The sequence below is a fragment of the Hippocampus guttulatus genome, chromosome 23 (assembly GCF_054856545.1).
Source record: "Hippocampus guttulatus isolate MCC_2025c chromosome 23, RoL_Hgut_1.0, whole genome shotgun sequence".
In the NCBI taxonomy this organism is placed as follows: domain Eukaryota; kingdom Metazoa; phylum Chordata; class Actinopteri; order Syngnathiformes; family Syngnathidae; genus Hippocampus; species Hippocampus guttulatus.
In genome coordinates, this window is record NC_141283.1 from 5086295 (window position 1) to 5148049 (window position 61755).

Below are 61755 nucleotides of genomic sequence, written 5' to 3' on the forward strand. Positions count from 1 at the left end.
GGAGAGAGCTTGGGCGAGCGTGCGAGCGGCGGCTTTTAGCGCTCCGCATATAGCTGGATGTCACTTGTTTGCTTTAATGTGCTGCTTTTATCCACAACATCTTGAGTGCTTCCATTCAGCCGGGATGATGACGCCAGCAGGGATGCCCAACTTTGACCTCTATGGCGCTCGCTGGGAGCACTCTGTCCATTACCTTTCATGCAGCTCACTTTCTGTCCACCTTGCTGTCCGTCACATGCCTTTGTCGACCGGCGCAGCCGCATAAACTCACATTTGTTTATCAGTTGCGTAGCATCGCGTTTTTCTCTCGGCCTGTTGCGCCTTATGAACTCTGCCTAGTAACAGGCGGCCACACTAAACCATGTCACACGTGAGGAAAAAAATCAACTTGATTAAAAAATAAAAATAAATGATGAAAGGTGTGTCCGTGCGTGTCCTTTTATGACAACGCATTTTCCTAACTCACCTTTCATGCACCCTGTAACATGATAACATGATAAGATGTCCACTGTAGTAACCGCTTTACCTGAAACGGTTAAGTACCCTTTTGTTGTTGCGTTGTTTTTTTTCTTTTTGCAGCACGACAACAAAAATAAATGTAACACGAGAGCCAATCAAGAACAGTTGGGCTTAGTCTGATTAGTTGAATTAGGAGCATCTGATGGATGGAGTGATGGCGGTCAGCATCATCACCTTTTTTTCTCACGCTCTCGTCCTTCTGTCATCTCTCTTCATCATCCTCGTCCCCTCTGAAAGTTGCGCACAGCTTGTTGCTAGATAAACATAGACTTGGCACACACACACACACACACACACACACAGAGAGACAGATCTATAGATATAAAATTAAATGCCAGCTGCACTTTATTTCTCTCCTGACTCTACACTTCATTATATGAACTACAGTCGAGTCCCATAAATCTCTTCAAGTGTTGTCAGATCATATTTTATGTGTGCTTTAATGGAGATGTATCTGCACGGAGATGATTACTTATTATTCTTCTTATCAGATGACATCTCCATGCGTTCGTGACATGTTCTCACGTCTTCACTCGTAATTGGGGCTGCTAATTGAAGAAACAGATAGGAGGCTCACAACATCTCATAAAACACACAGAGTCAGACGCACACAAAGCGGACGTTGATTCCTAAAGTGCATGAGCACCACCTATAGGCATAACCACGTTTTTTAAAATCAGATTATTTTTCAAATTTTATACTCACCATAATATATGGTGGTTCGTAATATGAAACAAATACGATCTAAATATTAGATTATATTTTCTCTTTTTTCGGGGGAATTTATTTTGAAACGTGTACTGTATCTCTACTTTACCTTTTCACATACATATTGAGTTCTATATATTAATATATTAATATTAATTACATATTGAGCCAAAGTGCACATAACATGAAGAAAAAAAGCTGTACAAAAAAACCCGAATGTACCGTTTTTTTTCGGCCTAAAAACGCCTTACTATACTATGTCGTTTTTTTCGGCTCAAAAACGCCTTACTATACTATGTCGTTTTTTTCGGCTAAAAAACGCCTTACTATATATACTATGTCATTTTTTTCGGGCCAAAAACCCCTTACTATACTATGTCGTTTTTTTGGCTAAAAAACGCCTTACGATTCTATGTCGGGGGTTTTTTCTGCTCAAAAACGCCTTACTATACTATGTGTTTTTTTTCGGCTCAAAAACGCCTTACTATACTGTCTTTTTTTTCGGCAAAAAACGCCTTACTATACTATGTGGTTTTTTTCGGCTAAAAACGCCTTACTATACTATGTGGTTTTTTTCGGCTCAAAAACGCCTTACTATACTATGTCGTTTTTTTCGGTAAGAAAAGACCATACTATACTATGTCGTTTCTTTCCGCTAAAAACGCCTTACTATACTATGTCGTTTTTTTCGGCTAAAAAACGCCTTACTATACTATGTCATTTTTTCGGCCTAAAAACGCCTTACTATACTATGTTGTTTTTTTTCGGCTAAAAAAACGCCTTACTATACTGTCATTTTTTCGGCCTAAAAACGCCTTACTATACTATGTTGTTTTTTTCGGCTAAAAACGCCTTACTATACTATGTCGTTTTTTTCGGCTAAAAAACGCCTTACTATACTATGTCATTTTTTCGGCCTAAAAACGCCTTACTATACTATGTTGTTTTTTTCGGCTAAAAAACGCCTTACTATACTGTCGTTTTTTTCGGACCAAAAACGCCTTACTATACTATGTCGTTTTTTTCGGCTAAAAAACGCCTTACTATACTATGTCATTTTTTCGGCCTAAAAACGCCTTACTATACTATGTTGTTTTTTTCGGCCTAAAAACGCCTTACTATACTATGTCGTTTTTTTCGGCTAAAAACGCCTTATTATACTGTCGTTTTTTTCGGGCTAAAAACGTCTTACTATACTGTCGTTTTTTTCGGCTAAAAACGCCTTACTACATACACTGTCGTTTTTTTCGGGCTAAAAATGCCTTACTATACTATGTCGTTTTTTTCAGCTAAAAACGCCTTACTATACTATGTTGTTTTTTTCAGCTAAAAACGCCTTACTATACTATGTCGTTTTTTTCGGGCCAAAAACGCCTTACTATACAATGTCGTTTCTTTCCACTAAAAACGTCTTACTATACTATGTCGTCTTTTTCAGCTAAAAACGCCTTACTATACTATGTCGTTTTTTTCCGCCTAAAAACGCCTTACTATACTATGTCGTTTTTTTCGTGCTAAAAACGCCTTACTATACTATGTCGTTTTTTTCAGCTAAAAACGCCTTACTATACTATGTCATTTTTTTCGGGCTAAAAATGCCTTACTATACTATGTCGTTTTTTTCAGCTAAAAACGCCTTACTATACTGTCGTTTTTTTCGGACCAAAAACGCCTTACTATACTATGTCGTTTTTTTCGGCTCAAAAACGCCTTACTATACTATGTCGTTTTTTTCGGGCTAAAAACGGCTTACTATACTATGTCGTTTTTTTCAGCTAAAAACGCCTTACTATACTATGTCATTTTTTTCGGGCCAAAAACGCCTTACTATACTATGTCGTTTTTTTCCGCCTAAAAACGCCTTACTATACTATGTCGTTTTTTTCGGGCTAAAAACGCCTTACTATACTATGTCGTTTTTTTCGGCTAAAAAACGCCTTACTATACTATGTCATTTTTTCGGCCTAAAAACGCCTTACTATACTATGTTGTTTTTTTCGGCTAAAAAACGCCTTACTATACTATGTCATTTTTTCGGCCTAAAAACGCCTTACTATACTATGTTGTTTTTTTCGGCCTAAAAACGCCTTACTATACTATGTCGTTTTTTTCGGCTAAAAACGCCTTACTATAGTATGTGGTTTTTTTCGGCTAAAAACGCCTTACTATACTATGTGGTTTTTTTCGGCTAAAAACGCCTTACTATACTGTCGTTTTTTTCGGACCAAAAACGCCTTACTATACTATGTAGTTTTTTTCGGCTAAAAAACGCCTTACTATACTATGTCATTTTTTCGGCCTAAAAACGCCTTACTATACTATGTTGTTTTTTTCGGCCTAAAAACGCCTTACTATACTATGTCGTTTTTTTCGGCTAAAAACGCCTTATTATACTGTCGTTTTTTTCGGGCTAAAAACGTCTTACTATACTGTCGTTTTTTTCGGCTAAAAACGCCTTACTACATACACTGTCGTTTTTTTCGGGCTAAAAATGCCTTACTATACTATGTCGTTTTTTTCAGCTAAAAACGCCTTACTATACTATGTCGTTTTTTTCAGCTAAAAACGCCTTACTATACTATGTCGTTTTTTTCGGGCCAAAAACGCCTTACTATACAATGTCGTTTCTTTCCACTAAAAACGTCTTACTATACTATGTCGTTTTTTTCAGCTAAAAACGCCTTACTATACTATGTCGTTTTTTTCCGCCTAAAAACGCCTTACTATACTATGTCGTTTTTTTCGGGCTAAAAACGCCTTACTATACTATGTCGTTTTTTTCAGCTAAAAACGCCTTACTATACTATGTCATTTTTTTCGGGCTAAAAATGGCTTACTATACTATGTCGTTTTTTTCGGGCTAAAAATGCCTTACTATACTATGTCGTTTTTTTCAGCTAAAAACGCCTTACTATACTATGTCATTTTTTTCGGCTCAAAAACGCCTTACTATACAATGTCGTTTCTTTCCACTAAAAACGTCTTACTATACTATGTCGTTTTTTTCAGCTAAAAACGCCTTACTATACTATGTCGTTTTTTTCCGCCTAAAAACGCCTTATTATACTATGTCGTTTTTTTCGGGCTAAAAACGCCTTACTATACTATGTCGTTTTTTTCAGCTAAAAACGCCTTACTATACTATGTCATTTTTTTCGGGCTAAAAATGGCTTACTATACTATGTCGTTTTTTTCGGGCTAAAAACGGCTTACTATACTATGTCGTTTTTTTCAGCTAAAAACGCCTTACTATACTATGTCATTTTTTTTGGGCCAAAAACGCCTTACTATACTATGTCGTTTTTTTCAGCTAAAAACGCCTTACTATATTACTATGTCGTTTTTTTCGGGCTAAAAACGGCTTACTATACTATGTCGTTTTTTTCGGCTCAAAAACGACATACTATACTATGTCGTTTTTTTCGGCTCAAAAACGACATACTATACTATGTCGTTTTTTTCGGCTCAAAAACGCCTTACTATACTATGTCGTTTTTTTCGGCTCAAAAACGCCTTACTATACTATGTCGTTTTTTTCGGGCCAAAAACGCCTTACTATATTATGTCGTTTTTTTCGGGCTAAAAACGCCTTACTATACTATGTCGTTTTTTTCAGCTAAAAACGCCTTACTATATTATGTCATTTTTTTCGGGCCAAAAACGCCTTACTATACTATGTCGTTTTTTTCGGCTAAAAAACGACATACTATACTATGTCGTTATTTTCGGCTCAAAAACGACATACTATACTATGTCGTTTGTTTCGGCTCAAAAACGACATACTATACTATGTCATTTTTTTCGGCTCAAAAACGCCTTACTATACTATGTCGTTTTTTTCGGGCCAAAAACGCCTTACTATACTATGTCGTTTTTTTCCGCCTAAAAACGCCTTACTATACTATGTCGTTTTTTTCAGCTAAAAACGCCTTACTATACTATGTCGTTTTTTTCGGGCTAAAAACGGCTTACTATACTATGTCGTTTTTTTCAGCTCAAAAACGACATACTATACTATGTCGTTTTTTTCGGCTCAAAAACGACATACTATACTATGTCGTTTTTTTCGGCTCAAAAACGACATACTACACTATGTCGTTTTTTTCGGCTCAAAAACGACATACTATACTATGTCGTTTTTTTCGGCTCAAAAACGACATACTATACTATGTCGTTTTTTTCGGGCTAAAAACGGCTTACTATACTATGTCGTTTTTTTCAGCTCAAAAACGACATACTATACTATGTCGTTTTTTTCGGCTCAAAAACGACATACTATACTATGTCGTTTTTTTCGGCTCAAAAACGACATACTACACTATGTCGTTTTTTTCGGCTCAAAAACGACAGTATAGTATGTCGTTTTTTTCGGCTCAAAAACGACATACTATATACTATGTCGTTTTTTTCGGCTCAAAAACGCCTTACTATACTATGTCGTTTCTTTCCGCTAAAAACGCCTTACTATACATGGTTGTTTTCTTCGGGCTAAAAACGCCTTACTCCACATGGTCGTTTTTTTCGGCTAAAAGCTCTATACTATACTATGTCGTTTTTTTCGGCTCAAAAACGACATAGTATAGTATGTCGTTTTTTTCGGCTCAAAAACGACATACTACTATGTCGTTATATTCGGCTCAAAAACGACATACTATAGTATGTCGTTTTTTTCGGCTCAAAAACGACATACTATACTATGTCGTTTTTTTCGGCTCAAAAACGCCTTAAAAACGACATACTATACTATGTCGTTTTTTTCGGCTCAAAAACGACATACTATACTATGTCGTTTTTTTCGGCTCAAAAACGCCTTAAAAACGACATACTATACTATGTCGTTTTTTTCGGCTCAAAAACGACATACTATACTATGTCGTTTTTATCGGCTCAAAAACGCCTTACTATACTATGTCGTTTTTTTCGGGCTAAAAACGCCTTACTATACTATGTCATTTTTTCGGGCTAAAAACGCCTTACTATACTATGTCGTTTTTTTCAGCTAAAAACGCCTTACTATACTATGTCGTTTTTTTCGGCTCAAAAACGCCTTACTATACTATGTCGTTTTTTTCGGGCTAAAAACGCCTTACTATACTATGTTGTTTTTTTCAGCTAAAAACGCCTTACTATACTATGTCGTTTTTTTCGGGCCAAAAACGCCTTACTATACTATGTCGTTTTTTTCGGGCCAAAAACGCCTTACTATACTATGTCGTTTTTATCCGCTCAAAAACGCCTTACTATACTATGTCGTTTTTTTCCGCCTAAAAACGCCTTACTATACTATGTCGTTTTTTTCAGCTAAAAAACGCCTTACTATACTATGTCGTTTTTTTCGGGCTAAAAACGCCTTACTATACTATGTTGTTTTTTTCAGCTAAAAAACGCCTTACTATACTATGTCGTTTTTTTCGGGATAAAAATGCCTTACTATACTATGTCGTTTTTTTCGGGCTAAAAACGCCTTACTATACTATGTCGTTTTTTTCAGCTAAAAACGCCTTACTATACTATGTCGTTTTTTTCGGGCTAAAAATGGCTTACTATACTGTCGTTTTTTTCAGCTAAAAACGCCTTACTATACTATGTCGTTTTTTTCGGGCCAAAAACGCCTTACTATACTATGTCGTTATTTTCGGGCCAAAAACGCCTTACTATACTATGTCGTTTTTATCGGCTCAAAAACGCCTTACTATACTATGTCGTTTTTTTCAGCTAAAAACGGCTTACTATACTATGTCGTTTTTTTCGGCTCAAAAACGCCTTACTATACTATGTCGTTTTTTTCGGTAAGAAAAGACCATACTATACTATGTCGTTTCTTTCCGCTAAAAACGCCTTACTATACATGGTCGTTTTTTTCGGCTAAAAGCTCTATACTATACTATGTCGTTTTTTTCGGCCTAAAAACGCCTTACTATACTGTCGTTTTTTTCAGCTCAAAAACGCCTTACTATACTATACTAAAAAAACGATAGTATGGTAAGCCGTTTTTAGCCCGAAAAAAAATGACATAGTAAAGTAAGGCGTCTGGACGATCGGCATATTCGACATGCACTCCTGAAAGTTTACAGGAAAAAGTAACCTCGTGTTTAGTGTTGTATTTTCACACATCACTGAGCGGGGTTCGAACCGGGGTTGTCTGGACTAAACACCAGCATCTGTACCCCTACACCACCAGTGCCCGTGATTTCACGCGCACTAAAGGCGTATTTGACCATGCACTCCGGAAAGTTTGCAGGAAAAAGTAACCACGTATTTGGTGTAGTATTTTCACACATCACTGAGTTGGGTTCGAACCGGGGTTGCCTGGACCAAACACCTGCATCTGTACCCCTACACCACCAGTGACTGTAACTTCCCCTGCACTAACGGCAGATTTGACATGCACTCCGGAAAGTTTGCAGGAAAAAGTAACCACGTATTTGGTGTGGTATTTTCACACATCACTGAGTTGGGTTCGAACCGGGGTTGCCTGGACCAAACACCTGCATCTGTACCCCTACACCACCAGTGACTGTGACTTCCCCTGCACTAACGGCATATTTGACATGCACTCCGGAAAGTTTGCAGGAAAAAGTAACATAGTATTTGGTGTGGTATTTTCACACATCACTGAGCGGGGTTCGAACCGGGGTTGCCTGGACTAAACACCTGCATCTGTACCCCTACACCACCAGTGCCCGTGACTTCCCCTACACTAAAGGCGTATTTGACCATGCACTCCAGAAAGTTTGCAGGAAAAAGTAACCACGTATTTGGTGTGGTATTTTCACACATCACTGAGTTGGGTTCGAACCGGGGTTGCCTGGACCAAACACCTGCATCTGTACCCCTACACCACCAGTGACTGTGACTTCCCCTGCACTAACGGCATATTTGACATGCACTCCGGAAAGTTTGCAGGAAAAAGTAACATCATATTTGGTGTGGTATTTTCACACATCACTGAGCGGGGTTCGAACCGGGGTTGCCTGGACCAAACACCTGCATCTGTACCACTACACCACCAGTGACTGTGACTTGCCTTGCACTATAGGTGTATTTGGCATGGACTAGGGAGGGTTTACAAAAAAAAGCAAAGCATTTGGTGTATTTTATTTTCATATGTGACTGAGCAGGGTTTGAACCCAGGGAGCCTGGACCGAAAGCTGGCACGTGTGCCTCGACACTACGACATATGGTCGTTTTTTTTTGACCAACAACGCCTTACTATGTACTATGTCGTTTTTTTCGGGCTAAAAACGCCATACTATACTATGTCGTTTTTTTTCAGGTAAAAACGCCTTACTACACTATGTCGTTTTTTCGGACCAAAAACGCCTTACTACACTGTCGTTTTTTTCGGGCTAAAAACGCCTTACTATACTATGTCGTTTTTTCGGGCTAAAACGCCTTACTATACTGTCGTTTTTTTTCGGCTCAAAAACGCCTTACTATACTATGTCGTTTTTTGGGCTAAAAACGCCTTACTATACTATGTCGTTTTTTGGGCTAAAAACGCCTTACTATACTATGTCGTTTTTTTCGGGCCAAAAACGCCTTACTCTATACTATGTCGTTTTTTTCGGGCCAAAAACGCCTTACTATGTACTATGTCGTTTTTTTCGGGCCAAAAACGCCTTACTATACTATGTCGTTTTTTTCGGCTCAAAAACGCCTTACTATACTATGTCGTTTTTTTCGGGCTAAAACGCCTTACTATACTATGTCATTTTTTTGGGCTAAAAACGCCTTACTATACTATGTCATTTTTTCGGCTCAAAAACGCCTTACTATACTATGTCGTTTTTTTCGGCTCAAAAACGCCTTACTATACTATGTCGTTTTTTTCGGCCTAAAAACGCCTTACTATACTATGTCGATTTTTTCGGGCTAAAACACCTTACTATACTATGTCGTTTTTTTCCGCCTCAAAACGCCTTACTATACTATGTCGTTTTTTTTGGGCTAAAACGCCTTACTATACTGTCGTTTTTTTCGGCCTAAAAATGCCTTAGTATACTATGTCGTTTTTTTTCGGCTCAAAAACGCCTTACTATACTATGTCGTTTTTTTGGCTAAAAACGCCTTACTATACTATGTCGTTTTTTTCGGGCCAAAAACGCCTTACTATATACTATGTCGTTTTTTTCGGGCCAAAAACGCCTTACTATACTATGTCATTTTTTTCGGCTCAAAAACGCCTTACTATACTATGTCGTTTTTTTCGGGCTAAAAACGCCTTACTATATTATGTCGTTTTTTTCGGGCTAAAAACGCCTTACTATACAATGTTGTTTTTTTCGGGCTAAAAACGCCTTACTATACTATGTCGTTTTTTTTCGGCTAAAAACGCCTTACTATACTATGTCGTTTTTTTCGGCTAAAAACACCTTACTATACTATGTTGTTTTTTTCGGCTCAAAAACGCCTTACTATACTATGTCGTTTTTTTCGGGCTAAAAACGCCTTACTATATTATGTCGTTTTTTTCGGGCTAAAAACGCCTTACTATACAATGTTGTTTTTTTCGGGCTAAAAACGCCTTACTATACTATGTCGTTTTTTTTCGGCTAAAAACGCCTTACTATACTATGTCGTTTTTTTCGGCTAAAAACACCTTACTATACTATGTTGTTTTTTTCGGGCCAAAAACGCCTTACTATACATGGTCGTTTTTTTCGGGCAAAAAACGCCTTACTATACTATGTCGTTTTTTTCGGCCTAAAAACGCCTTACTATACTATGTTGCTTTTTTTTGGCTAAAAAAGCCTTACTATACATGGTGGGGGGTTTTCGGCTAAAAAGGACATACTATACTATGTGCGGGGGTTTTCGGGCCCAAAAACGCCTTACTATACATGGTCGTTTTTTTTCCGGCTAAAAACGCCATATTATAGTATATGTTTTTTTTCGGGCTAAAAACGGCTTACTCTACTATGTCGTTTTTTTCGGTATGAAAAGACCATACTATACTATGTCGTTTCTTTCCGCTAAAAACGCCTTACTATACAGGTCGTTTTCTTCGGGCTAAAAACGCCTTACTATACTATGTCGTTTTTTTCGTATAAAAACGCCTTACTATACTGTCGTTTTTTTCGGCTCAAAAACGCCTTACTATACTATGTCGTTTTTTGGGGGGCTAAAAACGCCTTTTTAGCCGAAAAAAATGACCATGATTAGTAAGGCGTTTTTTGCCGAAAAAACCCCGACCATGTATAAAGTAAGGCGTTTTAGCCGATGAAAACACGACCACATTTATTCAGGCGGTTTCAGGCGAAAACGACCATGTAGAGTCAGGCGTTTTTAGCCAGTAGAATACGTAACGCTATTTGAAATACGGTAATGGGGGGAGGACCTTCATAAAATGATTAATTCCTCTATAATCATCTTTGTATTCAGCACCAGTGCAAGAAAACTGACCATTTAAAAGCCCCCCCACTCTCCAAAAACAAAATATATAGTACTCAACTGAGCCGTGACGCAAAAAAGGTCTGGGACCAGTGGCTTAGACAGCTTGAAGAGTGAGTTGCAAACAGACTTCTGAGTCTACTTTGGGTGACGTGTTGGAAAACAGAAGTCGAGCCTTGACAACTGCTCCTCTGCTCCAGAACGTGCCTCGTATCCTGGTGCAGTCCGCCAGTGTGGAAGAGGGAATGAATGACACACGCCTGCAAGTAAGTTTGAGGATCCAGACATTCTCCTTTGCTGCAGGGCTCAAGCAATTCAACTCACACTCTGCCACGCACGCGGACCAAACTGTTATCAAGTCAACCATTAATGAACGAAAACCCCAAAGTAATCACACAAATCGTCGTGCTTGTGCCTTCAGGTTGCGACTGAGCAAAGCAGCCCTGCTCTCATGTCCCAGGAGAGCCCCAGATCGGTGCCTCTCCCTACGCCAATTAGCCCAGAGACACAAGACTCCACCCAGAATTTGCTGAGCGAAGCGTCCGGCGGTTACATGTCGACGATGCCGCTTTCAGACGTCTTCACGCTGAGCTGGGACCTTCCTCCGTCGTCAGGTCAAAGGGCTGCCAGTTTTGCGGCCGTGACAAACGAAGAAGACGAGGAAGCGATGCAGAGACTCTCCTTTCCATCTGAGGGTGGCTCCGGGTCTGAACCTCAGGAGGCTTTCCAAGCAGCTGCGGAGAACACCGACCTGTCGCAGTCCAAACCAAAGGATAGTTCATTAGTTCATTTAAATCGGAGTCTCTGGGACCCAAATGCATCTCATGCAGCGCAGGAAGTCAAAGCCTCTTCTGCATGCGCAGTGTCCGATCGCCCGACAACACCAGTGCATTTAGAACGTGACCCGATGACACCAAAGCAAGTAGACAGTGTGCTGACACCGTCAAATTCATTTATTGTAGAAGAGCAACAACCAAAGACGTTTTCGACTGAAAGTGTTCAAACGAATGTGAAAGAAGCAAGTAAAGCAATTCAAAAAGTGCGTGAGAAGAACCAACCATCCAACTCAGACCAGACTGAGACAGATCCTGAAGCTCCTGCGTCTGTCTTCACCCACACGTCATCCGAACCGCCTCCGGTTCCACTGAAGAATTGCGATCCACCATCTTGTTCCCGGGAAAAATCCCCTTTCAAGGACTCCAGCGGTTCTGCCATCCTAGTTCCCTCCAGCGAGGAGGTCCACCAGGCCGCAACATCCGCTGCCTCGGCAAAATCCTCCAAATCGCCTGCTGCAGCAGTCAAACCTTTCAAGATACAGAAAGTCCAGTCATCAGATCTCAAGTCCTTCCGGCGTATACTCAGGGAGCCCGTTCAAACTGAGACCGGCAGCTCTTCACCATCGCACAGCAATCTCGCCGAGCCCCTGGAGCTCATCTTAGACTGCGGGGAAGGAGTGGGAACTGCTGCCGTCTCTCTGCCCGACTGGCTGAAAGAAGGGGAACTTGTCACTGTCGGGACCAATAAAAGCGGCGTCGTGCGCTACGTGGGACCCACAGACTTTGCCCAAGGCGTGTGGGTGGGAGTGGAACTGGAGGTACCTGCAGGTGAGTGGAAAAGATCCTTTTGTTTTAAAACCTGGGCAAAGTCAAATAATAAAAATGCCCAACAGAATACTTTGATCCACTGGATCAGTTCAAGCCAATAAAACCAGACACACACGGTCTAAAAAAAAAAAAATACCCCCCCCTCACACACAAAATACATTGCAATGCCTAAAAAGTTGTACATTTGAGGGCAGGGGCTGGGGGGGGGTGACAAGAGCACAAATCATTACTTTGGAGCATCACCTGTCATTTACCAGGAAAGAATGACGGCTCGGTGGGTGGGAAGCACTACTTCCACTGCAATCCAGGTTACGGAGTCCTCGTCCGGCCGGACAGGGTGAGCCGCAGTGGCGCCAAACGCCGTCGGCAGCAGCAGAAGCGTCGCAGTGCCAACCTGTCGGGATCCACTCCGAACCTGGCGGCGCTCACGGCGCTGGCCAAAGGTGATGCTGCCTCTGCATCATCATCCTCATCATCATCATCGTCATTACCTTCTCGCGATGGTGCAGAGGACCTGAAACATTCTTGAGAGAGGAGGCTCAGCCGTGCAATGTTGGGTTGAGGCTGTACATACTTGATGCCGTAAACATGATTCAATATGTTCCAATGTGTTTGCACATCTAACCCATTTCTCCCCGAGGTTTCATTCAATGCTGCGTGTGTTGTTCACTTCCACACTTTGTAAAGCTCCATGCCAAGAAGTGTAGGTTTTGTTTTACTTTTGCATGAACACTGATCATATCGTATTTAGAAGATTAGGATGCTTTCACAAAAGTGTTTTACTGCTTGAGGATTATGTTTCTATAAAATGACTTTAGTTTTGTGTGCCTTCTTGATTGTTGAGAATACATCATGAATTGTGAGCTTTTTTCCTTTCATGAATTAAATGCAGCAAAAACATTTGGGGTCTTATTTTTTTAACAATGTTTTGTGACTTTACATGAATAAATCGAGTCATTTTTTGACACAAAACAATAATGGACTATGTTACGTGATGTTCCATCTTGAAAGTTTTTTGTTTTGTTTTGTTTTAAACGTGCTCAGTGAGGCTTTAGCATATCAGGGCAGTAGTGCCAGCTGGTCCACCCCTTCATTCACAGAACTTGAAACAAATCTGTTTAGCCTTTGCAGTCTCAAAGAGAGTACCGATTTTACGAGGGTATTTCTCAGAAATTGGATTCTAAGTACCAAAGATTTGTCTCCATTGAGTGGTTTACCACTTAACGCTGGCTTCAATTATTTGCTTTGAAAATTGACGCCGAGGTTCTCCAGAAAGTTTTGAAATGTCGATATTTGGGCGTTTGGACTGACTCATGTCCCACCCGGAACAGCTCACCAGGAGGCATCCTAATCCGGCCGGCTCCTCTCGACATGGAGAAGCGGCTCGACTCTGAGCCCTTCCCGGATGACGAGCTTCTCAGCTTATCTTTAAGGGAGGAGCCCGGTCACCCTGTGCAGGAAAGTGATTTAGGCCTCTTGTAACCGGGATCTTGTCGTTTCGGTCAAGGTCATCTTTATTGTCAAATATGCTTTATGTATAACATTAAGATGACCTTGACAAAACACGTGACAAGGCAACACATGGTAAGTAGTAAACGCAAATATCAAAGTACTTTTCAGTGATATAGCTTTATTCTCTTGTACATTATTTATATATATATATATACATATACTAAAATAAACACAAGTTAAAAAAAAATGAACAAAGAAACTGTATAAAAATGCATATATATACTACATCTTAATTACAGAACAGTCTACTGTCCAAAAAAGGCACTAAATTTCAAAATGGGCAATACAATTGAACATAACATAGCTTTTGAAATTGACACAACAGTATTCAGTCCTCTTTTTCTGAGCTATATTCGGATGAGGTGTTTTACGTGCGGGGGGCACGGAGGAGGGACTCATAACATGCAAACCCTGACGTACCACGAGAGGGCATCCCTGGACTGCAACTGGAGCACGTGTTGCCGCTGGGGAGGGAGCTTTGGACCGGTGTCAGGCTTGCGGCCTCCCATTTCAACCTCACTGGAGATTCAAAACATCCCATTCACTACAGGAGCACCCAAAGGCGTAACGGCCTCCGCCGAGCTTCAACACTACCCGATAGAAATTTGGACTGCGGTTTCATCTCTGAAACAATACAGACAATTCTTTTGAAAGCAGCTTCAAGTGAGAATCTCCAAGCGCACTCTTGTGTGCGCGGCAAAGACAAAGTGAGCTTTTCGACACTATTCGTGATGTGCGCCAAGATCCTCACACACAAACCGCAAGTTTTCCAAAATTTTGTACTAACTAAAATTCAGTACGATATAGTTCTCCGCTAGTACTCGTTTTCAGAACATCAGATTCACTTTACAGGGTCTTTAAGTCTAGACTTCAATCGCATCTTTTATTTATTTTTTTTTTTCAAATCCATTGTGGTCTATCAAGGCAAAATGGGGAGGGAGGGGGAAAAAAAAGTCCAACTATTTCTGGACCCCACTACATCTAATTGATTTTCTTTTTCTGCGCCAAAATAGGAAACACCGAAGCGCTCCCATTTCCAAGGAGTCTGGCTACAGGGGAAGGGACAAAATGGCATCAGGTCCAAGTCGTGTTCCGCTTTGTAAGGTGCATCGTCATTTGTCTTTCACAAAATACCTCCGACACAAACAGGAAGACTGCCGTTCAGTCGAAAAATGAATGACAAAATGCATGTTTAAAAAAAAAAATAATAGAAAAATCTGGTGAGCATTAAAAAAAAAAAAAAGCTTGATTAATTTAACAATAGGCATGTTTCTTTTCAAAACACTTTGTACATTATTAGCCTTAAAAATGAGTATAAATACTTTTTTCAACCCTAAAATCCTTTTTTTTTTAAATCCTTTTTGAAATGCATGAAAATGTTACGTTGCAGGAGAGCTTTGATATACATGACATATTCTTTTCCAAAATCATCACATTAGGGCCTCTTCAAAAGATTCGGGTTACACTTTGGGAAAAGGTGATTCATGAGTACAACGCAAAGCCATTCGTCAATTATTTGTTTCTCGGAGGCTAGTCGCATACATACAATTTTTTTTCTTGGAGGGTTTTCCCAATTGTGTAATTTCCCCAGTGTGGGACAAATAAAGGATATCTTATCTTATCTTATCTTTTCTTGTGGTAATGTTTTTATCAAATACAATAAAATAATAAATCACCTTCGACAGTGGCTCGAAGAGCATTAAAAGCAAATACATTTCACTTTTTTTTATTGATTTGAGGGGGAGGAGGTGAAAATGGCTTTTTTCCAAAGTGTCGGGAAAACTCTTGGATTTTTTTTTCTCCTTTTATGTGGGGTTCTCCTCCAGTTTTGAAATCGGTCAAGATTTTCAAATGGTGAAATGCTTCGCAAACCGCTTAGTTTGGGCTCACGTGATCACGATACAAATCTGCTGCGGTCACATTCTTTTGGCAATTATAGAGGCGGATCGGCCACGATTATACTTCCTGCCTCTGTATGAGAGCGTTACGGCTTGCCCTCGTCGGGTCAAACTGGCCCGAGAGAAAAACTACATCACTTTTGCCAAATCTTTTCCAAGAAGTGGCGAAGACCGCGGCGAGAGCGGTCCGCGAGGCCGAGGGCCGACTTTGAGCCGGCCTCAATGCGGCATTTTTTCCTTTGGCATGGATGGCGTTCAAAACAAAAACACTCGTGGATAGCTTAACTTTGTTTGATTATCACATGAACCCATAAATTGATTCTTCATCCACTCAAGCACTTAAGTCATCGACGAGCTAAGCGTCGCTATCAGCGTGAAGACTTTCTGCTGTTGAATGTAGACTCGCTCTTTTCTACACTGAAACAATCATCATCATCATCACATACTTGGCATGCTGCGGCGAGAGTCGACGTGAGGTTATTCATCTCCAGGTTTGCATTCGACAGCAGAAAACCCGAATGATTCCGTCGAGAGGCTAAGAAGAGTCCGAGCGTCGGGAGGGCGCGTGACGGAACCGCCCATCAGATTTGGCGCTTTCCGTTGGTTGCCCCACCTCCCCCAAAAGACATCGTCCAGAGGCTTCTCCTGCCGTTAATTGCACAATAACAAGGGTGAGTCGCCAGAGTAGGTAGGTAGCGCGCCATTACGTTTGGGTGACTGACAACTAGAAGAACCATATATCTTATGTACAGTACACATTTGGGGAGTTTGTCTCTGAGGTTGAGTGAGACTGAGTGAGGATTGGCTCAGACGACCAGGCTGCAGAGGTAAGCGGGAATGGGGGGTCAGGGGGAGAGGAGGGGAACGGAGGTTTCACTTCTACTTCATCTTTTTTTGCCATAGATCGTTTTCAGGGATGGTAGGCTGTATCCTTTGTCTTGAGTTGTACAATTAGTTAATACATCAGAAAGTTGAGACGATCAGTCATGATGGCTCGCTCTGGGAAGGGAGTGAATAAGGTCTCAGAAGGAATTAGGAAGGCCGGGCCCGGCGTTATGACCTCTGGGACGACCAACACGGTGCGCTTGGACCGCGGGAACTATTTCATCAATTCAGTTCCTGCAAAGGTGCATTGCGAGAACCGGACACAGGGAACTTGCAACACAGAACTGAATTTGGAGATACTTCTTGGGGTTCAAACACACAATGGTCCTCCCAAAGTTGCCGCGCTTGAAATTCCTCCTTTCCCTTTGGCCTCTTGCCGCTTCCTCCCCTTTGGCCCTTCAGTCGTCTTCCAGGACCTCCGTCTTGATGTCGCCGGGGCCCCCTCCGCTTCTCGACAGGGCCAGGATGGTGTGATTCACGGCGGCCATCTCCACAGCCAGGGAGATGGGATCCTGGTGCTCGCTGTGAGCGGCGCTGTCATCCTGAGATAAGGAGGGAACATTGAGGGGGATCCGAGGAGCTTCCCGAACATGCAATTTCGAGAGCGTTTGCTGAGGGGTCAAGTGCAATTTGGGGGGGAGGAGGGGGGTTGTTGCTCTCGGAACCTGATGCGCAACGGCTTTGAGTGACTACCCGGGACTAAGGTTTAACCAGAAATGCTGGCTTGTAGTCATCCACGCTGACTTTTACTTGATTTGTCCGGCCATCCGTTTTCCATGGATTTCACCGGAAAGCCAAAACGTTTTCTGAGTAGTGCATATAACACAACAGCAGCTCTATTTGTCTATTTGTGTTTGTCCAGGAAGTGACAAACACATCTAATCAGGTTGTGGCTTGATGTAAAATGCTTTTCCTTTTTTTTTTACAGCGCGACGGTTTGGCCGATAGTAATAAAACAGAATGTTTATTTTAATACCGCCAGACACAAGAGTCGATCCCACTGCGAAAGATGAGCAAGGTGACACATTATGTATCGCGGCTGCTGTATGCGGCTTGGGGACCTCACAAATAATATTGCCCGAACTCAGGGAACCTGGTCACGACTAAGATGACTAAAAGTGAAGACTTACCTGTATCGGGGAACTGGGCTCCAAGCGGTAAAGGCCAAATGGTCGGCTGAGAGGTCTCTTGTCAAAATATGGCAAATCACATGCCTACAGGGAGAGGAAAGACTGAGCTATAATTTCCGTCCCAAATTTGTGGCGTCACAGCAGTAAAGAATCAGGAATGAATGCTACTTTATCATCCGGTTGCCAGACATAAAAGTGAACAAACGAGCGATTCGACCAAGAATGACTAACATCAAGAATATGTCCTCAATTGTGAGGCGTATTGAGTTCCCGCACTTGTTGGTGGTGAAGAGAAGCGGCGGTTACCTGGTCTGTGAAATCGTTCCCATCAATGTCGTCACTGTTGGAGTGTCCTCCTGGACTCTGCACGTCTATCCCGTGACTCTCCAGGATTGTGGCTTCTTGGAGGAAAAGGACACAGTGTGACATTGACCGTCTTTTCCGCACTGGATTATGAGGCGCACCTTCAATGAAGACTGAAAACCATTAATAAAGTGTGCGTTTAAAAAAAACAAACAACAACAACAACACCACAGCTGCCTTCCTATTCCCGTCGCAAAAAAAGCCACATGGATAAAATAGACATTTGTGTTGATAAAGCCCAAAGTTGAGAGAGTCATGAAACAACCTGCCCAGCCCATTTTGGCAGAACCGGTGCCAATGTGCGTTGCAAGCCACTCTTCGGCACAACAAAGGTCAGAGGAGCTACGAACAACAACATACTGAGCGCTTGAAACGAACTTTGTTCCCTCCCAAAGATACATTACCAATGTTAGCTCGTCTCTTGATCTCCTTGCGGCGGTTGGCAAACCAGTTGTAGACTTTGAGGGAAGTGACCCTCTCCAAATCAGATAGCTTCTTCCCTGGAAAAAGATGACAGCGGTGTCATTCCACCCGCGTATCTCGTCTACCTTGCCTTTGCGTTCATCATCATTTTAAAGGAGATAGCATCATTAGCTCTCTTAGCTGGCTGGGTTCTACTCGCTCGCTGATTGTTTTTGGGGTTTTTTTTGTTTGTTTTTAGAATTTTTGTTTCATTGTGCAACCAAATCAAACCGTACCGTCAATGTGATGCACAGGTGACATTTACCGAGGCTTTGGTTTACCTGGTTTCTGAATAACAGCGTTGCAGGCGTTGGCGATTTCCTCCCTTTTGGCCTCATCGGGGTACTGGTTGTCGTTGAAGTAACTGTCAATCACACAGGAACCAGGCGAAATGAATTATGTTACGCAAGGACCAAGGCAGCCAGGTAGACCGTTTGCACTTTCTACGACCAAGCCGCCGTTGTTTGGGGAGATCGGTGGGACGGCGCCATACAGCCTCTGCTCTTAAAAGTTGCAACTCTCGTCTTCTCACCTCTCCATCACGGCCAGACACTCCTTCCTCCACGTGAAGCGGCTTCCCCGCCGAAGTCGGAAAGTACCCGGGGCGGTGGCCAGCGGAGGAGGAGTTTGCCTCCACTCCATCTCCTCCAAAGGCAACGGAGCCGGCCGCATGTTCAGCGTGGCACCTGGGTGGGGAGAAAGAGAGCGCCGAGGAGCGCTCTTTTGATGCTGGTCTCATTTCCATCTGCATAAACTGGGTACTGTGTGTAGTATTGTTGATCAATGTTTAGTTGGCACATAGACGGGCGGGGACGCCGACCCCTATCATCCTCTATCGGGGGAATATTTTGTAAGGAACATTTGGACTTTGTCTGCAAAAATTGGGTCTCGTCCTCACCACCAGGAACACGAAACTGAAAATGAATATTTTTTAACATGAATGATTAGCTTAACTGAAATCATATTTGCATGACAATCAAACTTCCAGCACCATTTTAGTCATGTGCGACAAAGCCAGCATTTTATATGTCCATAACCACAAAAAAAAAAAGCATTTTAAATCACATATTATAGTCCACAATGGATTAAACGTCAAGCGTAGCCGCAACTCACTTCGCTTTGCTGCCGGAATCTGTAATTCCCCTACTGCTGTACTAATCAAGACTTATTGAGATGATATTTTATGGAAAAAGACCGAGAACACAAACACGTGCAACAGAGCGCAAACGGTCCAATACACTAAGCTGAGCATACCAAGATTTCTCAAGTTGAGAACACAGGAAGCATGAACGCAAAGCAAAACTCTTGTCGCAACTGTTGAGGAATGTGAGCGGTCAAATTGCTCTTAGCCCTCCTTGGACACAGGTTCTTTTATCTCTCTATAAGGTGGAAGAAGACCCAACACCACGTCGTCTTTTCTTCAGTTTATCACAACGCAACACGAATCGATTCGGGCTCCTGTGAGTCTCAGATTTCATCAGGAAGCCCCAAAGAAACACATTCATGAGATTATATAGAGACAATATGATAATGAGAGGCGGGGAGGTACGCCTCTCATGCTAATCCCTGAAACAAAGAAAATAACATGTCATCTAAAGGAAGGAAGGCTGGAGGAAGTTGGGAGCGGTGGGGTTCGAGGGCACTAAAGGTGATTGTAAACACAGCGAGCAGGAAATACCTTTAACAGCATTCTACATTGTTTCTCTCAAGTGTCTGAACAAACACAACTAGCAGAGAGGAATAACACCATAACCATTAAACCTAACTAAGCAAAAGGTAGAGACAAAGAAGGTCAAGCAAAGTTCGACCTTGATATGATGACAAAGTATAGACCACTGCTGTTGGTCACAGATCTTGAGATTAGGGTTCCTCTTTGAGGGCGCTTGACAGCCTTCAGGGATGTATACGAGGTGGCAGGAAAACCCTCGGGGGCTGTTAATTAACCAAGTGAAAATAGGACCTAAACTTCACACTACATTCTTTGTTTTAAGTACTTCAGCAGATGTTCAGGACAGAGACTAGTGTCAATAGTTCTCATAGCAAGGTGAAATTCCTCAACAATGTTCTACTACTACTTCTAGCGGAATAATTCCTTAACACAACCATACTATTGGCATCCAGCTAAAAGGTGCGACGCATTTGCGATGTCATAACCCAGCCCAACTGGTTAACCCCCCCCCCGCAATCGTTGTCGCAATCAGCATGAAAGGGCCTCGTTTTCCTCTGCGGCGGTGATGGAAATGTGCGCGGCGCTGAACCGGGCTCACTGTGAGCATAAATATCACAAGGAAAGAGCAGTTTGCAGCGCTGATGGCGTTGGCAGACCTCCACCAAAGGAGCATGCCGCAGAGGACAAGGCGTGGGATGTCTGCCGCCCGTCTATACGTCGAGACAGCACATTTACACCGGAGATGCAAAGTCAGCATGCGGCTCCTTTAAGCGTCCACATTCAAGGGTGTCCTAAAAACGGGTGCGCGGAACACACTTTTAGCATTTACTGCATTGTCCCTTCCCATGCGACAATATTTTCAGATTAGAATGCGGGCAGTTGACTTGTGACGACAACGTGAGCCGAGCGGTTGGGTGTGGCCATTGTCACATGCATGTGGGCCTCCTTGCATTTCGTCATCCCTTCACAAGAATGTCACAAATGTGGATGCATCTGCTGTCCGAGCGCAGCATTCCACCAATCGCTTCAGAATGCTCATCTCAAGTTCTTGAATACTTTGGAGTATCTCATCAACCGTGAAAGAGGAAACTGCAGGCAGCGCATTGCTTTTTTTTCCCCTCCCCTGATAAGTCTTCCACTTCACATGAAAGCTGGAAATTCACCAGATTGCCAGGATTTGCTGAAGCAGAGTCAAACGTTGAGCTGTACCTGGAGTGGTTTTCTCCAGCGTGTACCAGCGGTAGAAGGCCCTCTTCTTCTGCTCACTCAGGTCGGAGCCATGCTGCAGCAGCCAATGGGAGATTCTGCTCTGGCTGATGCCTGGAAGGCAGCCAGACATCAAATTAGTCAATGTGTAACATCAAACCCTGGCACAGTTAGCGGAGAAAATCCTCTGAAATAACTTTAGCGACAAAAAGGCAGATGAGAGAAGAATGCAGCGATCCATGTAAATGAGCTCCTTGCATCACTAGTGTGCCGTTGCGTGATTTAAAAGAACCCATCTGCACTTCAAAGTGCTTCAAGGAGCGAGTGTTGGTTGGTTTTGTCACACCCTTTTACTCCTAAGAGGCAATGGTGCGTTATTCTGGCCACACACACCTAAATGCACTGATTTAGAATTTTTCTTCAACAGCCAAGTTGGGAGAGTGGAATGCACAAGGATGTGGTGGCAATACACACAAATCATTACAAAAGGCAGTTTAAAAAAAAAATCCAATAAAAATAAAAAGACCCTTTACGTTCCGTGCCAAATGTGACCAAATGATACAACTCCAGCCTGCTGACTCTTTCCGAGAACGTGTCAAAATGTGACAGCAGCCGAGCGACGGTCCGTCGAATAGCGGAAAAGAGCACCGCGAAAGTTGAGTGCAACATCCAGGCATGCTTCTCCATACGAATACAGTCATGCAATCAGATGAGCATTTGACACAATGTTGAACATTGAGCAAAATTAACATTTTTTTGTTGTTGTAGGATTTTAACTGGGATGGCATCGTGTATTTCTAAATCCAGTATTGCAGAGCTGCAGCGGAGGAATTGTCAATAGCCATTTTGGGAGGGAGATTCCCCTCTGTTTATCAGCCATTTTGTTGCACCATATACAATATATTCCGGACTGCTGCACTTTCACGTATGTGTGTCTGGAGAGAACATCAAGGAGTAACAATGGCATCGTCTGTTCAAAATCGGCTTTGTATGCGTGATCGCTACTTACCGGTGACTTGCGCCACCACCGCTTGAGAGATCCGACGGTTCCCAAGGAACGCTTTAATCTCCTCTTTCACCATGCTGCTATCCCTCCTGCAGAAACATAAACAGCATTAATAACTGCACAAATACATCATTTAGAAAACATTCAGCACCATTCGGCCAGTTAGATTTTCTTTAACCAACAGCAGCAATGCATTAAAAAAAAAAAAAAGAAGATCCAATTGTTTATGCATATATAGTGTTCAGTTGAGGTATGCGGGGGAGGCGGAGTAGCACAAGCAGACCATGGCATGATGTGCTCCATGCACCAGTTTTTGGCCTACCACGGGCTATTCTGGCTCAAGTTCTTCCAGTTTGTTTATATACATGCAAACCGCAGGTCACTCAAGACATATCATATCTTTAAGTAAAGTAAACTACATCGGCACACTTTTCTTCCCGTCCTTTCGTGGAGACTTTAAGGTGTATCCCTAAGCGAGGGCCGGCCAGGCCGTTCCACATGTTGTCTTCTGTTACCAGTCATTTCCTGAGCTTTCTCCATCATGCGGGATGGCCTAACTCGCATTTAATTGGCCTGTTCATTTCCTCACTACTGTAAAGCTGCGCCGCTTAAGAGTCTAAGGAAACCTGGCACTCAATGGAAAAAAAACAAACCGTTGAAAGATGCCAGAATGTACACATTCACCTGGCTTCACATTCTTCTTGGAAAAAAACATGAAACAAAGGCTCGGTCCTATTCTGGGCTGCATTAACAGCATCAGTGCGTGTTTTTATTATGAGTCATACACCAACACTGAAGCTCTATCACTCCTTACAATACTACAGACAGCATAGAAAGACACCACAAATAATGGAGGCATTTACACTTTAGGCACCATCAACATGAAAGGCACACCGAAGCCCAAAGCACTTTTTTTAAATTGTATTTTTGCACATATACTTCTCAAAAAAAGAAAAGTCTGGGCTCTAGACATCCAGTTTCAATATGCTTCACACTGTGGTCTTGCAGCACAGCTAAAATTTGATTTGTAAACAAGAAAAAAAAAAGCTACTTATATTGACACCAGTGAATCACAAGCATCTGCACAAGATGAAGGAAGCGTGGAAAGAAGGAGGGAGGAGGTGATGTGATTGACTCAAAAAAATAAATAAAAATGAAAAATAAAATCCCCTGCGAAGACAAAAACTGTGAACTTAGAAGTGGGGGGTGCATGGGGGTGGGGGTCACAAGGCCAACGTGGGATCGTTGAAGAGCTTCGCCACCCCCGGCAGCCCTGTGGAACAGAACGCTGGAAGCCCCTTGCACGTGGAATGAGCTCGAACGCTACTCAACTTCCTCAGGCTTTCCATGGCGGACATAGAAGGCGTCGGGGGACGTCGGTTAATGCGCTGAGAAAATGTCCAGACTGCTCATATGGGGCAATAGGACAACATCAGAGGTTTAGAGTAGTGGGACTAATGTGCAAAGTGCTTCGAGGGCGAGGAAAAGGTGGCTAACGGGAGAATACTGATGGATTCTAATGGCTCCAAGTAACTACCGCGGCTGCTATTTTGAGCATGTGACTTTGAGCCCTAATGTGATTTGACATTTGGCAAATTCAATCCAATAGAATTGCCTGAGGTGGAACAGAAAATCTTTTCTGCTCCCCAACACAAATCCTGTGTTTTTCTTGGGAACAAATTATTCTGACTGCAGGTACATTCAAAATAATTTTGTTTTTATCCACGCCCTTTTGAAGAATCACGGAATTTGTAGCGCTGCGAGAAGAATGGTTTTCAGGAAAATGTAACACATTGTTTTGATTACAATCACATCAAATATCAATCACAAATGAGAAAGTCTTAAGTCTGAATACGACTGACCTCATCAGCTCCTCCACTTTATCGTCAACATCAAGGTCCTCTTCGATAGCCTCGAAGCCAAAGGTTCTAGCTGCCGCCGCGCTGTTCACAGGATAGCGAGGAGGAGACAGCTTTCCGTTGGGCGTGGCAGCGAGACTGTCGCGCCCATTCTGGGACAGCGCCACCAGTGAGACGGGCGAGGGCAGGATGGCGGAGGAGGGCGGCGGCGGCGCCGGAGGTGGTGAGGTGTCGTAGCTGTTACTAAGCGAGGGCGAGAGCCCCCCGTTGCTGCCAAACTGCGTCTGCGTGGCTGTTGATATCTTGGAGGTGGTCGAGGAGGCAGTGGTTGCGGAGTGGTCGCCGACGCCGTCGTCGCCATTGTTGATGGCGCCGTTGCACGTCACGGCAGAGGTGGTGGTTGCGGAGGCAGTGTTGTTGGAGGCAGAGTTGTTGGTGCAGCTGTTTGTCCCGCCTACCATGTAGGAGGAAGAGGAAGAGGAGGAGGATGAGGTGCGGCGACCGAACTTGTCGCCGTGCTCCCGGTCCAGCCGGTCCAGAGTTTCGAGCGCATGGAGGATCTCCCGCTTGGACATGCCGGAGCGACGCAGTCGCTGCAGCAGATCTATCTGCTCGATAGTGAAGCGAGGCTCCTCGCTGAAGTCAGACATCCTGATGCTGAACTGGAGACAAATCAGAACGGTGATGAGACGGAGGACAACGGGGAAGTCAAGGGACATACAAAGGGAATCTGAGGCAAAGAAAGGCAAGAAGACCGAAATAGACGGATGAAGGGCTTGTCAAGAGGGAAATGAGAGGATTAAGAAGGAAAGGCTGAAAAGGAACACTGCTGCAGATGGGCAGAGAAAATGAGAAGGATAAGGCAGGGAGAGGAAGCGGCGTGGCAAGACGGAAAGGAAAGTCGAGAGAAAACTGTTGGGAAAGTGAGAGAACAAAAACTGCCGAGATGAAAATAAAGCAGCAGCAGATAAGAAAATGAAGAGTGAGAGATAGATGTGTGAAAAGAAAAAGGAAGGGAGGGGCGAGGCATTTAAAAAAAAAAAAAATCTGCTATTTTTGGGACCCAGCAAGCAACACACACGGAGTGCCAGAGTCACCTTGACAGCTGATTCGATCTTAACATTCTGAGTGCCATTCTTTAACGGCTCCTGTATATGCGCACCACCCACACGCAATGCTTTTTATAAGCAATTTGCTACGCCAAAAATCAATGCGTCTAGAATAAGACCGCAGTACATTTTGTGCCAGCATCACCTCGAACGACGGGGATGAGAACGTGGTCAGGTTTAGGTTGGCTCGATACATTTATTCATCCGCTCATAAATTTTAGAGGAAACGCAAAAGGAAAGGGTGGCCACTTTACGTTGTGCTAGACAGAGGGTGGAAAGAGTTGACTTTTATGGAATGAGGGAATTGTGATTACCAACTTGTCAGCACAAGACCCTCTCAAACGGCGAACGACAATTAGCATCGGGATTGTAGAGTCACTTTGGGTCAGCACACTTCCTCGGCCTCTAACCCGTTGGTTGGTTTTATGATATTATAGCTGAACATTGAACACACATCTGCGACATTACCGTTACGACTTCACAAAATGCAGTAAACCTGTCAATGATTATCAACCAAAGTTAAAGACGAAAGCTGGCACACTGCTATGATATCAGCGAAATATAAATGAAAGCATTAAACCTACACATCAACACCGGATAACCGATTGGATTTTCTGCAGACACTTTCTTACTTTCGAAACAGACAAGCAGTGATCATTAGCCATCCTGTTCAACATTTACAGTTAACTATTCACAGACTGCAACTCATTTCAATAATTTCATTCAAGACATGCAGGGCAACACCAATAACTGTCCTGCACACAAAACACAAAGTTAGGCCGCGCAACAAGTGGTTATAAAAAGTCTACACACCCCAGTTCAAAAGACAGGTTTTTGTGCTACAGTCTTTAAAAACAAACAAAAAAAGACCTTTTCCACCAGTCATCTATTACCTTTACAGCACAGTCGAAAAAAAAAAACATTAGTAAGTAAGTAAATAGCTGCGAATGTGGTTGTTGAAAGTGTGCACAGCCTTTTGTGGCTGTGTACAGAATCATTCTGTACACAGCCACAAAAGGCTGGTTCTGTCAGAATGAACCAATCACAATCAAACTAAATGAGTAGAACAAGACATAGCCTGCAGAGAGCTTCATCAGAGGGATCTCATTGTTCAGAGGCGATGAAAGTAAGGTTGACAGGGTGGCCCGCAGCCAATGCGCTGCTGTTTCGGTTACCTACCGGCAGACCCAGGCCCAACCGGGCCACTGAGGGCTAATCTCAGTTGTACTCCTTAATAAATCACTGTCATGTCCTGTGAGAGCTGTACTGTTAAATGCCTGCCAGTGTTCTGAGAGGTAGATTTAATTAGGTGACACCTGCAGTTCTACATTCATGCAGCCATCGTGTACCTCCAGTTTCTTGCCATTGGCTCTCGTTGTTTGTGACTTGGAAAAGCATTGCTTTTTTTCCTTCAAAATACAATTCTCAAGAGAATGACAATCATTCCAACTTCTGACTTTCTTTTGCAGCTTGTTCGCCATCTGTTGATTTATGTAAAGACACAAACACACACTTAAGAACCAGCACAGGTTTTAGTTGTAATGTCGTAGAGTTGGGACCCCAAATTTGTCTTGGGTTTTAATAATTAAGGGCAAAAGCAGAGCAAGGGGTGATGCATGCCAGTTTTCACGCCCTTTGCCTAAACAGCTAATGTTAGCAAAATGTTGCCGTGGCAGTCGGATACTACTCTGATATAACGTTGAATAAGGCAGCGTTAAACCACCCAACACTAAACGAAACAATTCCAACCACAATTTTGATAACCGCATCGGCCCACAGTCACCATAAACAACTAAAAACTGCATATTGACGGTTTTGGAAACAACTATACGGTATGCGCTAGTTAGCATTAGATGCTAGCCCTGCCGACGAGATGACTAGCTAGATGACATTAGACGCGCCGGCGGCCGCAGCTGCGATGGTTTGATATTAATATAACAACCTTTCCAGTGTATTGTGCGCCAAACTACAAGACCTACCTCGGTTTAATATGTCCACTTCACCATCTAACTTGAACAAAGGACCAAAAGCCCACCGGGACTGAAACTGAGGCCCAGTATTAACGCAGTTTGATGTCAGTGCCCCGTTCGCCTCTTTTTTCCAAGGATTTCTAATCAGAGGCGAAATTATTTGCCTCTCCGCTTTGTCTGTCTGACAACAGCCATATTGACAAGTAGCACTTTCGAGGAGCTCTCGGGGAATTGTAGTTTTGTCTTTGAAAAATTCTCCAACATTCGACGGAGTGCTTGAGAATACAAACTACAAATCCCGAAAAGGAGCCGGAGGGAGTGTGCTGTGGCTCAATTCTACAGCGATGAAAGCGATGCAATTACGTTCCCTCTCAGTTTATTAATGAATTATATTTTGTAATAGATTACAAACCTAGTCTTACAATGTAAACAAAGAAGAATGATTTGCTGATTCACATTTGCTTTTCAATAATAATTATTAATTCACTAAGTACTCGGGTGAACAATTTCTAAATTGTGAGTAAAAACAGACACTAATTGCAACTTTCTTTATGTGACGAACACGTTGGATGTGATGTCAACTTCCCCCCAGAAAATAGTGGAAATGCAGTGGACTCGATCGAGAACTCTTCTGTCAAGTTTTGTCTTTTCAACTCATCACTGTTATTTTTGTGTGCACTGTATTTAGAGTGTTGCATTTTGTGTGGCCCTGCAACCAATTCCGTTTTCCCTCCGCACTCTAAATAAAAATAGACTTTGCAAGACATTCTCAGTCTCAAACAACTTTTCGTGCGTACTGAATTACAGTACACGTATTTGCATGTTGTCGCGAAAACGTAGGCTGTTGGGTTGCACAGCTTTTAAAAAAACAATAGAGGGCAGCAGCATCTAGCATACTTAAATGACATGAACTTGAACGAATACACTTAGTATTTCCGCTGACCTGAATCATGACAAGGATGTCCAGCATTCGTCCCCTATTTCTGGTTAAATAGTTTCAATAAAAATGTCTTGGTCAACTACCGTTAAATACTGAACTATGTTTAAACTAAAATGAGGCCTAAGGTAAAAACTGGGGCAAGTCCAAAATGTACGATAGACTAGGCCACGGTTGCAAACACACTGCCAACATGACGATGATGGCAAAGCTGCAAAAAAAGATTGTGCCCCTATTTCTGGTTAAATAATTTCAATAAAAATGTCTTGGTCAACTACCCTTAAATACTGAACTATGTTTAAACTAAAATGAGGCCTAAGGTAAAAACTGGGGCAAGTCCAAAATGATCGATGGACTAGGCCATGGTTGCAAACACACTGCCAACATGACGATGACGGCAAAGCTGCAAAAAAAGATTGCGCTGCAACCAGGACACTCGAAGAATCACTCTTAATTACATGGGTGACGCGCAGGTAAAACATAGGGCAGGTTAAGAAGTCACTAAAAGGGGCGGGTAGTGGCAATGACAACAGCAAACAGACACAAGGAAGACGCGGTGTAACAGGTTTGACTTGGAGAGACACCAGAGGCCATTGCGGGGAATTGGCGGCAGACAGCAAGCAGCTATAGGAATGCGCTTCAAAAGTAAAAAAACAAAAGCAATCAAAAGGCACATGCCCTTCACTCGCAGGTGCATTTTGACAACGATTGGAGTTATAATCAGCATAATAGATGTTGGAAAAAAGTATGGCACATCTGCATAGCATGTAGGTTTTGTGGTGAGTTGACCTCCACCGAACCCGAGTTGGGAAGAAATTCAAAGATGGCGGGACATCTATGTTTTTGTTTGTTTCTCAGTAGACTACTTGCTTGGTGGAGAGAGGCTGATAAAAACATGGGGGGTGTTGTTATGAATTTGGATCCAGATAGTTCCATGGCTAGGAACAATTCTTAAATAGCTACGTTGATTAACATCCTTAATATATGTGAATGTGCCCCCCTTAATGGAAATCTTGGAATGATGTACTACCCCAAGTAACAATTAGTTCCGTGGAAGCATTTAAAAACAAAGTCAGGGCTGATCTATGGCTGCTCCCAATGTTTAGTTTCACCTGGATGTGATTCAGCAAAGGCAAAAAAAACAAAAAAAACACCCCAAATTAATTACTTGAGCTAAAATTAAACTGGCGCATGCCATAAAGCAGGTTTTTGCTATTTCCCTGGGTTTGTTCTGTTTATCAGCATGATTTATTGTTGTGCTTTAAATCAAAGCGATCTCAATTGTCATTTTTCACTAAACATCAAATTCAAATTGTCGTGAATGCCAATATACTCATGTCTCCTGTTTGGTGTGAAAAAACAACTTCCAATTAAAAGTGTGAATCGTGTATGTGTGTGTGTGGTGTGCAGTAGTTCCCTTGGCTGGCTTTGTGATGAAAACACGTACATACACACACTTGCACGTGCACTCGCCTGAACAGATAATCACTTCCTCGTCCAGGCATCTTACATCTTCAACTAGGGGCATCATTGTATTTCGGGGGGGGTGGGGGGGGGGGGGTCAACAGAACTAATAGAGCGCAATATGAACACAATTTAATGATCCAAACACTGCCTCACACTTCAGTAAATTTGTAACAAACACCTGTGATCTGTGAGGAGCGCTGTGAACCAGCAGGGACGTATGTACCGTTTAGTATCAGGGTCGGTCACCTGCAAAGTAAAGTCTCGAAACAAAACAAGTGACTGAAAAGTATAGCAATGCGAATTCTCATCCGTACGGACTGACGTGCAACTGTCAGAAAAAGCTGCAGCTATGGGTTCACTCAGAAGAGCGTGATGACCGCAGAGCCACACAAAAATGTCTCATTAGCGTACGACATACAGGTACACACAACAAATTGCCGAATGGCTCGTTTTCGTTTCAAAATCACAAGTCAAGGAAAATAGTTGTCTAAGTAGCTGAAAAAAAAACGGTTGGGTAACAAATAAAATGTTGCAATTTCTGAAGATGTATATTCTCTCTCTCTCTGCATCACAACTATAATTATTCATAATGAGGCTATTCGGAAATTCTTAATGAGGCATTGGAACTAGGAGTTATCTTTGCGACTTTGTAGCCTGTGTGAGTTTACCATCAATAAACTACAAAGCCCCTGAGTTGAATTCAAATGATTATGACACGAACTCTTAATGATTCTAATTGTTCTATCTCTGTGAAGCCACTGAACCTGTCAGACTGGTGTGTGACTCGCACTCTCATTCCAGGAAACAAAGTGGATTGATGGCCACCTCACACACACAAACACACACGCACACACACAAACAAATGCACGCATACACACACACAGCCTTTCCTCGTGTTTTTGGTTAATTAGGTGGGATTTATCAATGAAAAGAAGACACAAGGTAAATTAAGACTTTTTTCCTCTTTTGTTGTAAATCGTACATTATTCTTGAGACCTGTAGAAAAGAAACAGCATATTTTCTGTAAGTTATTTAAAGTTATATTATGAAGAACAGTGCTTGAAAAAAAAGACATACACTAAATGGTACAAGATGTAAACAAATACACTGACGGCCTTGACTTAATTTTTGTATGTATCAAGTATTGAGACATGATATAATAACCTTAGAGTGTAGATCCTGAATTGTCCATGGGTGTGCATGTGAATAGCTGTTTTATATATATATATATATATATATATATATATATATATAATTGTTTTTTTAGATATACCCTGTATATATATTATACACACACACACACACACACACACACACACACACACACACACACACACACACACACACATATCTCTATTTTAATGTAAGCTCTAAATGTTTTAAAGCATTATACAGCACTTTGAGTTGCATTTTTATGTATGAAAAGTGTGAATAAATTAAAGTTTGATTGACTGACTGATTGATTGTGTGGGCGAAATTTACTAAAGGTTTGCAGGTGCAAAAATGGGAGCAAACTTGAATTCACACGCGAAGAGATGTGGAAGTTGATTGACGAATACAGCCAAACTACGATCTTGATTTGAATTTTTCTCGACAGTTGAGATGATCCTACCAAAGGCAGCCAGATTCATCATTCTCCTCATTCTGGCTGCAAACATCTATTGGGAGACTAAGGGTGACACTCAACCTCCGGAATTGTTTACACAAGTAAGAATTTACAGCAATACAGCCAATTAGAAATGATTCATCAATGATAAAAGGCTACATTGATAGAATGAGGCTTTCCAAGTGACAGAGAGAACCCCCGAATTATTTATTTATTTATTTATTTATTTTAACTTCTCAAAAAATCCGGTGAATAGCAAGGCAGTAGCCATGGTTGTGTTGGAATGGTAATTGCTGTGCCTGTATTATTGGAAGTCAGATAACAGTATTTTTTTGAGAAATGTTTTTTTTTGAAAAACAGTTCAGATGCGATCGAGCAGTGCTGTGAAAATTTTAATGACCTGGATGAATGGCAATCTTTTTCAACCTCTATATGACGACTAATTCACGCTTTATGTGAGTCAACCGTGTTTTCATGTTTTCCAGGATGGAAATTACAGACATCAATCCCAGAAACACGTCAGGGAGAAAAGAAGTGGTGAGACAAGTTTTATTGGCATTAGGAGGAACCTAATGTGGTTAATTAAGCATGCACTGAAACAATCTGATGTCTTATCGTGACTGGAAGTATAATAATTGTATGTCTGTTCCAGCCACGAGTGAAACAAGCGCAACAAATTGTTCGACAGTAAATTGCTCCACAATATCACTGATCATCTTAGTGGATGGTCCAAATGACTCTGTGCCAAAAGAGTTCACGAATCTACTGAGGGATGCAGTGGAAAATGTCACCTTACCGTTAAACGTCACAGATGATTTATTGCTAAGAAGCATAAATTTCACCACAGGTGTGAGGTTTGGTTTTAAAGTCATCCATTTAATTGATGCTGATGTTTGACAACATAAATTGGTTGACGGTGACATGTTGATTTCTTTCCAGCATGCCCCCTAAACTCTACCGGAGGACCTGAGTGTCAATGTGAAGATTCTTTCACTTGGTCATGTGACATCTGCGATACATATGGTGCATGCAGCAATGCCAGTCCATTCACCTGTGACTGCATCAATGGAATCCCTCCATTTGGGAAGTTCTGTCAGCCAATCTCAAGTAAGTGCAGCTCTTTTGAATGTGACGATCAGGACATTGGTTTTTACCTTTTCAGAGTAATATATTTTTTCCAACATTTGCTCCACAGCCATCGGCCCATGTCCACCACCGACCGAAGGTACTGTACAAAGATACGGGATAATTAAGAATCGGAGATGTTTGGAACTGTTTTGAAGTATTGGGGGAAGAGGTTTGGATGACTGCATTTGGAGTAACATTTTCTCCTGTCTCCTGCGACGCTACTCTGCTTCAGTGGAAATTGTCCTCACGGTGGACACTCCAACCAACATGGAGCCATCAGAGATCATTAATCGGCTGAGGGACGCCGTGGCTAACGTCTCATCGACTTTAGAGATAACTGATGATTTAACACTGTCAAGCTGGACCTTGTCCACAGGTGAGGCTTTCTGTCAGGTGATCGGGCTCCTCGACAAATGTAAGGAGCCCTTCTAATTCTGTTTTGAAATGGGTCACCAATAAATACTGTGGTGCAAATATCTTTTTCAGCCTGCCCCCGAAACTCTGCCGGAGGAACCGAGTGTCAATGTGAAGATTCCTTCATTTGGTCATGTGACATCTGCGACACGTATGGTGCATGCAGCAATGCCAGTCCATTCACCTGTGACTGCATCAATGGAATCCCTCCATTTGGGACGTTCTGTCAGCCAATCTCAAGTAAGTGCAGCTCTTGTGAATGTGATGATCAGGACGTTGGTTTTTCCCTTTACAGAGTCATATACTTTTTCTAACATTTACTCCACAGCCATCGGCCCATGTCCACCACCAACCGAAGGTACTGTTCAAAGATATGGGATAATTCAGCATCGGAGATGTTTGGAACTGTTTTGAAGTATTGGGGGAAGAGGTTTGGATGACTGCATTTGGAGTAACATTTTCTCCTGTCTCCTGCGACGCTACTCTGCTTCAGTTGACATTGTCCTTACGGTGGACACTCCAACCAACATGGACCCATCAGAGATCATTAATCGGCTGAGGGACGCCGTGGCTAACGTCTCATCGGCTTTAGAGATAACTGATGATTTAACACTGTCAAGCTGGACCTTGTCCACAGGTGAGGCTTTCTGTCAGGTGATCGGGCTCCTCGACAAATGTCAGGAGTCGTTCTAAATTTGTTTTGAAATGGGTCACCAATAAATACTGTGGCACAATTATCTTTTTCAGCCTGCCCCCTAAACTCTGCCGGAGGAACCGAGTGTCAATGTGAAGATTCCTTCACTTGGTCATGTGACATCTGTGACACGTATGGTGCATGCAGCAATGCCAGTCCATTCACCTGTGACTGCATCAACGGAATCCCTCCATTTGGGACGTTCTGTCAGCCAATCTCAAGTAAGTGCAGCTCTTGTGAATGTGACGATCAGGACGTTGGTTTTTCCCTTTACAGAGTCATATACTTTTTCTAACATTTACTCCACAGCCATCGGCCCATGTCCACCACCAACCGAAGGTACTGTTCAAAGATATGGGATAATTCAGCATCTGAGATGTTTGGAACTGTTTTGAAGTATTGGGGGAAGAGGTTTGGATGACTGCATTTGGAGTAACATTTTCTCCTGTCTCCTGCGACGCTACTCTGCTTCAGTGGACATTGTCCTCACGGTGGACACTCCAACCAACATGGAGCCATCAGAGATCATTAAACGGCTGAAGGACGCCGTGGCTAACGTCTCATCGGCTTTAGAGATAACTGATGATTTAACACTGTCAAGCTGGACCTTGTCCACAGGTGAGGCTTTCTGTCAGGTGATCGGGCTCCTCGACAAATGTAAGGAGCCGTTCTAATTCTGTTTTGAAATGGGTCACCAATAAATACTGTGGTGCAAATATCTTTTTCAGCCTGCCCCCTCAACTCTGCCGGAGGAACCAAATGTCAATGTGAAGATTCCTTCACTTGGTCATGTGACATCTGCGACATGTATGGTGCATGCAGCAATGCCAGTCCATTCACCTGTGACTGCATCAATGGAATCCCTCCATTTGGGACGTTCTGTCAGCCAATCTCAAGTAAGTGCAGCTCTTATGACCGTGACGCTCAGGACATTGGTTTTTCCCTTTACAGAGTAATATATTTTTTACAACATTTGCTCCACAGTCATCGGCCCATGTCCACCACTGACCGAAGGTACTGTACAAAGATTCGGGATGATTCAGCATTGGACATGTTTGATACTGTTTTGAAGTATTGGGGGAAGAGGTTTGGATGACTGCATTTGGAGTAACATTTTCTCCTGTCTCCTGCGACGCTACTCTGCTTCAGTGGACATTGTCCTTACGGTGGACACTCCAACCAACATGGAGCCATCAGAGATCATTAAACGGCTGAAGGACGCCGTGGCTAACGTCTCATCAGCTTTAGAGATAACTGATGATTTAACACTGTCAAGCTGGACCTTGTCCACAGGTGAGGCTTTCTGTCAGGTGATAGCGCTCCTTGACAAATGTAAGGAGCCGTTCTAAATTTGTTTTGAAATGGGTCACCAATAAATACTGTGGCACAAATATATTTTTCAGCCTGCCCCCTAAACTCTGCCGGAGGAACCGAGTGTCAATGTGAAGATTCCTTCACTTGGTCATGTGACATCTGCGACACGTATGGTGCATGCAGCAATGCCAGTTCATTCACCTGTGACTGCATCAATGGAATCCCTCCATTTGGGACGTTCTGTCAGCCAATCTCAAGCAAGTGCAGCTCTTATGACCGTGATGATCAGGACATTGGTTTTTCCCTTTACAGAGTAATATATTTTTTACAACATTTGCTCCACAGCCATCGGCCCATGTCCACCACTGACCGAAGGTACTGTTCAAAGATATGGGATAATTCAGCATCGGAAATGTTTGGAACTGTTTTGAAGTATTGGGGGAATAGGTTTGGATGACTGCATTTGGAGTAACACTTTCTCCTGTCTCCTGCGACGCTACTCTGCTTCAGTGGACATTGTCCTCACGGTGGACACTCCAACCAACATGGAGCCATCAGAGATCATTAATCGGCTGAGGGATGCCGTGGCTAACGTCTCATCTGCTTTAGAGATAACTGATGATTTAACACTGTCAAGCTGGACCTTGTCCACAGGTGAGGCTTTCTGTCAGGTGGTAGCGCTCCTCGACAAATGTAAGGAGCCGTTCTAATTCTGTTTTGAAATGGGTCACCAATAAATACTGTGGTGCAAATATCTTTTTCAGCCTGCCCCCTAAACTCTGCCGGAGGAACCGAATGTCAATGTGAAGATTCCTTCACTTGGTCATGTGACATCTGCGACACGTATGGTGCATGCAGCAATGCCAGTCCATTCACCTGTGACTGCATCAATGGAATCCCTCCATTTGGGACGTTCTGTCAGCCAATCTCAAGTAAGTGCAGCTCTTGTGAATGTGACCATCAGGACATTGGTTTTTCCCTTTACAGAGTAATATATTTTTTCCAACATTTGCTCCACAGCCATCGGCCCATGTCCACCACTGACCGAAGGTACTGTTCAAAGATATGGGATAATTCAGCATCGGAAATGTTTGGAACTGTTTTGAAGTATTGGGGGAAGAGGTTTGGATGACTGCATTTGGAGTAACATTTTCTCCTGTCTCCTGCGACGCTACTCTGCTTCAGTGGACATTGTCCTTACGGTGGACACTCCAACCAACATGGAGCCATCAGAGATCATTAAACGGCTGAAGGACGCCGTGGCTAACGTCTCATCGGCTTTAGAGATAACTGATGATTTAACACTGTCAAGCTGGACCTTGTCCACAGGTGAGGCTTTCTGTCAGGTGATCGGGCTCCTCGACAAATGTCAGGAGTCGTTCTAAATTTGTTTTGAAATGGGTCACCAATAAATACTGTGGCACAATTATCTTTTTCAGCCTGCCCCCTAAACTCTGCCGGAGGAACCGAGTGTCAATGTGAAGATTCCTTCACTTGGTCATGTGACATCTGCGACACGTATGGTGCATGCAGCAATGCCAGTCCATTCACCTGTGACTGCATCAATGGAATCCCTCCATTTGGGACGTTCTGTCAGCCAATCTCAAGCAAGTGCAGCTCTTATGACCGTGATGATCAGGACATTGGTTTTCCCCTTTACAGAGTAATATATTTTTTACAACATTTGCTTCACAGCCATCGGCCCATGTCCACCACTGACCGAAGGTACTGTACAAAGATTTGGGATAATTCAGCATCGGACATGTCTGGACCTGTTTTGAAGTATTGGGGGAAGAGGTTTGGATGACTGCATTTGGAGTAACATTTTCTCCTGTCTCCTGCGACGCTACTCTGCTTCAGTGGACATTGTCCTCACAGTGGACACTCCAACCAACATGGAGCCATCAAAGATCATTAATCGGCTGAGGGATGCCGCGGCTAACGTCTCATCTGCTTTAGAGATAACTGATGATTTAACACTGTCAAGCTGGACCTTGTCCACAGGTGAGGCTTTCTGTCAGGTGATAGCGCTCCTCGACAAATGTAAGGAGCCGTTCTAATTCTGTTTTGAAATGGGTCACCAATAAATACTGTGGCACAAATATCTTTTTCAGCCTGCCCCCTAAACTCTGCCGGAGGAACCGAATGTCAATGTGAAGATTCCTTCACTTGGTCATGTGACATCTGCGACACGTATGGTGCATGCAGCAATGCCAGTCATTTCACCTGTGACTGCATCAATGGAATCCCTCCATTTGGGAAGTTCTGTCAGCCAATCTCAAGCAAGTGCAGCTCTTATGACCGTGATGATCAGGACATTGGTTTTTCCCTTTACAGAGTAATATATTTTTTACAACATTTGCTTCACAGCCATCGGCCCATGTCCACCACTGACCGAAGGTACTGTACAAAGATTCGGGATATTTCAGCATCGGACATGTCTGGAACTGTTTTGAAGTATTGGGGGAATAGGTTTGGATGACTGCATTTGGAGTAACATTTTCTCCTGTCTCCTGCGACGCTACTCTGCTTCAGTGGACATGGTCCTTACGGTGGACACTCCAACCAACATGGAGCCATCAGAGATCATTAAACGGCTGAAGGACGCCGTGGCTAACGTCTCATCGGCTTTAGAGATAACTGATGATTTAACACTGTCAAGCTGGACCTTGTCCACAGGTGAGGCTTTCTGTCAGGTGATAGCGCTCCTCGACAAATGTAAGGAGCCGTTCTAATTCTGTTTTGAAATGGGTCACCAATAAATACTGTGGTGCAAATATCTTTTTCAGCCTGCCCCCTAAAGTCTGCCGGAGGAACCGAGTGTCAATGTGAAGATTCCTTCACTTGGTCATGTGACATCTGCGACACGTATGGTGCATGCAGCAATGCCAGTCCATTCACCTGTGACTGCATCAATGGAATCCCTCCATTTGGGACGTTCTGTCAGCCAATCTCAAGTAAGTGCAGCTCTTGTGAATGTGACGATCAGGACATTGGTTTTTCCCTTTACAGAGTAATATATTTTTTACAACATTTGCTCCACAGCCATCAGCCCATGTCCACCACTGACCGAAGGTACTGTACAAAGATTCGGGATGATTCAGCATTGGACATGTTTGATACTGTTTTGAAGTATTGGGGGAATAGGTTTGGATGACTGCATTTGGAGTAACATTTTCTCCTGTCTCCTGCGACGCTACTCTGCTTCAGTGGACATTGTCCTTACGGTGGACACTCCAACCAACATGGAGCCATCAGAGATCATTAATCGGCTGAGGGACGCCGTGGCTAACGTCTCATCGGCTTTAGAGATAACTGATGATTTAACACTGTCAAGCTGGACCTTGTCCACAGGTGAGGCTTTCTGTCAGGGGATCGGGCTCCTCGACAAATGTAAGGAGCCATTCTAATTCTGTTTTGAAATGGGTCACCAATAAATACTGTGGTGCAAATATATTTTTCAGCCTGCCCCCTAAACTCTGCCGGAGGAACCGAATGTCAATGTGAAGATTCCTTCACTTGGTCATGTGACATCTGCGACACGTATGGTGCATGCAGCAATGCCAGTCCATTCACCTGTGACTGCATCAATGGAATCCCTCCATTTGGGAAGTTCTGTCAGCCAATCTCAAGCAAGTGCAGCTCTTATGACCGTGATGATCAGGACATTGGTTTTTCCCTTTACAGAGTAATATATTTTTTACAACTTTTGCTTCACAGCCATCGGCCCATGTCCACCACTGACCGAAGGTACTGTACAAAGATTCGGGATAATTCAGCATTTGACATGTCTGGAACTGTTTTGAGGTATTGGGGGAAATAGGTTTGGATGACTGCATTTGGAGTAACATTTTCTCCTGTCTCCTGCGACGCTACTCTGCTTCAGTGGACATTGTCCTCACGGTGGACACTCCAACCAACATGGAGCCATCAGAGATCATTAATCGGCTGAGGGATGCCGTGGCTAACGTCTCATCTGCTTTAGAGATAACTGATGATTTAACACTGTCAAGCTGGACCTTGTCCACAGGTGAGGCTTTCTGTCAGGTGATAGCGCTCCTCGACAAATGTAAGGAGCCGTTCTAATTCTGTTTTGAAATGGGTCACCGATAAATACTGTGGTGCAAATATCTTTTTCAGCCTGCCCCCTCAACTCTGCCGGAGGAACCGAATGTCAATGTGAAGATTCCTTCACTTGGTCATGTGACATCTGTGACACGTATGGTGCATGCAGCAATGCCAGTCCATTCACCTGTGACTGCATCAACGGAATCCCTCCATTTGGGACGTTCTGTCATCCAATCTCAAGTAAGTGCAGCTCTTGTGAATGTGACGATCAGGACGTTGGTTTTTCCCTTTACAGAGTCATATACTTTTTCTAACATTTGCTCCACAGCCATCGGCCCATGTCCACCACCAACCGAAGGTACTGTTCAAAGATATGGGATAATTCAGCATCGGAGATGTTTGGAACTGTTTTGAAGTATTGGGGGAAGAGGTTTGGATGACTGCATTTGGAGTAACATTTTCTCCTGTCTCCTGCGACGCTACTCTGCTTCAGTGGACATTGTCCTTACGGTGGACACTCCAACCAACATGGAGCCATCAGAGATCATTAAACGGCTGAAGGACGCCGTGGCTAACGTCTCATCGGCTTTAGAGATAACTGATGATTTAACACTGTCAAGCTGGACCTTGTCCACAGGTGAGGCTTTCTGTCAGGTGATCGGGCTCCTCGACAAATGTAAGGAGCCGTTCTAATTCTGTTTTGAAATGGGTCACCAATAAATACTGTGGTGCAAATATCTTTTTCAGCCTGCCCCCTCAACTCTGCCGGAGGAACCGAATGTCAATGTGAAGATTCCTTCACTTGGTCATGTGACATCTGCGACATGTATGGTGCATGCAGCAATGCCAGTCCATTCACCTGTGACTGCATCAATGGAATCCCTCCATTTGGGACGTTCTGTCAGCCAATCTCAAGTAAGTGCAGCTCTTGTGAATGTGACGATCAGGACATTGGTTTTTCCCTTTACAGAGTAATATATTTTTTCCAACATTTGCTCCACAGCCATCGGCCCATGTCCACCACTGACCGAAGGTACTGTACAAAGATTCGGGATAATTCAGCATCGGACATGTCTGGAACTGTTTTGAAGTATTGGGGGGAAATAGGTTTGGATGACTGCATTTGGAGTAACATTTTCTCCTGTCTCCTGCGACGCTACTCTGCTTCAGTGGACATTGTCCTTACGGTGGACACTCCAACCAACATGGAGCCATCAGAGATCATTAATCGGCTGAGGGACGCCGTGGCTAACGTCTCATCGGCTTTAGAGATAACTGATGATTTAACACTGTCAAGCTGGACCTTGTCCACAGGTGAGGCTTTCTGTCAGGGGATCGGGCTCCTCGACAAATGTAAGGAGCCATTCTAATTCTGTTTTGAAATGGGTCACCAATGAATACTGTGGTGCAAATATATTTTTCAGCCTGCCCCCTAAACTCTGCCGGAGGAACCGAATGTCAATGTGAAGATTCCTTCACTTGGTCATGTGACATCTGCGACACGTATGGTGCATGCAGCAATGCCAGTCCATTCACCTGTGACTGCATCAATGGAATCCCTCCATTTGGGAAGTTCTGTCAGCCAATCTCAAGCAAGTGCAGCTCTTATGACCGTGATGATCAGGACATTGGTTTTTCCCTTTACAGAGTAATATATTTTTTCCAACATTTGCTCCACAGCCATCGGCCCATGTCCACCACTGACCGAAGGTACTGTACAAAGATTCGGGATAATTCAGCATCGGACATGTCTGGAACTGTTTTGAAGTATTGGGGGGAAATAGGTTTGGATGACTGCATTTGGAGTAACATTTTCTCCTGTCTCCTGCGATGCTACTCTGCTTCAGTGGACATTGTCCTTACGGTGGACACTCCAACCAACATGGCGCCATCAGAGATCATTAATCGGCTGAGGGATGCCGTGGCTAACGTCTCATCTGCTTTAGAGATAACTGATGATTTAACACTGTCAGGCTGGACCTTGTCCACAGGTGAGGCTTTCTGTCAGGTGATAGCGCTCCTCGACAAATGTAAGGAGCCGTTCTAATTCTGTTTTGAAATGGGTCACCAATAAATACTGTGGTGCAAATATCTTTTTCAGCCTGCCCCCTCAACTCTGCCGGAGGAACCGAATGTCAATGTGAAGATTCCTTCACTTGGTCATGTGACATCTGTGACACGTATGGTGCATGCAGCAATGCCAGTCCATTCACCTGTGACTGCATCAACGGAATCCCTCCATTTGGGACGTTCTGTCAGCCAATCTCAAGTAAGTGCAGCTCTTGTGAATGTGACGATCAGGACGTTGGTTTTTCCCTTTACAGAGTCATATACTTTTTCTAACATTTACTCCACAGCCATCGGCCCATGTCCACCACCAACCGAAGGTACTGTTCAAAGATATGGGATAATTCAGCATCGGAGATGTTTGGAACTGTTTTGAAGTATTGGGGGAAGAGGTTTGGATGACTGCATTTGGAGTAACATTTTCTCCTGTCTCCTGCGACGCTACTCTGCTTCAGTGGACATTGTCCTTACGGTGGACACTCCAACCAACATGGAGCCATCAGAGATCATTAAACGGCTGAAGGACGCCGTGGCTAACGTCTCATCGGCTTTAGAGATAACTGATGATTTAACACTGTCAAGCTGGAACTTGTCCACAGGTGAGGCTTTCTGTCAGGTGATCGGGCTCCTCGACAAATGTAAGGAGCCGTTCTAATTCTGTTTTGAAATGGGTCACCAATAAATACTGTGGTGCAAATATCTTTTTCAGCCTGCCCCCTCAACTCTGCCGGAGGAACCGAATGTCAATGTGAAGATTCCTTCACTTGGTCATGTGACATCTGCGACATGTATGGTGCATGCAGCAATGCCAGTCCATTCACCTGTGACTGCATCAATGGAATCCCTCCATTTGGGACGTTCTGTCAGCCAATCTCAAGTAAGTGCAGCTCTAGTGAATGTGATGATCAGGACGTTGGTTTTTCCCTTTACAGAGTCATATACTTTTTCTAACATTTACTCCACAGCCATCGGCCCATGTCCACCACCAACCGAAGGTACTGTTCAAAGATATGGGATAATTCAGCATCGGAGATGTTTGGAACTGTTTTGAAGTATTGGGGGAAGAGGTTTGGATGACTGCATTTGGAGTAACATTTTCTCCTGTCTCCTGCGACGCTACTCTGCTTCAGTGGACATTGTCCTTACGGTGGACACTCCAACCAACATGGAGCCATCAGAGATCATTAAACGGCTGAAGGACGCCGTGGCTAACGTCTCATCGGCTTTAGAGATAACTGATGATTTAACACTGTCAAGCTGGACCTTGTCCACAGGTGAGGCTTTCTGTCAGGAGTCAAATGTCAGGAGTCGTTCTAAATTTGTTTTGAAATGGGTCACCAATAAATACTGTGGCACAATTATCTTTTTCAGCCTGCCCCCTAAACTCTGCCGGAGGAACCGAGTGTCAATGTGAAGATTCCTTCACTTGGTCATGTGACATCTGCGACACGTATGGTGCCTGCAGCAATGCCAGTCCATTCACCTGTGACTGCATCAATGGAATCCCTCCATTTGGGACGTTCTGTCAGCCAATCTCAAGTAAGTGCAGCTCTAGTGAATGTGATGATCAGGACGTTGGTTTTTCCCTTTACAGAGTCATATACTTTTTCTAACATTTACTCCACAGCCATCGGCCCATGTCCACCACCAACCGAAGGTACTGTTCAAAGATATGGGATAATTCAGCATCGGAGAAGTTTGGAAATGTTTTGAAGTATTGGGGGAAGAGGTTTGGATGACTGCATTTGGAGTAACATTTTCTCCTGTCTCCTGCGACGCTACTCTGCTTCAGTTGACATTGTCCTTACGGTGGACACTCCAACCAACATGGACCCATCAGAGATCATTAATCGGCTGAGGGACGCCGTGGCTAACGTCTCATCGGCTTTAGAGATAACTGATGATTTAACACTGTCAAGCTGGACCTTGTCCACAGGTGAGGCTTTCTGTCAGGTGATCGGGCTCCTCGACAAATGTCAGGAGTCGTTCTAAATTTGTTTTGAAATGGGTCACCAATAAATACTGTGGCACAATTATCTTTTTCAGCCTGCCCCCTAAACTCTGCCGGAGGAACCGAGTGTCAATGTGAAGATTCCTTCACTTGGTCATGTGACATCTGCGACACGTATGGTGCATGCAGCAATGCCAGTCCATTCACCTGTGACTGCATCAACGGAATCCCTCCATTTGGGACGTTCTGTCAGCCAATCTCAAGTAAGTGCAGCTCTTGTGAATGTGACGATCAGGACATTGGTTTTTCCCTTTACAGAGTAATATATTTTTTACAACATTTGCTTCACAGCCATCGGCCCATGTCCACCACGGACCGAAGGTACTGTACAAAGATTCGGGATAATTCAGCATCGGAGATGTTTGGAACTGTTTTGAAGTATTGGGGGAAGAGGTTTGGATGACTGCATTTGGAGTAACATTTTCTCCTGTCTCCTGCGACGCTACTCTGCTTCAGTGGACATTGTCCTCACAGTGGACACTCCAACCAACATGGAGCCATCCGAGATCATTAATCGGCTGAGGGACGCCGTGGCTAACGTCTCATCGGCTTTAGAGATAACTGATGATTTAACACTGTCAAGCTGGACCTTGTCCACAGGTGAGGCTTTCTGTCAGGTGATCGGGCTCCTCGACAAATGTAAGGAGCCATTCTAATTCTGTTTTGAAATGGGTCACCAATAAATACTGTGGTGCAAATATCTTTTTCAGCCTGCCCCCTAAACCCTGCCGGAGGAACCGAATGTCAGTGTGAAGATTCCTTCACTTGGTCATTTGACATCTGCGACACGTATGGTGCATGCAGCAATGCCAGTCCATTCACCTGTGACTGCATCAATGGAATCCCTCCATTTGGGACGTTCTGTCAGCCAATCTCAAGTAAGTGCAGCTCTTATGACCGTGACGCTCAGGACATTGGTTTTTCCCTTTACAGAGTAATATATTTTTTACAACATTTGCTCCACAGCCATCGGCCCATGTCCACCACTGACCGAAGGTACTGTACAAAGATTCGGGATGATTCAGCATTGGACATGTTTGATACTGTTTTGAAGTATTGGGGGAATAGGTTTGGATGACTGCATTTGGAGTAACATTTTCTCCTGTCTCCTGCGACGCTACTCTGCTTCAGTGGACATTGTCCTCACGGTGGACACTCCAACCAACATGGAGCCATCAGAGATCATTAATCGGCTGAGGGATGCCGTGGCTAACGTCTCATCTGCTTTAGAGATAACTGATGATTTAACACTGTCAAGCTGGACCTTGTCCACAGGTGAGGCTTTCTGTCAGGTGATAGCGCTCCTCGACAAATGTAAGGAGCCGTTCTAATTCTGTTTTGAAATGGGTCACCAATAAATACTGTGGTGCAAATATCTTTTTCAGCCTGCCCCCTAAACTCTGCCGGAGGAACCGAATGTCAATGTGAAGATTCCTTCACTTGGTCATGTGACATCTGCGACACGTATGGTGCATGCAGCAATGCCAGTCCATTCACCTGTGACTGCATCAATGGAATCCCTCCATTTGGGACGTTCTGTCAGCCAATCTCAAGTAAGTGCAGCTCTTGTGAATGTGACGATCAGGACATTGGTTTTTCCCTTTACAGAGTAATATATTTTTTCCAACATTTGCTCCACAGCCATCGGCCCATGTCCACCACTGACCGAAGGTACTGTACAAAGATTCGGGATAATTCAGCATCGGACATGTCTGGAACTGTTTTGAAGTATTGGGGGGAAATAGGTTTGGATGACTGCATTTGGAGTAACATTTTCTCCTGTCTCCTGCGACGCTACTCTGCTTCAGTGGACATTGTCCTTACGGTGGACACTCCAACCAACATGGAGCCATCAGAGATCATTAATCGGCTGAGGGACGCCGTGGCTAACGTCTCATCGGCTTTAGAGATAATTGATGATTTAACACTGTCAAGCTGGACCTTGTCCACAGGTGAGGCTTTCTGTCAGGGGATCGGGCTCCTCGACAAATGTAAGGAGCCATTCTAATTCTGTTTTGAAATGGGTCACCAATAAATACTGTGGTGCAAATATATTTTTCAGCCTGCCCCCTAAACTCTGCCGGAGGAACCGAATGTCAATGTGAAGATTCCTTCACTTGGTCATGTGACATCTGCGACACGTATGGTGCATGCAGCAATGCCAGTCCATTCACCTGTGACTGCATCAATGGAATCCCTCCATTTGGGAAGTTCTGTCAGCCAATCTCAAGCAAGTGCAGCTCTTATGACCGTGATGATCAGGACATTGGTTTTTCCCTTTACAGAGTAATATATTTTTTACAACTTTTGCTTCACAGCCATCGGCCCATGTCCACCACTGACCGAAGGTACTGTACAAAGATTCGGGATAATTCAGCATTGGACATGTCTGGAACTGTTTTGAGGTATTGGGGGAAATAGGTTTGGATGACTGCATTTGGAGTAACATTTTCTCCTGTCTCCTGCGACGCTACTCTGCTTCAGTGGACATTGTCCTCACGGTGGACACTCCAACCAACATGGAGCCATCAGAGATCATTAATCGGCTGAGGGATGCCGTGGCTAACGTCTCATCTGCTTTAGAGATAACTGATGATTTAACACTGTCAAGCTGGACCTTGTCCACAGGTGAGGCTTTCTCTCAGGTGATAGCGCTCCTCGACAAATGTAAGGAGCCGTTCTAATTCTGTTTTGAAATGGGTCACCAATAAATACTGTGGTGCAAATATCTTTTTCAGCCTGCCCCCTAAACTCTGCCGGAGGAACCGAATGTCAATGTGAAGATTCCTTCACTTGGTCATGTGACATCTGCGACACGTATGGTGCATGCAGCAATGCCAGTCCATTCACCTGTGACTGCATCAATGGAATCCCTCCATTTGGGACGTTCTGTCAGCCAATCTCAAGTAAGTGCAGCTCTTGTGAATGTGACGATCAGGACATTGGTTTTTCCCTTTACAGAGTAATATATTTTTTCCAACATTTGCTCCACAGCCATCGGCCCATGTCCACCACTGACCGAAGGTACTGTACAAAGATACGGGATAATTCAGCATCGGAGAAGTTTGGAAATGTTTTGAAGTATTGGGGGAAGAGGTTTGGATGACTGCATTTGGAGTAACATTTTCTCCTGTCTCCTGCGACGCTACTCTGCTTCAGTGGACCTTGTCCTCACGCTGGACACTCCAACCAACATGGAGCCATCAGAGATCATTAATCGGCTGAGGGACGCCGTGGCTAACGTCTCATCGGCTTTAGAGATAACTGATGATTTAACACTGTCAAGCTGGACCTTGTCCACAGGTGAGGCTTTCTGTCAGGTGATCGGGCTCCTCGACAAATGTCAGGAGTCGTTCTAAATTTGTTTTGAAATGGGTCACCAATAAATACTGTGGCACAATTATCTTTTTCAGCCTGCCCCCTAAACTCTGCCGGAGGAACCGAGTGTCAATGTGAAGATTCCTTCACTTGGTCATGTGACATCTGCGACACGTATGGTGCATGCAGCAATGCCAGTTCATTCACCTGTGACTGCATCAACGGAATCCCTCCATTTGGGACGTTCTGTCAGCCAATCTCAAGTAAGTGCAGCTCTTGTGAATGTGATGATCAGGTCGTTGGTTTTTCCCTTTACAGAGTCATATACTTTTTCTAACATTTACTCCACAGCCATCGGCCCATGTCCACCACCAACCGAAGGTACTGTTCAAAGATATGGGATAATTCAGCATCGGAGATGTTTGGAACTGTTTTGAAGTATTGGGGGAAGAGGTTTGGATGACTGCATTTGGAGTAACATTTTCTCCTGTCTCCTGCGACGCTACTCTGCTTCAGTGGACATTGTCCTTACGGTGGACACTCCAACCAACATGGAGCCATCAGAGATCATTAAACGGCTGAAGGACGCCGTGGCTAACGTCTCATCGGCTTTAGAGATAACTGATGATTTAACACTGTCAAGCTGGACCTTGTCCACAGGTGAGGCTTTCTGTCAGGAGTCAAATGTCAGGAGTCGTTCTAAATTTGTTTTGAAATGGGTCACCAATAAATACTGTGGCACAATTATCTTTTTCAGCCTGCCCCCTAAACTCTGCCGGAGGAACCGAGTGTCAATGTGAAGATTCCTTCACTTGGTCATGTGACATCTGCGACACGTATGGTGCCTGCAGCAATGCCAGTCCATTCACCTGTGACTGCATCAATGGAATCCCTCCATTTGGGACGTTCTGTCAGCCAATCTCAAGTAAGTGCAGCTCTAGTGAATGTGATGATCAGGACGTTGGTTTTTCCCTTTACAGAGTCATATACTTTTTCTAACATTTACTCCACAGCCATCGGCCCATGTCCACCACCAACCGAAGGTACTGTTCAAAGATATGGGATAATTCAGCATCGGAGAAGTTTGGAAATGTTTTGAAGTATTGGGGGAAGAGGTTTGGATGACTGCATTTGGAGTAACATTTTCTCCTGTCTCCTGCGACGCTACTCTGCTTCAGTTGACATTGTCCTTACGGTGGACACTCCAACCAACATGGACCCATCAGAGATCATTAATCGGCTGAGGGACGCCGTGGCTAACGTCTCATCGGCTTTAGAGATAACTGATGATTTAACACTGTCAAGCTGGACCTTGTCCACAGGTGAGGCTTTCTGTCAGGTGATCGGGCTCCTCGACAAATGTCAGGAGTCGTTCTAAATTTGTTTTGAAATGGGTCACCAATAAATACTGTGGCACAATTATCTTTTTCAGCCTGCCCCCTAAACTCTGCCGGAGGAACCGAGTGTCAATGTGAAGATTCCTTCACTTGGTCATGTGACATCTGCGACACGTATGGTGCATGCAGCAATGCCAGTCCATTCACCTGTGACTGCATCAACGGAATCCCTCCATTTGGGACGTTCTGTCAGCCAATCTCAAGTAAGTGCAGCTCTTGTGAATGTGACGATCAGGACATTGGTTTTTCCCTTTACAGAGTAATATATTTTTTACAACATTTGCTTCACAGCCATCGGCCCATGTCCACCACGGACCGAAGGTACTGTACAAAGATTCGGGATAATTCAGCATCGGAGATGTTTGGAACTGTTTTGAAGTATTGGGGGAAGAGGTTTGGATGACTGCATTTGGAGTAACATTTTCTCCTGTCTCCTGCGACGCTACTCTGCTTCAGTGGACATTGTCCTCACAGTGGACACTCCAACCAACATGGAGCCATCCGAGATCATTAATCGGCTGAGGGACGCCGTGGCTAACGTCTCATCGGCTTTAGAGATAACTGATGATTTAACACTGTCAAGCTGGACCTTGTCCACAGGTGAGGCTTTCTGTCAGGTGATCGGGCTCCTCGACAAATGTAAGGAGCCATTCTAATTCTGTTTTGAAATGGGTCACCAATAAATACTGTGGTGCAAATATCTTTTTCAGCCTGCCCCCTAAACCCTGCCGGAGGAACCGAATGTCAGTGTGAAGATTCCTTCACTTGGTCATGTGACATCTGCGACACGTATGGTGCATGCAGCAATGCCAGTCCATTCACCTGTGACTGCATCAATGGAATCCCTCCATTTGGGACGTTCTGTCAGCCAATCTCAAGTAAGTGCAGCTCTTATGACCGTGACGCTCAGGACATTGGTTTTTCCCTTTACAGAGTAATATATTTTTTACAACATTTGCTCCACAGCCATCGGCCCATGTCCACCACTGACCGAAGGTACTGTACAAAGATTCGGGATGATTCAGCATTGGACATGTTTGATACTGTTTTGAAGTATTGGGGGAATAGGTTTGGATGACTGCATTTGGAGTAACATTTTCTCCTGTCTCCTGCGACGCTACTCTGCTTCAGTGGACATTGTCCTCACGGTGGACACTCCAACCAACATGGAGCCATCAGAGATCATTAATCGGCTGAGGGATGCCGTGGCTAACGTCTCATCTGCTTTAGAGATAACTGATGATTTAACACTGTCAAGCTGGACCTTGTCCACAGGTGAGGCTTTCTGTCAGGTGATAGCGCTCCTCGACAAATGTAAGGAGCCGTTCTAATTCTGTTTTGAAATGGGTCACCAATAAATACTGTGGTGCAAATATCTTTTTCAGCCTGCCCCCTAAACTCTGCCGGAGGAACCGAATGTCAATGTGAAGATTCCTTCACTTGGTCATGTGACATCTGCGACACGTATGGTGCATGCAGCAATGCCAGTCCATTCACCTGTGACTGCATCAATGGAATCCCTCCATTTGGGACGTTCTGTCAGCCAATCTCAAGTAAGTGCAGCTCTTGTGAATGTGACGATCAGGACATTGGTTTTTCCCTTTACAGAGTAATATATTTTTTCCAACATTTGCTCCACAGCCATCGGCCCATGTCCACCACTGACCGAAGGTACTGTACAAAGATACGGGATAATTCAGCATCGGAGAAGTTTGGAAATGTTTTGAAGTATTGGGGGAAGAGGTTTGGATGACTGCATTTGGAGTAACATTTTCTCCTGTCTCCTGCGACGCTACTCTGCTTCAGTGGACCTTGTCCTCACGCTGGACACTCCAACCAACATGGAGCCATCAGAGATCATTAATCGGCTGAGGGACGCCGTGGCTAACGTCTCATCGGCTTTAGAGATAACTGATGATTTAACACTGTCAAGCTGGACCTTGTCCACAGGTGAGGCTTTCTGTCAGGTGATCGGGCTCCTCGACAAATGTCAGGAGTCGTTCTAAATTTGTTTTGAAATGGGTCACCAATAAATACTGTGGCACAATTATCTTTTTCAGCCTGCCCCCTAAACTCTGCCGGAGGAACCGAGTGTCAATGTGAAGATTCCTTCACTTGGTCATGTGACATCTGCGACACGTATGGTGCATGCAGCAATGCCAGTTCATTCACCTGTGACTGCATCAACGGAATCCCTCCATTTGGGACGTTCTGTCAGCCAATCTCAAGTAAGTGCAGCTCTTGTGAATGTGACGATCAGGACATTGTTTTTTCCCTTTACAGAGTAATATATTTTTTACAACATTTGCTTCACAGCCATCGGCCCATGTCCACCACAGACCGAAGGTACTGTTCAAAGATATGGGATAATTCAGCATCGGAGATGTTTGGAACTGTTTTGAAGTATTGGGGGAAGAGGTTTGGATGACTGCATTTGGAGTAACATTTTCTCCTGTCTCCTGCGACGCTACTCTGCTTCAGTGGACATTGTCCTCACGCTGGACACTCCAACCAACATGGAGCCATCAGAGATCATTAATCGGCTGAGGGACGCCGTGGCTAACGTCTCATCGGCTTTAGAGATAACTGATGATTTAACACTGTCAAGCTGGACCTTGTCCACAGGTGAGGCTTTCTGTCAGGTGATAGCGCTCCTCGACAAATGTAAGGAGCCGTTCTAATTCTGTTTTGAAATGGGTCACCAATAAATACTGTGGTGCAAATATCTTTTTCAGCCTGCCCCCTCAACTCTGCCGGAGGAACCGAATGTCAATGTGAAGATTCCTTCACTTGGTCATGTGACATCTGTGACACGTATGGTGCATGCAGCAATGCCAGTCCATTCACCTGTGACTGCATCAATGGAATCCCTCCATTTGGGACGTTCTGTCAGCCAATCTCAAGTAAGTGCAGCTCTTGTGAATGTGACGATCAGGACGTTGGTTTTTCCCTTTACAGAGTCATATACTTTTTCTAACATTTACTCCACAGCCATCGGCCCATGTCCACCACCAACCGAAGGTACTGTTCAAAGATATGGGATAATTCAGCATCGGAGATGTTTGGAACTGTTTTGAAGTATTGGGGGAAGAGGTTTGGATGACTGCATTTGGAGTAACATTTTCTCCTGTCTCCTGCGACGCTACTCTGCTTCAGTGGACATTGTCCTTACGGTGGACACTCCAACCAACATGGAGCCATCAGAGATCATTAAACGGCTGAAGGACGCCGTGGCTAACGTCTCATCGGCTTTAGAGATAACTGATGATTTAACACTGTCAAGCTGGACCTTGTCCACAGGTGAGGCTTTCTGTCAGGTGATAGCGCTCCTTGACAAATGTAAGGAGCCGTTCTAAATTTGTTTTGAAATGGGTCACCAATAAATACTGTGGCACAAATATCTTTTTCAGCCTGCCCCCTAAACTCTGCCGGAGGAACCGAGTGTCAATGTGAAGATTCCTTCACTTGGTCATGTGACATCTGTGACACGTATGGTGCATGCAGCAATGCCAGTCCATTCACCTGTGACTGCATCAATGGAATCCCTCCATTTGGGACGTTCTGTCAGCCAATCTCAAGTAAGTGCAGCTCTTGTGAATGTGACGATCAGGACATTGGTTTTTCCCTTTACAGAGTAATATATTTTTTCCAACATTTGCTCCACAGCCATCGGCCCATGTCCACCACTGACCGAAGGTACTGTACAAAGATACGGGATAATTCAGCATCGGAGAAGTTTGGAAATGTTTTGAAGTATTGGGGGAAGAGGTTTGGATGACTGCATTTGGAGTAACATTTTCTCCTGTCTCCTGCGACGCTACTCTGCTTCAGTGGACATTGTCCTTACGGTGGACACTCCAACCAACATGGAGCCATCAGAGATCATTAAACGGCTGAAGGACGCCGTGGCTAACGTCTCATCGGCTTTAGAGATAACTGATGATTTAACACTGTCAAGCTGGACCTTGTCCACAGGTGAGGCTTTCTGTCAGGTGATCGGGCTCCTCGACAAATGTCAGGAGTCGTTCTAAATTTGTTTTGAAATGGGTCACCAATAAATACTGTGGCACAAATATATTTTTCAGCCTGCCCCCTAAACTCTGCCGGAGGAACCGAGTGTCAATGTGAAGATTCCTTCACTTGGTCATGTGACATCTGTGACACGTATGGTGCATGCAGCAATGCCAGTCCATTCACCTGTGACTGCATCAATGGAATCCCTCCATTTGGGACGTTCTGTCAGCCAATCTCAAGTAAGTGCAGCTCTTATGACCGTGACGCTCAGGACATTGGTTTTTCCCTTTACAGAGTAATATATTTTTTCCAACATTTGCTCCACAGCCATCGGCCCATGTCCACCACTGACCGAAGGTACTGTACAAAGATTCGGGATGATTCAGCATTGGACATGTTTGATACTGTTTTGAAGTATTGGGGGAATAGGTTTGGATGACTGCATTTGGAGTAACATTTTCTCCTGTCTCCTGCGACGCTACTCTGCTTCAGTGGACATTGTCCTCACGGTGGACACTCCAACCAACATGGAGCCATCAGAGATCATTAATCGGCTGAGGGATGCCGTGGCTAACGTCTCATCTGCTTTAGAGATAACTGATGATTTAACACTGTCAAGCTGGACCTTGTCCACAGGTGAGGCTTTCTGTCAGGTGATAGCGCTCCTCGACAAATGTAAGGAGCCGTTCTAATTCTGTTTTGAAATGGGTCACCAATAAATACTGTGGTGCAAATATCTTTTTCAGCCTGCCCCCTAAACTCTGCCGGAGGAACCGAATGTCAATGTGAAGATTCCTTCACTTGGTCATGTGACATCTGCGACACGTATGGTGCATGCAGCAATGCCAGTCCATTCACCTGTGACTGCATCAATGGAATCCCTCCATTTGGGACGTTCTGTCAGCCAATCTCAAGTAAGTGCAGCTCTTGTGAATGTGACGATCAGGACATTGGTTTTTCCCTTTACAGAGTAATATATTTTTTCCAACATTTGCTCCACAGCCATCGGCCCATGTCCACCACTGACCGAAGGTACTGTACAAAGATTCGGGATAATTCAGCATCGGACATGTCTGGAACTGTTTTGAAGTATTGGGGGGAAATAGGTTTGGATGACTGCATTTGGAGTAACATTTTCTCCTGTCTCCTGCGACGCTACTCTGCTTCAGTGGACATTGTCCTTACGGTGGACACTCCAACCAACATGGAGCCATCAGAGATCATTAATCGGCTGAGGGACGCCGTGGCTAACGTCTCATCGGCTTTAGAGATAATTGATGATTTAACACTGTCAAGCTGGACCTTGTCCACAGGTGAGGCTTTCTGTCAGGGGATCGGGCTCCTCGACAAATGTAAGGAGTCATTCTAATTCTGTTTTGAAATGGGTCACCAATAAATACTGTGGTGCAAATATATTTTTCAGCCTGCCCCCTAAACTCTGCCGGAGGAACCGAATGTCAATGTGAAGATTCCTTCACTTGGTCATGTGACATCTGCGACACGTATGGTGCATGCAGCAATGCCAGTCCATTCACCTGTGACTGCATCAATGGAATCCCTCCATTTGGGAAGTTCTGTCAGCCAATCTCAAGCAAGTGCAGCTCTTATGACCGTGATGATCAGGACATTGGTTTTTCCCTTTACAGAGTAATATATTTTTTACAACTTTTGCTTCACAGCCATCGGCCCATGTCCACCACTGACCGAAGGTACTGTACAAAGATTCGGGATAATTCAGCATTGGACATGTCTGGAACTGTTTTGAGGTATTGGGGGAAATAGGTTTGGATGACTGCATTTGGAGTAACATTTTCTCCTGTCTCCTGCGACGCTACTCTGCTTCAGTGGACATTGTCCTCACGGTGGACACTCCAACCAACATGGAGCCATCAGAGATCATTAATCGGCTGAGGGATGCCGTGGCTAACGTCTCATCTGCTTTAGAGATAACTGATGATTTAACACTGTCAAGCTGGACCTTGTCCACAGGTGAGGCTTTCTGTCAGGTGATAGCGCTCCTCGACAAATGTAAGGAGCCGTTCTAATTCTGTTTTGAAATGGGTCACCAATAAATACTGTGGTGCAAATATCTTTTTCAGCCTGCCCCCTAAACTCTGCCGGAGGAACCGAATGTCAATGTGAAGATTCCTTCACTTGGTCATGTGACATCTGCGACACGTATGGTGCATGCAGCAATGCCAGTCCATTCACCTGTGACTGCATCAATGGAATCCCTCCATTTGGGACGTTCTGTCAGCCAATCTCAAGTAAGTGCAGCTCTTGTGAATGTGACGATCAGGACATTGGTTTTTCCCTTTACAGAGTAATATATTTTTTCCAACATTTGCTCCACAGCCATCGGCCCATGTCCACCACTGACCGAAGGTACTGTACAAAGATACGGGATAATTCAGCATCGGAGAAGTTTGGAAATGTTTTGAAGTATTGGGGGAAGAGGTTTGGATGACTGCATTTGGAGTAACATTTTCTCCTGTGTCCTGCGACGCTACTCTGCTTCAGTGGACATTGTCCTCACGGTGGACACTCCAACCAACATGGAGCCATCAGAGATCATTAATCGGCTGAGGGACGCCGTGGCTAACGTCTCATCGGCTTTAGAGATAACTGATGATTTAACACTGTCAAGCTGGACCTTGTCCACAGGTGAGGCTTTCTGTCAGGTGATCGGGCTCCTCGACAAATGTAAGGAGCCATTCTAATTCTGTTTTGAAATGGGTCACCAATAAATACTGTGGTGCAATTATCTTTTTCAGCCTGCCCCCTAAACTCTGCCGGAGGAACCGAATGTCAATGTGAAGATTCCTTCACTTGGTCATGTGACACCTGCGACACGTATGGTGCATGCAGCAATGCCAGTCCATTCACCTGTGACTGCATCAATGGAATCCCTCCATTTGGGAAGTTCTGTCAGCCAATCTCAAGCAAGTGCAGCTCTTATGACCGTGATGATCAGGACATTGGTTTTTCCCTTTACAGAGTAATATATTTTTTCCAACATTTGCTCCACAGCCATCGGCCCATGTCCACCACTGACCGAAGGTACTGTACAAAGATTCGGGATCATTCAGCATCGGACATGTCTGGAACTGTTTTGAAGTATTGGGGGAATAGGTTTGGATGACTGCATTTGGAGTAACATTTTCTCCTGTCTCCTGCGACGCTACTCTGCTTCAGTGGACATTGTCCTCACGGTGGACACTCCAACCAACATGGAGCCATCAGAGATCATTAATCGGCTGAGGGATGCCGTGGCTAACGTCTCATCTGCTTTAGAGATAACTGATGATTTAACACTGTCAAGCTGGACCTTGTCCACAGGTGAGGCTTTCTGTCAGGTGATAGCGCTCCTCGACAAATGTAAGGAGCCATTCTAATTCTGTTTTGAAATGGGTCACCAATAAATACTGTGGTGCAAATATCCTTTTCAGCCTGCCCCCTAAACTCTGCCGGAGGAACCGAATGTCAATGTGAAGATTCCTTCACTTGGTCATGTGACATCTGCGACACGTATGGTGCATGCAGCAATGCCAGTCCATTCACCTGTGACTGCATCAATGGAATCCCTCCATTTGGGACATTCTGTCAGCCAATCTCAAGTAAGTGCAGCTCTTGTGAATGTGACCATCAGGACATTGGTTTTTCCCTTTACAGAGTAATATATTTTTTCCAACATTTGCTCCACAGCCATCGGCCCATGTCCACCACTGACCGAAGGTACTGTACAAAGATACGGGATAATTCAGCATCGGAGATGTTTGAAACTGTTTTGAAGTATTGGGGGAAGAGGTTTGGATGACTGCATTTGGAGTAACATTTTCTCCTGTCTCCTGCGACGCTACTCTGCTTCAGTGGACATTGTCCTCACGGTGGACACTCCAACCAACATGGAGCCATCAGAGATCATTAATCGGCTGAGGGATGCCGTGGCTAACGTCTCATCTGCTTTAGAGATAACTGATGATTTAACACTGTCAAGCTGGACCTTGTCCACAGGTGAGGCTTTCTGTCAGGTGATAGCGCTCCTTGACAAATGTAAGGAGCCGTTCTAAATTTGTTTTGAAATGGGTCACCAATAAATACTGTGGCACAAATATCTTTTTCAGCCTGCCCCCTAAACTCTGCCGGAGGAACCGAGTGTCAATGTGAAGATTCCTTCACTTGGTCATGTGACATCTGCGACACGTATGGTGCATGCAGCAATGCCAGTCCATTCACCTGTGACTGCATCAATGGAATCCCTCCATTTGGGACGTTCTGTCAGCCAATCTCAAGCAAGTGCAGCTCTTATGACCGTGATGATCAGGACATTGGTTTTTCCCTTTACAGAGTAATATATTTTTTACAACATTTGCTTCACAGCCATCGGCCCATGTCCACCACTGACCGAAGGTACTGTACAAAGATTCGGGATAATTCAGCATCGGACATGTCTGGAACTGTTGTGAAGTATTGGGGGAATAGGTTTAGATGACTGCATTTGGAGTAACATTTTCTCCTGTCTCCTGCGACGCTACTCTGCTTCAGTGGACCTTGTCCTCACGGTGGACACTCCAACCAACATGGAGCCATCAGAGATCATTAATCGGCTGAGGGATGCCGTGGCTAACGTCTCATCTGCTCTAGAGATAACTGATGATTTAACACTGTCAAGCTGGACCTTGTCCACAGGTGAGGCTTTCTGTCAGGTGATAGCGCTCCTCGACAAATGTAAGGAGCCGTTCTAATTCTGTTTTGAAATGGGTCACCAATAAATACTGTGGTGCAAATATCTTTTTCAGCCTGCCCCCTAAACTCTGCCGGAGGAACCGAATGTCAATGTGAAGATTCCTTCACTTGGTCATGTGACATCTGCGACACGTATGGTGCATGCAGCAATGCCAGTCCATTCACCTGTGACTGCATCAATGGAATCCCTCCATTTGGGACGTTCTGTCAGCCAATCTCAAGTAAGTGCAGCTCTTGTGAATGTGACGATCAGGACATTGGTTTTTCCCTTTACAGAGTAATATATTTTTTCCAACATTTGCTCCACAGCCATCGGCCCATGTCCACCACTGACCGAAGGTACTGTACAAAGATACGGGATAATTCAGCATCGGAGAAGTTTGGAAATGTTTTGAAGTATTGGGGGAAGAGGTTTGGATGACTGCATTTGGAGTAACATTTTCTCCTGTCTCCTGTGACGCTACTCTGCTTCAGTGGACCTTGTCCTCACGCTGGACACTCCAACCAACATGGAGCCATCAGAGATCATTAATCGGCTGAGGGACGCCGTGGCTAACGTCTCATCGGCTTTAGAGATAACTGATGATTTAACACTGTCAAGCTGGACCTTGTCCACAGGTGAGGCTTTCTGTCAGGTGATAGCGCTCCTCGACAAATGTAAGGAGCCGTTCTAATTCTGTTTTGAAATGGGTCACCAATAAATACTGTGGTGCAAATATCTTTTTCAGCCTGCCCCCTAAACTCTGCCGGAGGAACCGAATGTCAATGTGAAGATTCCTTCACTTGGTCATGTGACATCTGCGACACGTATGGTGCATGCAGCAATGCCAGTCCATTCACCTGTGACTGCATCAATGGAATCCCTCCATTTGGGACGTTCTGTCAGCCAATCTCAAGTAAGTGCAGCTCTTGTGAATGTGATGATCAGGACGTTGGTTTTTCAGTTTACAGAGTCATATACTTCTTCTAACATTTACTCCACAGCCATCGGCCCATGTCCACCACCAACCGAAGGTACTGTTCAAAGATATGGGATAATTCAGCATCGGAGATGTTTGGAACTGTTTTGAAGTATTGGGGGAAGAGGTTTGGATGACTGCATTTGGAGTAACATTTTCTCCTGTCTCCTGCGACGCTACTCTGCTTCAGTGGACATTGTCCTTACGGTGGACACTCCAACCAACATGGAGCCATCAGAGATCATTAAACGGCTGAAGGACGCCGTGGCTAACGTCTCATCGGCTTTAGAGATAACTGATGATTTAACACTGTCAAGCTGGACCTTGTCCACAGGTGAGGCTTTCTGTCAGGTGATCGGGCTCCTCGACAAATGTCAGGAGTCGTTCTAAATTTGTTTTGAAATGGGTCACCAATAAATACTGTGGCACAATTATCTTTTTCAGCCTGCCCCCTAAACTCTGCCGGAGGAACCGAGTGTCAATGTGAAGATTCCTTCACTTGGTCATGTGACATCTGCGACACGTATGGTGCATGCAGCAATGCCAGTTCATTCACCTGTGACTGCATCAACGGAATCCCTCCATTTGGGACGTTCTGTCAGCCAATCTCAAGTAAGTGCAGCTCTTGTGAATGTGACGATCAGGACATTGTTTTTTCCCTTTACAGAGTAATATATTTTTTGCAACATTTGCTTCACAGCCATCGGCCCATGTCCACCACAGACCGAAGGTACTGTTCAAAGATATGGGATAATTCAGCATCGGAGATGTTTGGAACTGTTTTGAAGTATTGGGGGAAGAGGTTTGGATGACTGCATTTGGAGTAACATTTTCTCCTGTCTCCTGCGACGCTACTCTGCTTCAGTGGACATTGTCCTCACGCTGGACACTCCAACCAACATGGAGCCATCAGAGATAATTAATCGGCTGAGGGACGCCGTGGCTAACGTCTCATCGGCTTTAGAGATAACTGATGATTTAACACTGTCAAGCTGGACCTTGTCCACAGGTGAGGCTTTCTGTCAGGGGATCGGGCTCCTCGACAAATGTCAGGAGCCGTTCTAAATTTGTTTTGAAATGGGTCACCAATAAATACTGTGGCACAAATATCTTTTTCAGCCTGCCCCCTAAACTCTGCCGGAGGAACCGAGTGTCAATGTGAAGATTCCTTCACTTGGTCATGTGACATCTGTGACACGTATGGTGCATGCAGCAATGCCAGTCCATTCACCTGTGACTGCATCAATGGAATCCCTCCATTTGGGACGTTCTGTCAGCCAATCTCAAGTAAGTGCAGCTCTTGTGAATGTGACGATCAGGACATTGGTTTTTCCCTTTACAGAGTAATATATTTTTTCCAACATTTGCTCCACAGCCATCGGCCCATGTCCACCACTGACCGAAGGTACTGTACAAAGATACGGGATAATTCAGCATCGGAGAAGTTTGGAAATGTTTTGAAGTATTGGGGGAAGAGGTTTGGATGACTGCATTTGGAGTAACATTTTCTCCTGTCTCCTGCGACGCTACTCTGCTTCAGTGGACATTGTCCTTACGGTGGACACTCCAACCAACATGGAGCCATCAGAGATCATTAAACGGCTGAAGGACGCCGTGGCTAACGTCTCATCGGCTTTAGAGATAACTGATGATTTAACACTGTCAAGCTGGACCTTGTCCACAGGTGAGGCTTTCTGTCAGGTGATCGGGCTCCTCGACAAATGTCAGGAGTCGTTCTAAATTTGTTTTGAAATGGGTCACCAATAAATACTGTGGCACAATTATCTTTTTCAGCCTGCCCCCTAAACTCTGCCGGAGGAACCGAGTGTCAATGTGAAGATTCCTTCACTTGGTCATGTGACATCTGCGACACGTATGGTGCATGCAGCAATGCCAGTCCATTCACCTGTGACTGCATCAATGGAATCCCTCCATTTGGGACGTTCTGTCAGCCAATCTCAAGCAAGTGCAGCTCTTATGACCGTGATGATCAGGACATTGGTTTTCCCCTTTACAGAGTAATATATTTTTTACAACATTTGCTTCACAGCCATCGGCCCATGTCCACCACTGACCGAAGGTACTGTACAAAGATTTGGGATAATTCAGCATCGGACATGTCTGGACCTGTTTTGAAGTATTGGGGGAAGAGGTTTGGATGACTGCATTTGGAGTAACATTTTCTCCTGTCTCCTGCGACGCTACTCTGCTTCAGTGGACATTGTCCTTACGGTGGACACTCCAACCAACATGGAGCCATCAGAGATCATTAAACGGCTGAAGGACGCCGTGGCTAACGTCTCATCGGCTTTAGAGATAACTGATGATTTAACACTGTCAAGCTGGACCTTGTCCACAGGTGAGGCTTTCTGTCAGGTGATCGGGCTCCTCGACAAATGTCAGGAGTCGTTCTAAATTTGTTTTGAAATGGGTCACCAATAAATACTGTGGCACAAATATCTTTTTCAGCCTGCCCCCTAAACTCTGCCGGAGGAACCGAGTGTCAATGTGAAGATTCCTTCACTTGGTCATGTGACATCTGTGACACGTATGGTGCATGCAGCAATGCCAGTCCATTCACCTGTGACTGCATCAATGGAATCCCTCCATTTGGGACGTTCTGTCAGCCAATCTCAAGTAAGTGCAGCTCTTGTGAATGTGACCATCAGGACATTGTTTTTTCCCTTTACAGAGTAATATATTTTTTCCAACATTTGCTCCACAGCCATCGGCCCATGTCCACCACTGACCGAAGGTACTGTACAAAGATACGGGATAATTCAGCATCGGAGAAGTTTGGAAATGTTTTGAAGTATTGGGGGAAGAGGTTTGGATGACTGCATTTGGAGTAACATTTTCTCCTGTCTCCTGCGACGCTACTCTGCTTCAGTGGACATTGTCCTTACGGTGGACACTCCAACCAACATGGAGCCATCAGAGATCATTAAACGGCTGAAGGACGCCGTGGCTAACGTCTCATCGGCTTTAGAGATAACTGATGATTTAACACTGTCAAGCTGGACCTTGTCCACAGGTGAGGCTTTCTGTCAGGTGATCGGGCTCCTCGACAAATGTCAGGAGTCGTTCTAAATTTGTTTTGAAATGGGTCACCAATAAATACTGTGGCACAAATATCTTTTTCAGCCTGCCCCCTAAACTCTGCCGGAGGAACCGAGTGTCAATGTGAAGATTCCTTCACTTGGTCATGTGACATCTGTGACACGTATGGTGCATGCAGCAATGCCAGTCCATTCACCTGTGACTGCATCAATGGAATCCCTCCATTTGGGACGTTCTGTCAGCCAATCTCAAGTAAGTGCAGCTCTTGTGAATGTGACGATCAGGACATTGGTTTTTCCCTTTACAGAGTAATATATTTTTTCCAACATTTGCTCCACAGCCATCGGCCCATGTCCACCACTGACCGAAGGTACTGTACAAAGATACGGGATAATTCAGCATCGGAGAAGTTTGGAAATGTTTTGAAGTATTGGGGGAAGAGGTTTGGATGACTGCATTTGGAGTAACATTTTCTCCTGTCTCCTGCGACGCTACTCTGCTTCAGTGGACATTGTCCTCACAGTGGACACTCCAACCAACATGGAGCCATCAGAGATCATTAATCGGCTGAGGGACGCCGTGGCTAACGTCTCATCGGCTTTAGAGATAACTGATGATTTAACACTGTCAAGCTGGACCTTGTCCACAGGTGAGGCTTTCTGTCAGGTGATCGGGCTCCTCGACAAATGTCAGGAGTCGTTCTAAATTTGTTTTGAAATGGGTCACCAATAAATACTGTGGTGCAAATATCTTTTTCAGCCTGCCCCCTAAACTCTGCCGGAGGAACCGAGTGTCAATGTGAAGATTCCTTCACTTGGTCATGTGACATCTGCGACACGTATAGTGCATGCAGCAATGCCAGTCCATTCACCTGTGACTGCATCAATGGAATCCCTCCATTTGGGACGTTCTGTCAGCCAATCTCAAGCAAGTGCAGCTCTTATGACCGTGATGATCAGGACATTGGTTTTTCCCTTTACAGAGTAATATATTTTTTACAACATTTGCTTCACAGCCATCGGCCCATGTCCACCACTGACCGAAGGTACTGTACAAAGATTCGGGATAATTCAGCATCGGACATGTCTGGAACTGTTTTGAAGTATTGGGGGAATAGGTTTGGATGACTGCATTTGGAGTAACATTTTCTCCTGTCTCCTGCGACGCTACTCTGCTTCAGTGGACATTGTCCTCACGGTGGACACTCCAACCAACATGGAGCCATCAGAGATAATTAATCGGCTGAGGGACGCCGTGGCTAA

The 61755-nt window shown here is 44.2% G+C and overlaps 3 protein-coding genes across 7 annotated transcripts; 2 read left to right on the forward strand and 1 right to left on the reverse strand.

The window, feature by feature from the left end:
• Positions 1–10826: 10826 nt before the first annotated feature.
• Positions 10827–13124, forward strand: LOC147185847 (uncharacterized). Its single transcript, XM_086104169.1, has 3 exons — positions 10827–10886; positions 11042–12224; positions 12482–13124. Exons 1-3 carry the CDS (start codon positions 10866–10868, stop codon positions 12751–12753), a joined length of 1476 nt encoding a protein of 491 aa, XP_085960295.1. The 5' UTR covers positions 10827–10865; the 3' UTR covers positions 12754–13124.
• Positions 13125–13834: 710 nt separating this feature from the next.
• On the reverse strand, positions 13835–27480 carry LOC147185848 (homeobox-containing protein 1-like). 5 transcript variants are annotated; one of them, XM_086104165.1, is made up of 10 exons: positions 27303–27480; positions 24218–24871; positions 22359–22444; positions 21353–21463; positions 19007–19160; positions 18756–18838; positions 18417–18512; positions 17956–18050; positions 17650–17733; positions 13835–16279 (listed from the first exon to the last, which is right to left on the reverse strand). In XM_086104165.1, exons 2-10 carry the CDS (start codon positions 24862–24864, stop codon positions 16112–16114), a joined length of 1524 nt encoding a protein of 507 aa, XP_085960291.1. In that variant the 5' UTR covers positions 24865–24871; positions 27303–27480; the 3' UTR covers positions 13835–16111. The 5 variants fall into 5 exon arrangements, with proteins under 5 accessions (XP_085960291.1, XP_085960292.1, XP_085960290.1 ...); XM_086104166.1 differs by having other exon boundaries at positions 17956–18047; positions 24218–24876; XM_086104164.1 differs by having other exon boundaries at positions 24218–24876.
• A 4350-nt stretch (positions 27481–31830) lies between these two features.
• Positions 31831–33538, forward strand: LOC147185849 (uncharacterized). The gene is made up of 3 exons (XM_086104559.1): positions 31831–32150; positions 32243–32403; positions 33338–33538. Exons 1-3 carry the CDS (start codon positions 31910–31912, stop codon positions 33536–33538), a joined length of 603 nt encoding a protein of 200 aa, XP_085960685.1. The 5' UTR covers positions 31831–31909.
• The last annotated feature ends 28217 nt before the right edge of the window (positions 33539–61755 follow it).

Coding starts and splice junctions, on each gene's coding strand:
- LOC147185847 (XM_086104169.1), top strand. CDS start 10,866: ATGAATGACACACGCCTGCAA. Junction 10,887..11,041: donor TGAATGACACACGCCTGCAA/GTAAGTTTGAGG, acceptor TTGTGCCTTCAG/GTTGCGACTGAGCAAAGCAG. Junction 12,225..12,481: donor GGAACTGGAGGTACCTGCAG/GTGAGTGGAAAA, acceptor GTCATTTACCAG/GAAAGAATGACGGCTCGGTG.
- LOC147185849 (XM_086104559.1), top strand. CDS start 31,910: ATGTCTTATCGTGACTGGAAGTATAATAATTGTATGTCTGTTCCAGCC. Junction 32,151..32,242: donor AAGCATAAATTTCACCACAG/GTGTGAGGTTTG, acceptor ATTTCTTTCCAG/CATGCCCCCTAAACTCTACC. Junction 32,404..33,337: donor TTGGGAAGTTCTGTCAGCCA/ATCTCAAGTAAG, acceptor TACTCTGCTTCA/GTTGACATTGTCCTTACGGT.
- LOC147185848 (XM_086104165.1), bottom strand. CDS start 24,864: ATGTCTGACTTCAGCGAGGAGCCTCGCTTCACTATCGAGCAGATAGAT. Junction 18,839..19,006: donor TGTCTGGCCGTGATGGAGAG/GTGAGAAGACGA, acceptor TGTGATTGACAG/TTACTTCAACGACAACCAGT. Junction 18,051..18,416: donor CAAGAGACGAGCTAACATTG/GTAATGTATCTT, acceptor TTTTCCTCCAAG/AAGCCACAATCCTGGAGAGT.